This window comes from Momordica charantia, assembly GCF_013281855.1.
Source record: "Momordica charantia cultivar OHB3-1 chromosome 11 unlocalized genomic scaffold, Mcharantia_2.0 BLBB01000011.1, whole genome shotgun sequence".
Taxonomy (NCBI): Eukaryota; Viridiplantae; Streptophyta; class Magnoliopsida; order Cucurbitales; family Cucurbitaceae; genus Momordica; species Momordica charantia.
In genome coordinates this window covers 22,351,565-22,423,653 of record NW_028275159.1, presented here as the reverse complement: position 1 = coordinate 22,423,653, position 72,089 = coordinate 22,351,565, and the positions used below count along the sequence as shown (strand labels likewise).

The 72,089-nt window shown below is 36.1% G+C and overlaps 3 protein-coding genes and 1 pseudogene across 3 annotated transcripts; 3 read left to right on the top strand and 1 right to left on the bottom strand.

The window, feature by feature from the left end:
* Window positions 1-6,720: 6,720 nt before the first annotated feature.
* Window positions 6,721-7,371, bottom strand: LOC148208332 (uncharacterized). The gene has a single exon (XM_088120186.1). The coding sequence runs from the start codon at window positions 7,369-7,371 to the stop codon at window positions 6,721-6,723; it is 651 nt and encodes a 216-aa protein (XP_087976312.1).
* Window positions 7,372-32,486: 25,115 nt separating this feature from the next.
* On the top strand, window positions 32,487-34,228 carry LOC111023686 (putative UPF0481 protein At3g02645). The gene has a single exon (XM_022301157.2). The coding sequence runs from the start codon at window positions 32,508-32,510 to the stop codon at window positions 34,095-34,097; it is 1,590 nt and encodes a 529-aa protein (XP_022156849.2). The 5' UTR covers window positions 32,487-32,507; the 3' UTR covers window positions 34,098-34,228.
* Window positions 34,229-41,261: 7,033 nt separating this feature from the next.
* On the top strand, window positions 41,262-42,899 carry LOC111023687 (putative UPF0481 protein At3g02645). Its single transcript, XM_088120060.1, has one exon. The coding sequence runs from the start codon at window positions 41,263-41,265 to the stop codon at window positions 42,868-42,870; it is 1,608 nt and encodes a 535-aa protein (XP_087976186.1). The 5' UTR covers window position 41,262; the 3' UTR covers window positions 42,871-42,899.
* A 22,123-nt stretch (window positions 42,900-65,022) lies between these two features.
* On the top strand, window positions 65,023-65,772 carry LOC111023689 (E3 ubiquitin-protein ligase RSL1-like; annotated as a pseudogene).
* The last annotated feature ends 6,317 nt before the right edge of the window (window positions 65,773-72,089 follow it).

Below are 72,089 nucleotides of genomic sequence, written 5' to 3'. Positions count from 1 at the left end.
CCCATTTCTTTCATCGATTTCTGTATCATAACAGTTGCCCCCTTCTCTCAAGATGGATGATGAGTGACAATGTCAAGACCTTTATTTTGAGAGTTCTTGTTGCCTGGTTGTATCATCTAAGGCTTCCATGTTCTTAAGATGTCTGGTTATGGTCAAGTCTCTTGAACCTATCTATAAGTTAGATTTTAGCTTTGGGATCCAACTTGTAGCTAAGTTAGCGATGATACTCTCGGTTTCTAACCTGTTTGGCTTTGCCAAATGATTTTATACCCTGGGCTCTTGCTTTATGTTTTGACCATGCTAGGCCTTTCTTGACCGGATCTTTGCCCGGGAAAGTCCTGTTATACGCCCCCATACTCTTGTCGTAGTTGGCTGTAGTCAAGTTTCTTGAGCTCTACTATACGGTTAGTTTTAACCGTTAGATTTTAGCCTTGAGATCTAATTTTTAGCTGGGGCCAGTGGTACCACCCTTGGGTTTCTAACTTATTTGGCTTTTGCCCATGGTTTTATACCTTGAGGGTTTACTCTTGGATTTCTAACCTATTTGGCTGTCACGAATAGTTTTATACCTTAAGTTTAGTCGGAACCCTCGGGTTTCTAACCTATTCGACTTCTGCCAGTTTTCTACCCTGAGTTTAATCAACACCATTGAATTTCTAACCTAATTTGACTTTTGCCAAATGGTTTTATACCCTAGGTTTCTTTGATTGGTTTGACTTACCTACTTTCTGTTTCAACCTTATTGGGCCTGTAAGCATGTCTTTTTCAGCACCTTTGGGATTCTTTTCCCCGGTTTCACTGACTGGCTTCTAGCTTATCGGCCTACTCTAGGTCTGTCCCAATTCGAGTTCATTGATCATTGTTACTCACCTGGCCCCCACTTGAGGAGGTTTTATTTAAGGTATCAAACAAATATTTTCTCAAGTACTTCAAGCCTTGTCGTTTTCTTTTATGTTGCTTTCTTCTATCTGCTCGTGTTGATTGTTCGTTTCCTCACAACTAGGAGAAAATTGGTGCAAGTATACACCAAAACAATGAGTTCATCCCCCCCCCCCTAAAGGTGTGGTTTAGTTCATAACAAAAGAAAAGAGAAGTGTGGGTAGAGAAGAAATGTAGCCTATTGAGTAAGGAAGCTTCAGCAAAAGTGAAGATTCCCCCAGCTCAGTGAGACGCAAGGATTCGCTTCTTCTTCGTCGGCTTCTCCTCGAAATGGGTGAGGACTATTCTCCAATTTTGTTGCCCAAATGGATTTTCTATTCTAGGGTTCTCTGTGCCGGCTGGGCACTGTTCTGCTATTTATATCGCGTCCTTAAAAATTATGACAGCACTAGGAGGCTGTACGGACACGGTAAAACTGGTGCAAATAAATTACTGCACAGTCACACACTCTAGAGCATCCTAAGCGGCTTCCGGCTCAAGCGTAAATGCATCTTTGTGCCATGCTTCAGCAACACTTTCACAATCTTACAAGCACTTGGCTTGCCCTCAACAAATTCTCCAATTCCTATACAAAACATCCATAATTAAGCATAATTCATTCAACATGAAAGAATGAAGAATTTAAACAACTCAGGGACCTAACTAAATGATTCCTTCTATTTTTCATGGTCTTTTGATAAGGACTCTCACATTTACACACCAAAAATGCCCAAATTATACCACATATTATGAAGAGTTATCATTAACTAAGTGACTTCTCCTTGCCGAGCACAATTTCTAGAGACCAGGTCGGCTTTCCCAGGTAGCTCCTGCTACTACGTGCTACTGACTTTTGATGTCGTGCAGTTATTCGATCTGGTCGGCGGAAGAGACCTGGTTGGCATAAGACACCAAGTCGGCAGAATAGACCTGGTGGGTGGAACAGGCCTAGTCGGCAGAATAGCCCTAGTGGGCCGAATAGCCCTAGTCGACAGAATAGGCCTGGTGGGCGGAATAGGCCTGGTCGGTGGAATAGGCCTAGTCGGTAGAATAAGCCTGGTCGGTGAAAGACACTTGGTCGACATTAGAGACCTAGTTGGCAGACCCTTGCTCAGTCGATACCTGGTCATGCGCTAGAGTTTGGGAATTTTCAATTAATTATCTTTTGGCATTACTATTGGTTTGCTTTCACCATTACTCTTATTAGCCTAAGGCTCTAACTTCGGCAGAGCTGATTCGCCTGCCCCCAATTTCCATAAGTTCTAACACATTGGCCGTGACCAACGGTTTTATACCTTTTGGTTTCGTCGTTTTTCTTTTGTCTTTGGCTTTTTTGCTCCGCCTTGCGTTTTAACCTTCCTAAGCTAGCTGGCCCGCTTCTGGTTTGGTCTTGATTGAGGGTGTGAAGAATTTTTTAAAGAAGTACGTGTCTCCCATTATCAAGATCCTTTTGATTTTTGTAGTTGTGTTGCTTATAATTTTTGTGATTGTAGCACATTGTGTGGATTATTATTCAGTTGTCCTAGAGTTTTGAAACCATAAGAATGTGTTCAATTAGAAGTACTACTATTAAAATTATTTGTATTGAATAAGAAGTGTTTAATTTTCATAATAAAAACACTTTTGTAACTTAGTTCTAACACTTTAATCATACTTTTAATCTAATTAAAGTAGTTTTTTGAGTGAGTAATATATACTGAAATAAATATTTTTTAGAATTGACAAATCACTTTGTTAATTAAGCTTCGTTGATCTATTGCCAAATTGTCATGATAATGTGGTACAAAAATTTCTCGATAGATTAAATAGTGATAATAGTACAAAACAACGTGAATGTGTACATAAAGAGTTCTAGGGCACTCATTTCAACTAAATAAATAACATAAAAACCGGTAATAACCAAAGAGGCTTTCCCACTTGCTAAGAAAGTGAGAGGAAACAATAAAAAAATTAGGTGCTTAGGATAAGATAAAAAACTGAAAGAAAGTGTGTTGAGAAAGAGCGACAAAAATTATGTGTAGCATGAGACTAGTAAGAAAAATGACAATTTCTATATGAAAAGTTTTGTTTCTGTGTGATGTACACTAACCGTGGAGTTTCTTTAAGATCAAATGAATAATGATTTACTAAAGAGGACGGGCCTATTAATGGAAATTGTACATTCAATAACACAGAAGTTATTCTCTAACTAATTTAATGGAAAACTAAAGAATAACCTCTTATGTACTACATCAATTTTCCGACCCTAAAACAAAACTCGTCCTCCAGTTAAGATGCAAGGGAAAAAGAATTCGGAGGATGGTAGCTATACAAATTAGCAACATTAAAAACAGGGCCAATGTTGTAAGTTGGGGGTAGTTGAAGTTTGTAGCATTCGATTCGTATCATTCAATAACAAGGAAGGGGCCTAACTTCTTTTCCTTTAATTTTGAATATGTCCCTGTAGGAAATCGACTTTTCCTTAGGTGAATCATAAGAAGTTCTCCGACTTGAAATTCCTTGAAACGCCTCTTTTTATCAGCTGCAGCTTTATACTTGTCATTGGCTTGAGCAATGTGATGTTGAACCTCCTGATGTAACTCCGAAATTCAGCTGGCCATTTCTTCCACCTCCAAACTAAGATCAACGAAGGAAGGGAGATCAGTAAGATCTATAGTTAACCTAGGAAGCTTAATATAAACTACCTCAAATGGGGACTTCCCTGCTGTTCCATTCTTCATATGGTTGTAGGCGAATTCTGCTTCAGCCAGAGCTAAATCTCATTGTTTAGGTCGATCACCACTAAGACATCAAATAAGATTTCCCAAAGATCGATTTGTCACCTCTGTTTGGCCATCTGTCTATGGGTGACTAGTAGTGCTGAACTTTAAAGAGGTATCAAATTTTTTTCCAAAAAGTACGCCAGAAATGGCTCAAAAACTTTACATCTCTATCGGAGACAATAGATTTAGGAATATCGTGAAGGCGAACAATTTCTCTAAAAAACAATGTAGCAATAGATACAGCATCTGATGTCTTTTTGCAAGCAATAAAATGAGTCATCTTGTTTAAACGATCAACAACTACCATAATCGAGTAGAGCCCATGTTGTGTACGTGGAAGACCAAGGACATGGAAAGATCTTCCCAAATATTTTCTGTAATAGGTAAAGGTGTATATAGTGTTGTGCTTTGGGTGGTGCGTTTATAAGTTTGGCACACAAAACACTTATTAATATAATTGGAGACATCCTTGAGGACTTGTAGCCAGAAGAATCGTGTTGTAATAATATATAGTGTTTTGTCTCGACCAAGGTGTCCCCCTAGGTCGCTCGCATGTACATCATACAAGATAGCCTCTCGAAGGGATGTGTGCGGTACACACAAATTATTTCCCTTTAAAAGATACCCTTCAACTATGTGATAGTCACCCACTGCAAGATGGTTGTTACATTTGTATCAAATATCCTGAAAATCTTGGTCACCTTCATACATATCAACGAGGTGATCAAAACCACGATTTCGCCTTTAAGAATAGTCAATAGGCTCCCTTTTCTACTTAAAGCGTTCGTGGCTTTATTTGGCTCTCTGTTTGATTACAAAATCGAATCTTTGCAAAAATGATAACCAACGAGAATGCATGCGAGTTATTGTTTTTTGGGTGTGTTGAAATTTTAATGAGAAGTGGTCAGTATATAAGATAAAGTATATAAGATAAACTCTTTACTTAAAAGGTAGTGTTCCCATTATTTCAACGCACGAATTAAGGAATAGAGTTCTTGCTCATATGTGCTCCATTTTTGCCTAGATGGACTAAGCTTCTCACTAAAATACTCTATGGGATGATTATTTTGGGATAAGATAGCTCTAATTCCTATACCGGAAGCATCCACAGCCACTTCGAAGGGTAAACCAAAATTAGGGAAAGTTAAGACTGGGCTTTGACTAAGTTTAGTTTTAATAAGATGGAAGCTATCAATCTGTGGCTGTCCCCACAAGAATTGTCCCTTTTTTAAGCAGTTAGTCAAGGGAGATACTATAGAGCTAAAGATTCTAATGAACTTTCTGTAAAAAGATGCAATCCCTAGGAAACATTGGACATCTTTTACTGTTTTTGGTTCTGTCCATTCAGTAATAGCTTTAATTTTTTCGGGGTCCATATGGACTTTGTTATATCCAATAAGGAATCCTAGGAATGATATTTCATTAGCCACAAAGAGATATTTCTTAAAATTAATTACTAACTTATTGGAAGCTAAAATGGAGAACAATATTCGAAGATGCCCAATATGGCCAGTCATGTTTTGGCTATAAATGAGAATATCATCGAAATAAACCACGATAAATTTATTGATAAACGAGAGTAATACTTGGTGCATAAGCCGCATGAACGTACTTGGGGCATTTGATAGTCCAAATGGCATGACTAGCCATTCAAAGAAACCTTCATTTGTTTTAAATGTCGTTTTCTATTCGTCACCTGGGCGAATGCGAATCTGGTGATAACCACTTTTAAGGTCAACCTTAGGGAAGATAGTAGCTTGCCCCAATTGATCCAATATATCACTGATTTTAGGAATAGGAAACCTGTATTTAGTAGTAATTTTGTTTATTGCCCGACTGTCCACACACATATGCCACGTGCCGTCCTTTTTTGGTATAAGTAAAGTCGGAACAGCGCAAGGGCTGAGGCTAGGCTGTATATAGCCTTTATTCAACAAGTCTTCAATCTAATCATGTAAGATTTTATACTCAGAGGGGCTCATTCTGTAATGGGCTAGGTTAGGAAGTATGACTCCTGGGATAAGGTCAATATGATGTTGTATATTTCGTAGAGGAGGTAGACCTTTTGGCTCATCCACTATAGTATGAAATTCATTTAATAGATTATGTACTTCAGGATGGACAGAGGTTAAGCGTGTAATAGAACAAAACTCCTTGATAACCAATCCAAGGATAGGTGCATTGTTAGTGATAGGAAACTGTTTTGCCGAATAGATGATGAATAAAGTACCTTTCCCTTTATCATTTTCCTTTTGATTGAGAGCTTTAGAAGGGTTTAATGAGAGTAATACCACTTTTTTGCCCATCCACCAGAATTGATACGTGTTATCTCGCCCTTTATGTTCGGCCTGAGTACCGTATTACCACGGACGTCTCAACAACACATGGCACACATCCATGTCTAACACATCACACACAATTTGTTTTTATATATTGCTCCAATGGATAAAGCAACAATGCACATATAGGAGACTTGCATTTCCCCACCTTTTTTAATCCATGAGACTTTATACAGGGAACAATGAGGGGATAAAGGGAGGTGTAAAGTAGTAACTAACTTACTTGCAATAATGTTCTCGGTGCTCCCACTATCAATTATTATGTTGCAAATTTTGTCATTTATCATGCACCTCGTCTTGAAAATGGCACGCCTTTGAGATGCTACCTTAGTTTTAGGAGTCAGTAGGAGATGCTGAAGGACACAAGAGATCAGGTCCCCCTCATCTAGCTCGGTATAGTCAACTTCATCCTCAAGATCTTCACCACTGTCTTCTTGGGCAGTATCCTCGTCCACTAAGTTTATCACCTTCCTTTGTGGACATTTATTAGACAGATGACCGGTCTGGCCACAACGAAAGCACTGACCTAACGTTGGTTGGCTATATGTGTTACTTGTCTTTTTCCTTGCCACAGGAGCACTCAATTTATCGTTACCAAGATCTAAGTCAGATTGTTTACCTTTGGCTGCTGTAGTCGTGCGACTTGGGGAAGAAAATGAATTGTTTGGAGCAGCAGTCTTCTTGGACATACCCCTCTGTTCCTAAGTGGTTCGTCTAGAATATTGCTTCTTGAATCGATTACTAACTTGTTCTTCTATAGTAATCGTCGTAGATATAGCCTCATTGAGATACCCAATTGGTTGTAGAGCGATTTGTTCTTTAATATCAGCCCGCAAGCCACCAATGAATCTTGCTACAAGGTCTTGCTGACTTTCTAACAAATTGATTCGTGCTCCCAATCGATGAAATTCTTTAGAGTAGTCAGGTATAGTTCTTGAACCTTGTTTACAATTTTGATATTGACTGTACAAGACTTGCTCAAAATTGATTGGAAGAAAATGTTCCCTCATTAGTTTCTTCATTCTCTCCCAATTTCGAATGAGTTGTTTTCCATATCGGTGCCTATTGATCTCTAATTGATCCCACCAAGCCGAAGCCCCACCCTTCAACTTTAAAGCGACTAGCCTAACCATTTTGTGTTCGGGGGTTCCCATATAGCTAAAAAAAATTTCTACATTCTTTATCCAATCCAAGAAACCTTCAATATCCATCGTACCATTAAAGCTAGGAAGATCAATTTTCATTTTGTATTCATTATTTTCCTCCTGCCTATTGGAGTTAGGATACCTACCGAATCTCTCACCTTCAAATGCTAATAGTTCGTCTTCTTCATCGCTTGAGGAATCGAACATCAGCTCATTTCGCCGCTGAAATAATGGGTTTTGGTTGACTTCTTAGCGCAAATGTTGTGGTTCTTGGAAGTTTCTTGGTCCTAATTGGATTGCTTGAGGCATTCTTAGTGGGGCTGCCTGCCTTTCTTGCAGGTAGGTGTTTCTTTGGCCTTTTATTCCCACTTCTTGATCCATTCTTGCTCAGTGTTGGGGAGGAGTTCTAATCGGGGATTGTTGCACACTTACAGATTCGAGTTTCTCATGGATAATTTCTAGAATTTCCTTAATCTCACTTACGTTCTTTTAGATGACGTCCACGTCTCCTTCAACCGACAGCAAGCGTACGATTGATGATCGTGGTGAGAGGACGGTTGTTGATTCCGTCTCTTTTCCAGTGAAAGAAGAGTCTTCAACAGTACTCTTCTTGCCTGCCATTTCTTGCGCCCAAGATTGAAAGCGCTCTGATACCAATTTGATGTACACAAACAGTCGAGTTTCTCAAAGATCAAATGAATAATGATTTTACTAAAGAGGAAGGGCCTATTTATAGAGGCAACCCCTTAAGACAAAACAGTAACCTTTGGTTACTGTACAGTAATTGTGTTCAGTTTGTAAGGAGTGCAAACAAAATCCCACATTTGCTAGGGAAAAGGGTGATCCATGATATATAAGGAATGACAATTATCTCCATTGGGATGAGGTCTTTTGGGTGAAACCAAAAGCAAAGCTGTGGAGGTTATGCCCAAAGCGGACAATATCATACTATTGTGAAGATATGTGAGGTACAATGGGTACCGTTGTCCTTAACAAGTGGTATCAGAGTCATAGAAACCTAGCTATGTGGGACAGGAATCCTCGAGGGGCTGAACAAGAGTGATTGCGGTAAGTCTAATAGTCATTACGGAACTTGTGGATGAATCTCTAAATCGAACAAAAAGTGCTCGAGGTGGCGAGCAAAGACATGCTCTGTGCTCGTGTGACGAGCAAGACATGTGCCCTATCAAGTCAACTGGTGTAGTCCGTGTAGCAAGTGTTCTATCTAGACGCTGGATAGAAAGGGGCTCCCATTCCCAACCGGGAGTAGAGTGCATGATTATTCAAGGCAAGATACAAGTGGCACTTTGTTCGAGGGGAGAATTGTTGGGTTTGTAAGAAGTGCAAACATAGTCCCACATTGGCTAGGGAAAGGGGTGATCCATGGTATATATAAGGAAGGACAATTATCTCCATTGAGATGATGCCTTTTGAGTGAAACCAAAAGCAAAGCCGTAAGGATTATGTCCAAAGCAAACAATATCATACCATTGTGGAGATACGTGGGGTACGATGGGTACCATTATCCTTAACAAATTGTTCATTTAATAACACATAAGCTATTTTCTAACTAATTTAACGAAAAACTAAAAAATAACCTCTTATGTTCTACATCACTTTAAGGTGGAAACTGTAAAACACAAGAATACGACATAAGATACACACAGAAATCAAATGAAAAACTCCTTCTTGAGTTACTTTTTTTTTGTGTTAATTGTTTTCTTAACTTAGTATCAGAGCAGTTCATGACGATCTCCAACTTATTACTCCAACCGTGACTCCACCTGCAGTAGTGAGTGGCACCGTCTTCACCAATCCGTCGTTGAATCAACTACTAAATCAAATCACCGCTATTAAATTGGATAGGGGGAACTTTCTACTGTGGCAAAATTTGGCCTTACCGATCCTACGAAGCTACACGCTATTTGACTATCTTACGGGAGACAGGTATGCCCTCTCATGCATCTTGTTCCAATAGACACATCTATTAATGTAGAAGGCAGCACCTTGTCACAATCTTCCCCGACTTTAAACTTCGCATACGAGGCGTGGATTGCAATAGATCAATCACTCTTGGGTTGGCTTTACAACTCGATGACAGCGGACATAAACATGCAAGTTATGGATTTTTACACCTCGTACGAACCATGGACAGCAATTCAAGAACTTTTTGGCATCCAATCCAGAGTGGAACTAGACTACCTAAAACAAGTATTTCAATAAACCCTCAAGGGCTCGTTACAAATGACTGAATATGTAAAACTTATGAAAAGTCATGCTGATAACATGGCCCTAGAAGGTAGTCTGGTCTTTGCTCGAGACTTAATTTCACAAGTATTGACAGGCTTAAATGAAGAGTACAATCTCATTGTGGTGGCCGTTCAAGGCAAGGTAAATTCGTCATGGTTGGAAATGCACGTAGAGCTTCTAACATATGAGAAACTGTTGGAATACCAAAACTCCCTCAAAAGTGGCATCCCGATCAACCAGACTCAAACACTCTTAGTGAACTATATTGATGGGCGAAACTTTCAAACCAATCAGCGAACCAATAATGGAAACAACAGTCATGGGTCAAATACTCATTGTGGCAGTGGTTATCAACGGGAAGGTTTTTGTCAACGAAATCGTGGTAGAGGTCGATGAGGAGGTAATAACAGCAACAATGGAAGTAGTGGAAATAGGCCCATCTGCCAGGGATGTAATCGTATAGGACATATTGCTGTAGTTTGTCACTATCGTTTTGATCGAAACACAGGACCTCAACCCACCCAACACAAAAATTTCACCCTCTCAAATTCTGGACCAAATGTGTTTGCTGCCCATCACACTTTTGCCACGGTCACTACCCCTGAGACTGTCATTGATCCTAGTTGGTATGCAGACAGTGGAGCTACAAATCACGTGATAGCCAACCTGAACAATGTTGAGCAAAAAGTTGATTACAGCACTACAAAGCCCATCTTGTCGCCAAAGACTTCCACCAACATCCTGGTGTTGACTATTTTGAAACCTTCAGCCTAGTTGTTAAGGCTTCCACCATCCGTATTGTTTTATTCCTGGTTATTTCTTCTAGGTGGCAACTTAGGCAACTTGACTTTAATAATGTCTTTCTGAATGGCACCCTCAAGGAAGATGTTTACATGACTCAACCACCAAGCTTTGAACAGTCTACATGTCCTCGTCACATTTACGACCACTTGCCTATGGGTGTCTTACTTAGTCAAGCAAAATATATTGACGATCTACTCTCCAAACTAAACATGCAGCATCTCAAGTTATGCCCTTCTCTTGCTGTCACCAGCACCCAACTCTCCCTTAGTCACGGGCAACTCATGGTAAACCCTTTTCTCTATCGTAGCATTGTTGATGCATTGCAATACTTGACACACACCCAACTAGACATTTTTACATCATGAACAAGCTCAGTCAGTTTTTAAAGGTCCCAATGGATGTTCATTGGCATGCTGTCAATCGTGTTCTTCGATATCTTAAAGGTACTCTTACTCTCGATCTACTTATTCAGCCTAGTGACCGTCTCACTATCACAACTTACGCAGATGCTGATCGGGCTGCCAACATTGACTATCACAAGTCTATTGCTGCATATTGTGTTTTCCTTGGTGATTCGTTGATATCCTGGTCCTCAAAGAAGTAGAATATTATTGCTCGGTCCAACACTGAGTTCGAATATCAAGCTCTTGCCCATGCCTTAACTGAAATCACTTGGGTTCGATTGCTTCTTCAAGATATTCACTTCTCTTTTTCCACTACATGGTACTTTTGTGTGATAACAACGGAGCTGGTGCCTTAGCCTCTAACCCATGTTACATGAACGCACCAAACACATTGAAATCAACGTTCATTATGTCGATCACCAGGTCCTTAATAACCACCTTGATGTTCGGTATATTCCTTATGTCAATCACGTCCCCGACTGCCTCACCAAAACCTCTTGCCTACCCTCAGTTTGCATATCTGCGTTCTGTTGCGTCCATACAACCGTGTTGACAACACGTGCAAGTATACACGAAATGCTGATTGCAATATGTAACGAGTTCGAATCCACATGGATTTTGGATGATATTTTAAACAGTGTTCACGGATACCAAAAGCGTAAAATAAAGAAGTATAGATGTTGTTTCGTGACTTGAACAAATAACCATAAAATAAACAAGCAGTAAACAGATCACAGTAGCAGACACACTTCGTAAAGTTGATAACAAGTAGAAGAACCAGCACATAATACGAAAACGAGGAGAATACAGATATGGAAAAGTGGGGGAGATTCACACGCATTCACAAACCTATCAACCTACTCTCTAACTAACAAACATCCGTTAATGCCCAGCTTGACTTGGTTCCGTTCCGAGACACCCGAACATGAAAACCCACAACTCCCGTTGCTAAGTTCCAAGTAGTAAAAACAAGCTCTAGGCAAGATTAGGGGACCCATTCCTGAGAATCCAAAAAATACTATAGAAAAGTACTAATCGCAAATGAAGCAAGTTTGACACCATAAGCCCTCCCAAGTCAATATAGAAGCTAGCAAACAGAACAAAGTGGCCAACAATGCTCAATAAGATATCAGAAATTAATACAGCTTCATTTAAAAACGAATATAGTAGTGAGAGGTTCAGTTTACAGCAGTTACAGCATGGGAATCTCCCCTGAAATGGGGTTTAGCTCATAAATGAAGAAGAAAATAAAATGGGTAAAAGAAGAAGACAACTCATCTTAGGGAGACAACAGAAAACCGAAGAAGAAGAAGTTGTAAGCTCGAAATTGCAGATGAATATCTCCTTCTGTTGTCAGCTTTCTCCCCCATAAATGGAGAGAATCATTCTTCTTGTCTTTTCAGCTCTAAAAAAGTAAATCTCGTGTCTGGACTGTTACTACGTAGTGAATCCATGCTCCAGCTCTGCTTCGCTCCAACATTTATCTGCTCTGCCTCAAAATTATCCTGCCCACTCTTCTCTGGATTTTTGCACTTCCTTTATGCTTAGCTTTTTGCTTCCAAACTTGTGCATTTACACCAGAAATACGAGCAATTAATACACTATTTAGCTAAAGAATTTAAGACCTAGGACTTTTCGCTTGGATTTCACTTTCTAATCTCAACTAGGCTAATTAAGAACCAAAAACCAACACAATTTAACAATTCTTTGCATGAAATCACCCAAATAAACACTAGAATAACTCTCTTTCGGAGAGTTGTCACGTTCCAAACTCGGGCTGTTTTTCCCACCCTCTTGTTTGCTTGGGGATGTTACAAAGTACAAGTCAGAAGGCTAACAGCTAACTCGATGATCTTTTCAAAGTCAAGTTATATGGTTAATATTTGTGTAACTAATGTAATACAAAATTTCTCATTAGTTTTATTTTCTAAATTTTGTTCTATCACCCCTCTATTTATAGGTGAGAGAGCTTACAGTGTTGATACACACATAAATCAAATGAAAAACTCTTTCTTGAGTTACTTCTTTTTTTTTTTTAATTGTTTTCTTAACTAATTATACTGGCCATTCACCAACTAAGGGTTACGTCCAGTCTTCCACTCAGGTTAACTCACTAATATTGTCAAGAGTTGGACTACAATAAACTCTCCCACCCTATATGATACAATTACCCTATATGATGATCTCGATCTCCCCAATATGTGCTACCAATATACCCGGAGTCACTGCCTCTGATTTGCCACACAAATATGCTAAAACCTGGTGCACATAAATCCACTACTGCCTCTTTTTGCTATTCGGCCCACCCTAAAAGCGAAACACAGAAGGCACATATATATGACGTAGTGTTGAGACGCTGCCTTCAGCATGTCAATGCTACGGATTTTATAGGGTTGAAAATACGAGGGCACACTTTTTTTTTATTGATTTCGATGCAGCATCACGATGTTGTCCTTTGGGACTGAAGGCCTCTGTAGTGCCCAATGCTCATTTTTCATTCTTTTGATCGTCTCGACGTGTCCCAGCTCGACCCGACTCGTCCCTCGCTCATTTCGACATCAGTTTGGCTTCACCAATCCCAACAGTAACTGTAGTAGGTAGCATAATTTATATAACCTAAAAAAATATTTGTAAACAATGCAGATCCAGAATTTGTAGGGTTTGTTTTGCTAAATATTATATTCAGAATAACAAAAAAAATTATAGTAAAAGTACACATCTATAACTATAATATATAATATATTAAAAAACTACTATCTTGAAAAAATATTTTTGAACAATTATGTCTCTTTATCAATTTTTAAATTTACGAAAGTGTGTCATTTTAAATTTTAATTAATAATAATAATGTGGAAGTTATGAATATGAAAAATTTGGCTTATTTATTTTTAAAATTTATGATTTAATATTTAATTGAAATTATTAATTAATAATGTGTAATGAAAGAATGAAAGATTCTTGAGCCAAATACAGAAAAAGTAAAATATCAATTGAGTGTCAATTCTATTTGTTTCCAACTGTACTGATATTCTCTACAAATACTGCACAAGGAGGCTCAGTCCAAAAAAGGAAAAAATATAGTATGAGTCCAATGGGGCTAGAATAAACAAGGAAATAAAATGAAATGTACAAGGAAAGCTGCAGCGGCCAATTTAGCAGTAGAATTGATGCTGCATTCAATAACAATTTAGGATAAAAATCTGCTGCATGCTGATATAAATTGTGGAGACATGGGCTAGGAGCTTAAGATCTAAATTATGGTCCTTTACATTGGTTCTCAAATTGGTGGTAAGGAGAGCCTAAACACGAAGTTTGCTACTAAGGGTCTTGTATAGAATTTTGGATTTGTCACTCAAAGGGTAAAATTCTCATGGTACTTCCCTTTGTTTCAACTTTACATACATATAGAAATAGGGTCTGAACAAAAACTATAAAAAAGGAAAAGATTGACACAATATACATATTCAAATACATAAAGGAAAGAATTAAAGAATAACGAGGAATAAGGAAATAATCCTCATTAATGTTGATAGCAATTAGCCGAAAATGGGCAAGATTTCTATTGTTGTAATAAGTCAAAATTGTACCGGTGTCGTGCTGATTTTTCTCATCCAATCTGTAACATTAATGCTTTGGTGGGTAAAGAATTTTACACATGTAGGCTGATTTTTTTTTGTGTTAGATGGGCTGGAAATTTTGACTTTGTATTCCTTTCTTATTTGGTAAACCATTCTTTTAATTTGAGGTCTATTCATCCTTCCTCAAACTGAAGTTAGAAACTCGTTGGACTCCTAGCTTGCCTCTCAAGTTTTGAAAGGGTTCTTTTGCAAGCAATTTAGTGAAGATATCAGCAAGTTGTCTATGAGAGGGAACGAACCGTGTTACTAAAGTTCCAAGGGCAACCTTTTCCCTTACAAAGTGATAGTCTAGTTCGACATGCTTTGTTCTAGCATGAAACACAGGATTAACTGTCATGTATAGGGCACTTAGGTTGTCACAAAATAGCTGAGGTGGCTGATGAAGAGGTATGCCAATATCTCTTAAGAGAAATGTAGGCCATGTGAGTTCTACTGTGGTGCTGGCCATTGCACGATATTCTGATTTAGAACTTGACCGGGCTATAGTTGGTTGTTTCTTAGAGCTCCAAGAGACGCAATTTGCTCCTAAGAATATGCAGTACTTTGTTCTAGTTGAAGGACAACCACCCCAATCTGCATCACAAAAGACATAAAGGTTAAGGTTGCTATTCTTGTAAAATGTGATACCATGTCAGACAGTGCCTTTAAGGTAGCGCAAAATTCTTTTAATATCCTTGAAGTTGTCGACTGTTGGAGTTTGCATGTGTTGACACACTTTGTTGACTGCATAAACAATGTCAGGGCGAGTGAGTGTAAGGTATAGCAGCGACCCTACAATGCTACAATATATTGTGGCATCTACTAAGTCACCATCATTTGGACTCGATGTGGATGAGAATGCCATAGGGGTGTTGAAGTGTGATGCATACAACATATTTGCTTTAAGGAGAATATCATTGGTGTACTTGCTTTGAGTAAGCATTGTTCCTTATGGAGTGGAGTGGACTTCAACGTCAAGGAAATAGTGTAGATCTCCAAGGTCTAAGGAAATAGTGTAGAGCTCCAAGGTCTTTAAGTGCAAATTCCAATCCCAATTTTGTAATTAAATGTTGCATCAAGGTTGCATTTGTTCCTATCAAAATAATATCATCAACATATATTAGCATGAGTAAAAGAGTAGAGTTAAAAATAAATAGAGATGGGTCAGAATGACAGCAATGAAATCCAAAGTTTTGGAGGCATGTAGATAGCCTATCAAACCAAGCTCTAGGAATTTGTTTGAGGCCATATATGGAGCGATTCAACTTGCAAACGTGATGTGGCATTTGAGTATTGTGGAATCCAAAAGGTTGAGTCATGTAAAACTATTTCCTTGAGGTTTCCATGAAGGAAGATGTTCTTAACATCTAGTTGTCGTAAAGGCCATCCTAGGGTCGTTGCAATAGCCAATACAATTCAAATCATGGTGGGTTTGACCACTGGACTAAATGTCTCATCATAGTCCAATCCTTCAACTTGAGAGTACCCTTGGACAACTAATCTTGCCTTGTACAGATCCACTGTTCCATCTTCTTTGAGTTTGGTTTTGAAAATCCATTTTGTTCCTATGATATTTGTGTTTGGAGGCTTAGGTACTAGATCCCATGCACTACAACAAATCTTGGTTTTAATGTCGGACAAAAAAAAACACGGAGGAAATGATGTCGGACAAAAAAAACACGGAGGAAACCATTTCGGACAAGGTAAAAAATTTGCCAATTTTATTATTATTATTTTTTAAAGTATCCATGCCGGGCCTAGCCCGTCATTGTAAGTTTAGTTTTAAAGGCAGGCCAGGCCCGACATGGATAATGTGTGATTTTAACCCTAACTTCAAAATTTCATGCAAAATTTTACACTCGATATTTTTTTGCCTCACACCTCCTTTGTCGCACGCGAAACTCTCTCTACCATCGTTGTGAACCCAGCTCTATTGATGTGGGAAGGCCAACGAAGAACCACGTACGGCAGCACGAGCGACGGTCCAGCGGTGAGGAGCGATTTGCCGACAGTGGTGAGCTACGATTCGGCGGTAGACAGCGACGACGAGCGAATATATTAGGCAGTGGCAACAACATCGAAGGTTCCGTTCTTCCTTCTCTTCTCTTCCATAGTATTTGCTCGTTTTCGTCTCCTTCTAGTTTGGTAACTTCTCATTTTCTTCTGGTTTGAGTTTGGGTTATTTTATCTATAACTTCTAGTTTTTTTCTCTTTCTCTGTTGTGCCCTGTTTCACGAATGAAAAAAAAAATGGATTGAGTTTAGATAAGAAGGGAAGGGAAGGGAAGAGAATGAGATAATCTTGTTTGTTGGAGGGAGAAGAAGACTCATTTCACACACATTCCATTAATCTTGTTCACACACATTCCATTAATCTTGTTTGTTTGTTGGTAACGGAGAGAAAAAAACTTTTAGATTTGGCTAAAGTGGGAAAGTTGTATAAGAAAAGATGGTTCTTTTATTGTCTCTCTCCTTCTGTGTGTTAGGTTTAGTTTTGCTGTGAACCCACCAATAAGAAAAAGAGAAATGAGGAAGCTAGTAGATGTATAAGGCGTGGGAAAGAGAAATTTTAGGATTTTTCTCAAGATTTTAATTTGCCCGTCCTTGCCCTCGTCTCAAAAAATGAGAGAAAGAGAGTTATAGAGGGATTTTGAAAGAATGGTATTAAGGATAGGGTGTGTATTAGTAAAATTTGGGTTCTCATAAAACGTGACGCTTTCGGGTAAGCCCACCAAAAACCAAAAACTCCTCCGCCGGCTGCTGTTGTTAAACAAAAAAGAAAAAGAAGAATGTGTGTGAAATGTATTCTCTATTCTTATCTGATTAAAACTTTTCTCTACTCCAATCATTCAAAGAATGAATTGGCAACCTCCAACATATTTTTGAAGTGTGGCTGTGGGTGCGAAATGTATAATAACCGAAAGAACAGGCAGCAAGTCCAATGGAAGAAAAAGAAGAGAGAAATGTTTTTTTTTCGGGGAAATAACTGTAAGCTAGCAAACCCAAAACTATTGTGAGTGTAACTATGAGAGAGTTGTAGAACTTATGAATTTTGTTAAAGCATCATGCTCACCTAACTTTTCACTAATTTAATTAATTTGATACACTCTGTTTCTTTCATAACCTTCAATGTTTACTAAGTACCACTTTAAACACCCCACCTTATCAATCCTTTGTTTCTTAAGCATTTCTATTTTGCTTCTTAAGAATCCGACAAAGTACACAAGCTTAACCATTGTGTTTTTTTTTTTGTAGATTAAACTTTCATAAATTTAGTACTGGATAAGTCGTGGATGACAAAAAATACTTTGATGTTGCCACTAAAGAATGTGTCGCTCGAATTGTAAGTTTCTATGTTTTTTATTTCAATGAGATTTAGAAAGTGGGATGTTTAGATGATAATATGATGATAAATATTTGTGATAGGATGAGTTGGCTACAATACACAAGGGCGAAGATGTTTTAACTGAAGCATTAGGCACCCCCAAACATAGAGGTCGTGCGAGGGGATTAGGTGAGTTTGTTTCACCATTCCTATATTTTAATGTTGCCAAAAGGAAGTAAAATTTGGGATTGCAACCTCAAGACCAATCCGAATTGAAGACTCAGAGCTTACAACCAAAAAAATCCACAACTAAAGTCAGTAATGTCTCAAAGAAAAGGGAGAAAGGGAAGGAAGTTGTCAATGCACCTACTAAAGTTTTTATCCCGGATGAACAACCAACAATGGTAACTAATTTGTTTTAGTTTTGACACTTACTGTTTTTGGACACGACACTTAGCTTTTTTGTGCATAACATTTAGCATTTTGCTTTTAAATTTTCTAAGGGAAAACTGTGTCATCTGGTTATTGGATCAATGGAGAACATTGTTGCAGTTGGCACAGTATTTGATGATGACGTTCAAAGTCCAACAATTCATAGTGTCATTGGTAGCTTCGTGGCATGACCTCGTCGACTAGTAATTTTAAATGAGGAGAAAAAGGTATGTCTTGTTCTAACTTGAGTGAAGTTTTAACTTTTCATTTGTTAAATGTTGTTTGTAATTTTGTTTGTCAATGGTTCCTTCTCCTCGAACATCCAAGCCAAGAACACAATCATCTGAACATATTGATGTCCACATGACTATTATTAAACTCCTAAATCAATATGTCGTGCGTTCAATGAACAATAAGGATGTAATTGAATTCAATATCGATGATTACATATTTGGAAGGGAGAAGATCATTAGTTTAACACGTGATGACATCATGCAATACTGCGAGATGATTGAAATAGTCTATATGTGTGTGCTCACGTACATCGCGTAAGTATATTAAATCTATTTCATATCTTAACTTCACTAACTATGAAGTTTAATGTTTTACAATTATATGTTTTGGTATCTTTGGAATGAATGTGAGGAGGAGACACATAATAAGTTCTTGGTGGTTGATCCGGACAACATTGTACCACAAATGATGTCTCAAGAAACTTGTTCTAGATCTAGCCAACAGGTTAGACATGAGTAACTTGGAATAAATAGTACTATGTTATTTTTCAAATTTTCTATATGTAGTGTCTTCTGCAACTAGGTTCTATCGAGTGTGGGTACTATTTGCAAAAGTATATACGAGAAATAGTGCAGAATCCTAATACTCCCATAACTGAACTTGTACGTATTATCATATACCTTTATGTGTTTATATATGCTTTATCCTTATATTAATCAGTATTATCTTTCTTTTTTTGTAGTTTAATACAAAAAAAGCCTACAAACAAGAAGAAATCGACGAAGTTCGAATAGAATGGACATCATTTGTTGGACGATTTTTGTGTAGTACCGATGGATTCATTACTTTTGTTTATTTGATGTACGTATTTGGTTCGGGTTACTTTCTGTAGTAGTACTTAATAGATTTGAAATACTTGGTCTTGTTTATAATATATAGAAGTTTGATTGTTATGTTGAATGTAGTTTTGTTTGAGGGACGGGCGGTCCCATTTGTTTATGTGTAGAAGGGTGTTAATATAGAAGTGTTTGATTGTTGCTGAATGTAGTATATTATTGTTTTCCAAGTTAATTTTGAGTTATTCTAAAGTAGAGACGTCATATTGAAATTTGTACTTGTTTGATCAACTCTTAAATAATTGTGTTTTAAGTTTAAGGTTAGTTTTTGAGTTAAGTACTTTTAGAATAGATCATGGTGTTGAAATTAGTTTTAGTTGCATATTATGTTTTGAGAGTTTCAATAATATTGAGATATTATTTTGTGTCAATAATTGCGAAGGAGATATATTGGTTTGTTAGTTTTGAGTTCTATTTTAGAGTGGGGGAGGGCATGTTGAAATTTGTACTTTTTTTATTGTTTGTGTTTTGAATCTAAAGGTTAGTTTTTTTATTAAGTTTTACAAATAGTGATGTTGAAATAGTTAGTTTTAGTTACATGTTAATTTTTGAGTTGTAATAATATTGAGATATTACTTTGTGGGATTAGGTTGGAATGAGATATATGGTTGGTTAGTTTTGAGTTATATATTCTAAAGTGGAGTGGTCATGTTGAAATTTGTACTTTTTATTATTTGTGTGTTTTGAGTCTAAGGCTAGTTTTTGAGTTAAGATTTAGAATAGATATTGCATTTGATATGAACGTGTTAAGAGTTTTAGTTGCATATTAATTAGCTAATTTTAATTGCAATATTGAAATATTATCATAGGTCTGAAAGAAATATAGTTGGTTAGTCACGTCTCGGGAACCAACTATTTTTTTAATTAAATTATTTACGAAATAATGACGGTCAATGTCTGTCATGAAATATAGTCATTCCACGACGCACATACGAGACGTAGATACAATGACGCACAAATGATGACGTACAAACAATGACGCACAAATGATGACGTACAAACAATGTCGCACATATAATGACGGGTAAAAACCGTCATGCAAAATTAAATTAAACAAAGACACTCGTAAAGATGTCGGTCACCGCCCGTCATTGTTATCCTTCCATGACGGGCATGCCCGTCATGGAAAAGAAGATTTACATGACGGGCAATGCCCGACATTAAAACTGTCCGTCATGAAAAAGAAATAAGGACACTCGAATAGATGTCGGTCAGTGACCGACATGGTTACTTGTTAATGTCGGGCAATGCCCGTCATAAAAAGGCGAATTTGTTGTAGTGATGTGTGGTTTGCTTAAAGAGCAATCATTTCTTCTTTCGTAGCAACATGCCAATGTGATATTTTGAGGGTTGTTTTGTAGTTTTTGGGTTCAGCTATTTTAGAGGTGGTTTATAAGGGATAGATGTTTCTTTGAAGATTTTAATGGTTGAGCTGCTGGAGAAGTGGGAGACCTAAGTTGAGTGCTTGTTGAGGGAGTGGTCATGGTTTGATTCTATTGATGCTCTCATGCAATCTTGATTTACTTCAGGCAAATCTGCATAAGATAAAGGCATATCAACATGCAGAAATTCCCTTATATCAGGTAAAGCAGAAAATTCAAGAGAGTTTTGAGTTTTAGAAAGCTCATTTGGTTGACGAATTTGTTGTCGATTTCTACTATTCTGACTTGGTGGATTGGTTTGATTGGCTTGACTTCCTTCCTTGATAGTGACTCCTTCTTCCAAGGCAACTCCTTTCCCAATTATACCTATTTGCTCACCATTTTGTTTTCCCATGCCGCAACTTCTTTAGGTTGTATGATACTTGGTTATTTGACAATAGCAGTAGCTTCATTATCTTGGAAATATTGTGTATTATGATAGTCAGTACCAATAAGAGCCAGTTGTTTTTGCATATCTACAAGGGGAGCTTGTTGTTCTTGCACCTCAGTTCTTTGGTATCCTTCAAGATCACAAAATTTGATAGCCCTTCCACTAGAACTTTGTATTGGTGTCTTTGTATTGGTGTACTTTTCATTGGTTCTTTGGCATGCTAATCAAGTTGTTGGCATGTATGTCATTCTTCAAGTCATGAAAACTCAGTAACATTTAAAGAATTTGTGTTTGATGTGTGTGTAGAGTTAGGTGAAAATGGAAACACATCCTTATCAAAAATGACATGTCTAGAAATGTAAACCCTATTAGAGGATGAATCTAGACATCTATATCCTTTCTGCATTGGGCTATATCCAATAAACACACAAGGGTAGGTTCTCTTAGAAAACGTGTTACGATCATAGTTTCTAAGATATGGAAAACACCTACATCCAAAAATTCTAATACTATTATAGTTCGGATATTTAATTGAACAACTTTTGAAATGGCGTTTTCAGTTTAATGTTTTGAGATGACATGCAATTAATAAGATAAACAGCTGTAAGAAAAGCATCTATCAAATATCGTAATGGAACATGAGATTGGAAAATTAAACTCAATCTTGTTTCTACAATGTGCGTATGTTTTCTCTCAGCAACTCAATTTTGTTGAGGGGTGTGAGGACAAGATAGTTAATGATGAATGTCATGAAGTTCTAGATAATGTTTTAGTTTGCGTGAATGAAATTCACCACCTCCATCATTTTGGAAAATTTTATTTTCTTGTCAAATTGATTTTCTACAAGTTTATGAAACTTAGTAAAGCATTCAAAGAAATCTGACTTTCTTTTCAATGGATATATAAAGCCAAGTAAACCTAGAATGATCATCAATGAAACTTGCATAATATTTAAATCCTTGACAAGACACAATGGGAGATGGTCCCCAAAGGTCGCAATGAATGATATTCGAAGGAAACGTACTGAACTCAACACCAGAATTAAATGAAAGCTTACAACTTTTTCCCGCTTGATAGCTTACACAAACATTTACTTCCTTTTTCCAACTAGATACATCAATCAATTGTTTATCACATATGATTTTCAAGGCCGTGTCATGTAAATGTCCCCTACATTTATGCCAAATAGAATAAGATGACTTATTTGATCCCATAGTAGAAAGAAAAGCATGAAAACCAACAAATTGCTCATCTCCTAGAGCATAAAGTCCATCCTTATTGTAACCTTTAGCCAATGTTTCCCCTGTTTGGTCTTTACAAAAAAAACTGTTAGCAGTAAATTTATTGAGCAATTATTGTCATGAGTTAGCTTACTCACGGAAAGAAGATTCTTTTTCATGCTTGGAACAATGAGAACATCATTAATATTTAAGTTTTTATCTATGTTCGGCATGTAACCTTGTCCAATATGAGTGATTTTTAATGCTTCACCATTTCTAACATAAATTTTGTCCTTGCCAAGATCTGGTTTTATGTTTTGCAAATTACCCAGATCATTCAGAATATGTGCTGTAGCTCCTGAATCTGCATAGATGATAGGATCTACTTCCTCATTTAGTTGGATGGTAGCAAGAGCTTGAGGAATTTCTTCACTTTGGTAGGAATGGTCAAAACGATTTCTACATTGAAGTGTTGTGTGATTTCCCTTCCCACATATTTGGCAGGTTACCTTATTTTGGTTGAATTGATTTTGAACCCCATTTGAAGTCCTTCGTGTCTGATTTTGATGAGATTTTCCTCCCGAAAAGTTGAAAGATTGGTAAAAGGATTGAGATTTAACTTGGAATAAGTCTCTGCCCCTTGAGGTGAAGGTCCTTCCTCTCGCCATAAACCTACTTCTTTGTACCATAAAAGCTTGGTGTTGATTTGGTATACTATTTTCTTCGACTTCAAGATTTAATAGTTGCTCATGATTCTTCAAGGAGAGTACGAACTGGTTGTAAGTTGGAGTAAGGTGATTTTGACAGCATGGCAGTCTGAAAGGCTTTATATTTGTTATCCAATCCTCTAGCTTGGTGGAATACTTTGCTTAAGTCATCCACAGATTTTCTTCATGACTGCTAATTTGTCACAAAAAGACTTAAATTTTTTCAAACAATCATCAAGAGTCAACGTACCTTTCCTTAGCTGAAGAATGGATTCATTAATATGAATCTCATTTTCTTTTGAAATGGTGAGAAGTTGTTCTTCCAAGGAGATCCAAACTTTGTATGCAGTATCGACTTCTTCAATCATAGACAACACGTCTTCAGTGACGATTCCTAACAACCATGAGGTGAGCAATCCATCATTATTGAGCCATGTGTTGTAGAGGGTATTTGAAGTAGTGTCATCTTTATCAACTAGTTCTTTCTTTGGTGGTTCTTGATCTGTCAAGTGATTTTCTATTCCAAGACTTCGAACCAATGGAAGAACTTGAGATTTCCAAAGCACATAGTTTGCTGCATTAAGTTTGATAATCAAACTTGTACACTGATGAAAGGTTTGTATGCTTATTGTAGTTTCAAGCTTAGTCCTGAGAACAAAATTGAGGATAACACCAGAACCTATGATATTAGACTTTAATTTTTGTTCAAACAAGCTCTAATACCATATAGAATTTTGGATTTGTCACTCAAAGGGTAAAATTCTCATTGTACTTCCCTTTGTTTCCACATTACATACATATACAAATAGTGTCTGAACAAAAACTATAAAAAAGGAAAAGATTAACACAATATATATATTCAAATACACAAGAATAATTTAGAGAATAATGAGGAATAAGGAAATAATCTTCATTAATGTTGATAGCAATTTGTACTTGAGTTGGGTTTGAGTTGTACCTTGAATTAGCCGAAAATGGGCAAGATTTCTACTGCTGTAATAAGTCACAATTGTACCGGTGCCTTGCTGATTTTTCTCATCCAATCTGTAACATTAATCCTTCAATGGGTAAATAATTTTACACAGATATAGACTGAATTTTTTTTGTGTTAGATGGGCTGGAATTTTGACTTTGCATTGCTTCATTATTTGGTAAATCATTCTTTTAATTTGAGGTCTCTTCATCTTGAACATGCTTTTAAGAAGGGGTTTGGTTAGAATATCAGCTAGTTGATGTGAGTTAGAACACAGCGGGAAATTAACGGTCCTGTATAATTTCCCCTTCCATATAAAATATCCAAACATAACCAAAATATGCAAATAGGAAGAAAACAGTAAAGCACAAGATAATAACACAACAGATTTATACTAGTTCACCGCTACAGGCTACGTCTAGTCTTCCACTAAAATGTGGGTAATTCACTAATAATTGTTAAAAGGGTTGGATACAAAACTGTCCCAAAAAATATCCACTAGAGATCCCAACAAAAGTCCCACAGCTTCTAAGTATTTGAAGACAATAATAGTTAGGAACAAGAATGAAAAATTCATAGAATAATCGAGAACAAATTACCCCAAAAATATCGATCTCGATCTATCCTTTCTATGTTTCCAACACCCGAGCCGCCGCCACAAATTGCTACAAAAAATACTCCAAAACTAATACTGGAAAAATTCTTTGGAAGCTCCCTTTTTTCTATTTTCACGGCTACCACAAAAACAACACATACATTTACATATATGTGTGTGTGTTATGTTAACAATAAGTTGGGCATTCATGGCCCAACAACTTTTTTTTTTTATCATTATTTTGTATCCACAAGCCCAACAATCTCCCACTTTGAGACAAAATAACAATCACCTGCCTCCCACTACGTGTCCCATCATCATCTTGACACCCTCTGTCAAGGCACAGTTCTGACTCCTTTATCAACGAACTGATCTACACTGCTCGGCCCTATCCAAGCTCTGTTTGTGATTACTTCAAGACTGAGCAATCCTACGTGGTCTTGTCTCCCAGACGCTAGAGACACAGCAACGTGCTCCCACTCAAACTAAGTGGTCCTTGTAGCTTCCTTTCTCAATCGAACCCAACGACCTCTGAAGGAAGATTACCTTGATGACTTGGAGCTCCCACCCAAGTCTGTTGCCTTTCTAGAGACATTCCCCTTGATTTCAGTACCCACTGTGGTCTTCTCCCTCGATGCACTCCCTCGCTTATGCGACTTCATCAGCTCGCCCTTCCGTTTGACAACCTGTTGAACACCTCTCTGAGTTATTCCCCTTACCCTTTCCTCTACTTCCCACCTGTTGTACTTGAACTGATGGTAGATTCATCTGATCTGTTCTGGTTGTCAATGCTACTGATTCTCTAAAGTCTCGCCCTAAACCATCTGCAGCCCTCTGCATCCTCTGTCTCTCAGATCCCCTGGCAACCCAAACTTTGACACATGCATAGAAGATCTCTTGTGGCCAATTGTCACCACCTTGGATTCCCTCTTGAGCTCCGAGCAACTACCAACAAACTCACTGTTGTAGCCATCATCATCTAGCTTTCTTGCAGATAACAAATTGAATCCAAAGCTAGGAATATACCTGACACCTCACAACAACAACTTGGCCCGTTCGCCTGTCTTCAAACAAACATCTCAAATTCCTCTAACTTTGGAGATACTCTCATTCCCCATCGTCACTAAGCCATAATCACCTGCAGTAAAAGATGAGAACCAACGTCTGTCTAAAGCAACATGCGTTGATGTTGCAGTGTCCACAACCCACTGGCCTACAGGTATGTTCCTCTGAACACAAGCTAGAGACTCCTCAATCCGTTCTTCTTTTGTTACAACGTTTGTAGAATTTTTCCCATTCTTATAATCTTCTTTGAACTTTCTACAGAAACGTTTCACGTGTCCGTTCTTGTGGCAGTAATAACACTCTACTTCTCCACTGGAACTCCCACCACTCCTGCTATATCTTTGCTGCTGCTTACCATTGTAAATTCATCTTGCCATTCCCTTTGTTTTGAGCAACCAAATCTGATTCAACCCGGTTTTCTGCCCCTAAAGTGAATGCAGACATTTTCCCTAATTTTCTCCAGACTTCCTCAGATAAGGCGGCATGACAAATAGCTGAAAACTTTAAGCTATTTTCTCCTAGCGAATTCGACACCGCGGTCTTCATCGTCTCCCAATTGTCAGGCAAAGACGTCAAAAACCTCATTGCTTTTACCTTCTCCTCAATCTTGACACCCATCCCTTCTAATTTGTTCAAGATATCGGTGAGCTCATTAATGTGGGAATTCACCGAGGTTCCCTCTTCCATATGGATATTAAAATACTTCGTCCATAGAAGTATTTTTGTATTGGCGGAAGGTTTTTCATACCTGTCTTGCAAGACCTTCAATAATTCTTTCGCTGTAGTCTCTTTCGCCACCAGACTACAAACATTCATTGATAACGACATTCTGATGTTCACAACAGTCTGCTCATCCATCTCACTCCAATCCTTGTCTGTCATCCCTGCTGGTCTCTTTCTCAAAGTCTTGTGTATCTTCTTGCATGTAAGAAGATCCTTTACTTGCATCTTCCAAAAACTGAAATTCTCTCCACTGAACTTCAGGACCCCTTCATAATAATGGTGTACTTGAAATCTGTCACCCATGATGCTGCAACCTTACAGCTCTGATACTAGTTGTTAGAAAATTAATGGTCCTGTATAATTTTTCCTTCCACAAAAAATATCCAAACACAACTAAAATATGCAAATAGGAAGAAAACAGTAAAGCACAAGATAATAACACAGCAGATTTATACGGGTTCACCACTAAGGGCTACATCCAGTCTTCCACTCAGATGTGGGTAATTCACTAATAATTGTTAAACGGATTGGATACAAAACTATCCCGAAAAATATCCCCTAGAGGTCCCAACAAAAGTCCCCTAGCTTCTAAGTATTTTAACACAATAATACTTAGGAACAAGAATGAAAAACTCACAGAATAATAAAGAACAAATTACCCTGAAAATATTGATCTCGATCTATCCTTTCTGTGTTGCCAACACCCGAGCCGCCACCACAAATTGCTACAAAAAATACTCCAAAACTGCCGTTGGAAAAAATTCTTTGGAGGCTCCATTTTTTTATGTTTTCACGTCTACCCCAAAAACAACAAACACATTTTCATATATATGTGTGTGTTAGGTTAACAATAAGTTGGGCCTTAATGGCCCAACAACTTTTCGTTTTTTTTTATTATTATTATTTTGTATCCAGAAGCCCAACAAGCGAGTGATGAGGGATCCAACAACAACATTTTCACAAACGAAGTGGTAGTCTAATTTGTTGAGATTGGTGAAGCCAAATCGACATTGGAATGAGCTAGAGACGAGTCGGGATCGAGCCGAGATGCATCGGGACATCGAAGGAATGAAAATAGGTGAAAATTTTGGAGCTTCGGGAAATTGGCTGCAAGAATAATGTCGCGGTGCTACAATGGAAATACAAGAAAAAAAGGTTGTGCGCGGTAATTTCACGCTTGAGATTTCATAGCTTTGAGACGCTGAGGGTAGCGTCTCAACGCTACGACGAAAACACTTTATAAACATCGTTTTTTTTTTGGGTGTGAGCCGGATTAAAGAGCAGCCGTGGGTATTCTTTATCAGCAGTATATTGAGAGATTTTTGGCGACATATTTGTGGCAGCGGCTTGGGGTATTGGCAGCATAGGGAGGGCAGATCGAGATCGTTGTTTTGGGTTAATTTGTTCTTGATTATTCTGTGAGTGTTTTCATTCATGTACCTAAAAGTATTGGTTTAGAATAATTAGAAGCTAGAGAGCTTTTGTTGGGACCTCTAGAGAGTTAATATCGAGGCGAGATATTTGAGTACTTGTATCCAATCTCGTATTATAATGGAACCGACATCTGAGCCGAATATTGGACCTAGCCATAAACTTGACCAGTATAAATCATTTGTATCATTTATTGCTTTCCTTTTAATCTGTTATTTTTGTTGTGTGATTATTATTTATTGGATATAATTGTGAAAGGGAAAATTGTTTGGAGCGCTTAATTTTCCAACATAATTCGATATGTTTCGTTCTTTCATGGAACACCGGATAGATTGACATTTAAAAGACACTCATGTTATCACTAAAAAGTTCAGGTGGTTTGATACGCGGAATAATGCCAATGTCATGCAATAGAAATATGATCAATGTGAGTTCTGTCATGCATTGGTCATGGATTAATATTCTGTCTTGATCTTGATACTATTGGTTGCTTCTTTGACGACAAAGAGATTATGTTGGATCCAAGGAAGACACAAAGACTTGAAGTGCTTCTTCTAGTGGTTGGACGACATGCCCAATCTTCATCACATAAATCATAAATTAGGTTGGGTGAACTATTTCTACGAAAAGTAATGACATGGTTAATTCAAAGTGTGTTTAACGCAGCAAAGTATGTGTTTAACATGCTTTAGGTGTTGCATTTGTGGTTGTTGCATATGTTGACATGCTTAATTTCTCACGTAAGTACTATACTTTACGGAGTATGACCTATTTAATACAAAATTGAATGTTTAAGAACTTATTTGCCACTTTTTAAAGCTCTAAACACCTATTTAACACAATCTCAAAAGTTTCGTAAACTAAAATTATAATTTAATCTTTTATATATATATTCTATTATTTCATCTAATCAATCATATACTACATATACAACCACCACAATTAACATAACACCTCTCCGGATAAGACAAGATTATCTCTTACATATCAAATATTTGTATAAACAAACATTTAAATTTAAAAAAAAAAAACATTTAAATTTCAAATTCTCTCTCCAATCGGCAATTATCCTTGATATAAAAATGTCATTTTGTCATCTTCTATTATCTTATTATTTAATTAAAATATGTAAAATTATTTATTGATAAATTACGTCCCTTTCCATCACCTAAAAGACATATATGGTGGATCCAACCTTCTCTAAAGTCCACACAAATCCAACCTTGTTATAATTTTAGAAAAGTAATATTTAAGTACTCAACCATCAGTTAGTAGGTGTCTTCTCACTAACTGTTAAGATAGTTATAAATAATTAAATTTGTTATAATTTATTAGCTTAAACTTTTGAGTTCATCACAGATTTAACAAGTTTAACATTGAATAGTAAGGAGTGTTAACATGTTTAACATGATATCAAAGTAGTCTTGAATTTGAACGTCAGCCTACAACTCAAGAAGAGTGTTAAGATATTCATAAATGATTAAATTTATCCTAACTCACATTAGCTTAAGTTTTTTGGTTCAGGGATGATTTAATATGTTTAACACTAACCATCACTAAAATTTTGTGCTAGCCATGTTTTATTTCAAAAAATTTGATACATTTCACTTTGGGTTGACAATAGTTTTCATAACTAGTCGGATCTATTATCAGCATGTCACGTACACCTAAGTTAGGGTAATTTGGGACAAGTCGTGTTTCGACCCATTTTGGAAAATGCGAGAAATCTCTTGTAATTCTCCCCTATATTTTAGTACAACCTTTTTGTTACAGAAAACTTAACGTAGTCTAGCTCCAATTTATGAGCAAACAAATATATAATCTCTAGTATTAATTGTTCTATCTCTATCTGGTCTTTTTTATTTAGTTCAACTCTCTATATCTTATGGAAGGAAAAATTTGAGGTCCACAAAATTCCCAACATCTTCTTCCATTTGGTTCCAGTGGTTCTTTTGGGATCTTCGTTCATCTTCAATGAGAAAAATAAAGACAAAAAAAGAAAAAAAAAAACTTACCTAGGTCACCAGAGACGTGCATGCCCCTTCTCTCAATCATTTTCTTGAGAATTAGCAAAAATGAGCAAACAAATAAAAGAAGATTTTTTGCCTCACTTTAGGTGCAGAAACAGAGACATTATTCCACAATATAATATAGTTGACAGTTTTACACCATTAGATGTATGAGAGTGAAACCACAAAATACCTCGAAAATATATATATCGTCGCGTGGTTATTAGGAGGTACGGAGATTTTTAAATTTGCATCTAATGATATTATTAGGAAGTAGCCACATTGTGGCGCCTCATTCAATAATTTTTCATAAAACCAATCTCGTGAACACACAAAAAAAAAAAAGAGGAAGAAAATCGTTTGGTAAAAACTTGGTGAAGGAAGACACTTTAGCCGACACTTGAGCCTTGGGTAAGGAAGAACGTGAAGAAAATGGATCATACATTATAATATTACCATAAGGATCATATTTAGGGGTAAGTAATTTCTTACTTGGCTCCTCAAATTAGAAATGCAGCCTTTTGCCTGCTTCTTTATAGCCAACGATGCCGCTTTTTTGGTCATGGATATCCATACATAGTTCGATTAATCTCACGGGAGAACCGCTTGATCCTACAACATTTGGTGTCGGAAAAGACAAAGGAATTATTAATTCATAAGGTAGGTGACCATCATAAGATTTGACCCCTTTCCCAATAGTAAATTTATTATTACTCTCATATTTCAAAAATTACACGTAATTAAATAAGACCGTTGCAAATATGACAAAAATATTTAGTAAAATTAGCAAACTAGACACCACAGTTAGTTTTTTCAAATATGATACTTAAAAAAACGGAGGTCCAATTTTAAAATAGAAACTTTTACCCAAATAATATACATCTCTAATACATTTGTAATATATCTGACTACTGATATATATGTGATATACATCTGATATATTATTGATATGAGTGTCTCCTATACTTGCAATATGTATGTTGATATATATATGATATGCTACCGATATAAATGTCTGTGCAATATATATGTGATATACATTTGATATACTACCGATATAAGTGTCTAATATACTACTGGTATGATTATCTGATATACTACTAATATAAGTGAAAATTTGTGCTATATTTAAAAATTTTAAAAATAGGTGACATATGTCGAAATATATTAAATATTTTTTTTACCCACTACAATTTCTCTAATTAAATTAATTTTTCTTGGTTAAATTAAAATAGTAAAGCACATTAAATGATTATAGGAGTGGCTTCATATTATTAAAAATTCCAACGGATAGAACTGCAGATAGTTTTTTTTTTCCCTGATATCCATGAGTGTTCGGGCAAGCTTACACGTACCTCGATTAATCTTACGGGACAACTGCCTGACCATACAACATTTGGTGTCGGGAAACACATAAGAATTACTAATTCCTAGGGTAGGTGGCCATCATGGGGTTTGAACTCATCCCCTTAATTAACCCTAGCCCCTTTGGACCAATAGGCCACATATAATTGTTCAAATGGCAGATAGTTCGAAAGCAGCCTCTATCTTATTGAATATAATACCTTGGAGAACTATATGTTTGAAATATATATAATGATGTTGAAACTTAATTTTTTACAATAAGAGAAGCTAGAAAATGAGATTTTAACAGTTACACTGACTTTATTTTTTATCCTAAAATAAAACATAAATAAAAACAATCAATAGAAAACATTACAAAGCACCCTAATCAAAAATACAAAAATAAGAAATTAATAAGTAAGAATAAGAGAAATTAATAAGTACCCTAAATAATATTGAACAACCAATACATAATAAGGATATTATGCTAAGGACAACGAATATACTCCAAGTATCTCCACAGTAGTATAATATGATTCGCTTTCGGCATACCTCTCATTATTTTACTTTTGGTTTGAACCAAAAGATTTCACACAAATAGAGATAATTGTCTTCATCTATATACTATGAATCATTCTCTCACCCAATCAATGTAGGACTTTATATATGTTACGTTTGCAGTTCCCTTACAAACCCAACAATGTTAATCTTACCGTAAGTAAAAAAATGAAATACTTTTCCGATAGGAGTTGAGTTGGTAAACTTATGAAAACTAATAATTAAAAAGAGTATTATCTTTTAGAGAATCTCTTTTTGCCACCTCAATTATGGTGATATTTTTTTAGGGACCAATAATCATCATCTACATTTTAGTATTTTTTTAATTTATTGATCCTGTCAGTGAATATTAAAATTAATTGACCATAAATTTATATGGCATAAAAAGTTCCAATTTAATCGTATTTGTCAAATTTATTACTTTGGTGGATGAATATTAAAATTTACTGATGAAAAATTTATACAACATAAAAATAAGTAGCGGAAAAAATCTAAATTTTTAAGTATACTTAAAAAATTTGAGAGAAATTAGCTTATCCTCCCAATAGCTAGAAATAAAAATATTTTTCTCTCGAGCTCAATCAATATGAATAACACGTTAGTGACGAACCCTGATTGTTTGATCTACTATAAATATTTTAACCGATCGAGCTATAATTTAGTTGGTAATTGAACATGTGGTTAGTTCCTAGTTCCTAGGTATTAAATAAAATATACAAGTTAAGAAAAATAATCTACTCCCCATGTGCTATCCTAGGGCTTTTGGTGTAAAAATATAGTATTAAAAAAGTCCAGGCTGTCTTTGTTTTTGCCTCCCAAGAAAAGAAATAACAAAGCAAAAAATATACAGTAGTATTTATAATAAAGAAAGACTTGATTAGTGAATGCATTAAATAGACAAATCATGTTTGTACAAATATAATGGTGGCCATTCAAGTTTCAACCATGGCTGAAAAAATCACTATGGCATCGTCATCATATTCAATTCTAAGCACAAATCTTGAAGAAACACAGTGGGTATTGCAAATCAGCGAGCTTCTCCAACGAAATGAGTTTCATACGGCTTTTGAAAGTCCAATTTCTATCTTTCAGGTGCCGGATTCTATTCGAAACGACAGCCCAGAAGCCTTCACTCCTCGTAGTGTTGCCTTGGGGCCTTTTCACCATTTTCACCCACAGCTGCTCAACTTGGAGCTCTACAAGCTTGGTAGAGCAAAGAAGGTGAAAGATCAGATCCAACTTGCTGAGTTTCACCAACTTATCAGTGATAAACTCAAGCCATTGGAGCTCAAAATCCGAGCATGTTTCAAAAAATATTTGGAGGTGGGATGCGAGGCTTTGGCTTGGATAATGCTCATCGATGGGTTGTTCTTGATTCACTTGCTTCAAATCTTTGCTGAAGTTGAAGTGAAGTGTTCTCTTCAACGCCATGAGCTTCCTTTACCTGAGCTCGACGCTGAGCACCAACAGATGTACCTCAATCCCAAAGCAAATTCAATGGCTCGAAATGAGATCGTGAGTGACACTCTAATGTTGGAGAATCAAATCCCATTTTGTGTTCTCAAAGAAATTTTAGCAGGAACCCAAATCGTCAATGATTTGCCACTCTTATTATACAAATTCTGTGTCTTGGTTTCACCATTTGGCTTACCTTCACAAATCAACTCCAGAACTTTTCTTGACCTGCCTCAGACGTTCCAAAAATCTCATCATTTGCTGCATTTCTTGTACCTCTTGATCTTGAATCAGGGGGAGATGGGAGATGATGGAATGGACTATATGGGTCCTGCCTCGCCAAATCTTCTCGGTCTTTGTTTCAACGTAATAACATCAGTTATGCAGACAAACATAGTTGAATTACTGCAGCAATTCAGTGAGTTAATTCAATATTTGTTTGAAATATTCAAGGCATTAATTTGGCCATCTTCACTCGAGGATAGCTTTCCTATGATCCCCTCAGCCTCAAAACTGAAGAAAGTTGGAGTGAAATTTCAGCCAAAATATAGCCTCCAAGGCATTATATTCAACAAGCGAGAGGCTGCTCTCGATTTGCCCGCCATCACGTTGGATTCTACCTCCCATGTAATATTGAGAAATCTAGTAGCATTTGAAGTCGTTGCCAAGTTGAACCCACCATGTTTTTCCCAATATGCAGCCATGGTGAATGGATTAATTGCAACTGCCAACGATGTCAGGATTCTCAAGGAAGCTAACATCATCATTAATAATCTAGAGAGTGATGAAGAAGTTGTGGAGCTCTTTAATGGGTTTACGAAGTTTGCTTCAAAGAGTGATTCATCAGAGATTGGAAGTCCCAAATCGACTTACATGGTAAATATGGTTGAAATCATTGAGGAAGTAAACAAATATTACGAGAGCAAATGGAAGATTAAGGTGACAAAATTTGTGAAGAAGTACTTGTCTCCTATTGCCAAGATCTTTTTAATTCTGGTCCTCGCATTGCTTATAATTTTTGTTATTATACGCGCATCTTGTGGATTATTATTTAGTTGTCCTAAAATCTTGAAATCGTGAGAGTGTATTTTTCTAAAGGGAAGTGCTTTTGTTAAAATTATTTTGTATGGGAAGTAGATTCCGCTGGCACAGGCAAACAGAAACTTGCATCAATATTGTACTCGGCTACATACATATTGAAACTTAAATTAGAATTTAATTAGATCGAGTTGGTGTTGAGCCGAGCTTGAGTAGAATCTTTAAGAAGGTTAGACTGCACCTTTTATATGGAGAGCATTGAAAAATGTTGTTTTGCCATTGGAGCGGCCAATACACAGGCAGCGGTATATACATATAATTGGCAACAACCAATCAAAAGGTAGGGTATATTAGTTATTAATATGTTTTCCAAAAAATACTATATTAAATTTAATTTATTCTTACAAATATGCTGATTTTCAATTATTTTAATAATATAATGTATTTATAAAGAAAAATACTTAGACTCTTTAACGGTGACAACAAAATCTCATCCTCACCACCATTGAAAAATTCACAACTAATTATTTTTTAATTAAAGTCTTTGTTTTTTGCATTTGACTCTCTTAATTGTCAACCATTTAAGTTGAAGACAAAATTTGGTTCTCAATGAGCATAAGTACTTTCCATTTATAAATACTTGGAATAAATATGCTTAATATACTCATTATAATTTCCCTATTTTTTACCTAGTTCTTTTTCTCTCTCTTTTTGGGGAGCCACTACTTAGTTTTTTAATTATTAAAACGTTTTAATCCGACATAAAAACAAAAAAAGAAACGTGATTCTTAGAAGGTGCTGTGTCGTTTTCAAAAATTATAATAATATTATAAGAAAAAATTAAAACAACAAAAAGACAATAGTAAAAGGTTGCCAATATATTGCAAAATTTTAGTAATTGATATTTTTATGTAAATAATTAAATTTTTAACAAAATAATATTTATTTGAAGACCTCTTTTCATATTGGCTTTTTCAAGGAAATATATATACATATATATTTTTTTTGATGGGGACAACTTCAAATGTTGGAAGATGCAAGTGATAGATCTTCTTACATACAAGAATATACACAAGACCTTGAAAGAACAATCGAGTATTGGGATGACTGACAAATAATTGACAGAGATGGATGAGCAAACGGTAGCAATCATCAGGCTGTGTTAGTCGATGAGCAGGGCGGTCTCGTGGCGAGCCAGAAAACAGCAATGGGACTAATGAAAGGCTTTGGCTGACAGGTATGAAAACCTTCTACCAACAACAAGGTGTATCTCATCACGAGATATTTAAACATCCACATAGAGGAGGGTACCTCAGTGAACTCCCATATAAATGAGGTCACTAATCTGATGAACAAGTTAAAGTCTATGAAGATCACTTTTTCAGAGGAGGTGAAGGCTATAAAAATATTGTCATCTTTGCCTGACAGGTGAGAGACGATGAAGATGGAGGTGTCAAATTCGTTGGGGGACAAGAGTCTGAAATTTTTATAATGCTGGAATTGCTGAGGAGATTCGCAGAAAAGGGAGTGGGAAGAATTAAGCATCCACTTTTGGTGGGAGATCAATTTGGAATCAACGTTGATAGCTCAGAGCATGGGCAAAGGGAAGATGAACTATAAGGGAAAATAGCAGTATAGCAGTCAGAGACTTGGGAGCAGTAGTGGATATGTGGAGTGTTTTTATTGCCACAAGAAAGAACGCATCAAGATATTTTGCAGGAAGCTAAAGGAGGATAAGGAGAAGGGTGATTCTGCTAATGTTGCAGAAATAGTAGAAGAGTTTCTGGCCTCTGCTGAGAGCAACTTTGTAGACCGATCATCAGAGTGGTTGTGGACCTACAGCATCAAAACATGTATCTTCAGACAGAAAGTGGTTCACATATTTCACTAGATAGTATGACGAGGTAAGGATGGGAAATGAGAGTATCTCCAAGGTTAAAGGAACTGGGGATGTCTGTTTGAAGATCGACAAAGGGACCGAGTTTGTATTGTGAGCTGTCAAGTATGTTTCAAGTTTCGGAATGAATTTGTTAACTGTGGGCCACAAGAAACTTTAGTGTATGTGTCAAAGTTTGAGGTTGCCAGGGGATCACAAAGACAGAGTATGAACCTTATCAATATTCATCGGGTTTCATCTCAAAACGAAATTGGCAATGAGAGGAGTAGCCCATGTCTATTATAAACCATTATTAGGTCCCCTCTCTTTTCAATGTGGGATCCTTAACATGCCCTCTTAAGATCGTGGCTTTTTTGGCTCATCGATCTTAGCCGGATTCCATTTTTGAACCGTTTGCTCGTTTGAGTGTTTTCGGCTCTGATACCATATCAATATTCATGGAGTTCCATCTCAAAACCAATTGGCAATGAGAGGAGTAGCCCATGTCTATTATAAACCATTGTTAGGTCTCCTCTCTTTTCAATATGGGATCCTTAACAAACCTACCATTAGTTCAAGTACAACAGTTGGGAAGAAGAGAAAAAGGAAAGTGGAATAACTCAGTCATCTCGTTCAACAGGTTGGCGAGATGATGAAGTTGCGTAAGCGAAGGAGTGCATTTAAAGAGAAGACTACAGCGGGTACTGAAGTCAAAATTAATGTCTCTAGAGTGGCAACGAACTTGAGTGGGAGTGTCAAGTCATAATAGGGGAAATCTTTCGTCAGAGGTCGTTGGGTTTTATTGAGGAAACAAGCATCGAAGACAACAACTTAGATCAAGTCGGAGCTCGTAGATGTCTCTCTAATGTTTGGGAGACAATACCACGTAGGATTGCTCAGTCTCAAGGAAATCATAGACAGAGCTTGGATAGGGCCGATCAATTGTTGATTAGTTACTATTGGTGTAGTTAGAAATGAGTTATGAGGAACACTATTGTCCAATGTAAGGTAAGATTGTTGCTTTGTCTCCAAATGGGAAATTGTTGGGATTTATGGAGCCAAATCGACGTCAAAACTAGTCAAGATGAAGAAGAATGAAAATAGTCGAAAAAGCGGAGCTGTAGGCCATGGAAACCGAGGAGGCAACGCCCTGGCGTCGTCGCGATGTGGCATGCGCAGATGTTTTCGGTTTGTATCACCATGGCGTTGTCCCTACTTATCTAAAAGCATTTGTTTTCTTGTTTTAGGGTTTAGCAACCGAAAATATAAGTTTATGTGGCAGTTTTTTAAGGTGTCGGCTCGAGGTATTGGCAGTAGAATTGGGGCAGATCAAGATCAACGTATTCGAGGTAATTAGATATTGATTCTTGTGAGTTTTTCATTCCTGTACCTAAGTATAGTGTGTTAGAATACTTAGAAGGCTAGCTGGCTTTTGTTGGGATCTCTAGAGAGTGAATATCTAGGGGTGATATTTTGTGAGTGCTTGTGTCGCTACGGGTTTGTGACGTGGAGCGGTCAACTTTCTTCCTGAGAGGAGAAAAATGGAGTCGCCACCAATCTTTATTTATAGGGTGTGACTGGTCACCCAAATGCATGGATAAGTTGGTATGCACGAAAAAGATATGGGTCGGGGGTCTTTTGTGTATGGGAAAAGTATTAGCACCCCACAACACTCATCAACAAACGATAATTGGCCTTCAAAGAAAAGAATTTTATTTTTATTTTTAAATGTCTCATGTTTTATTGATCACTATTCATAAGGTAAATAATGAACAATAATAATGAGTGGCCTAAAGTCATTAAGAAAATTTTGTTTATTTGAATTTAATTGACCTCCCAAAATAAATTCATCATCTCGAGAGTATTAAGGAATCTACCTTTTGGATTCCTCAATTTCCATCCTAGGAACTTTTTAGGAAAAATATTAATGACAAATATTTGATTTGTTATTTTTTAGAAATATCATAAATGTTTTTAAAAGTCTTGAAATTTATAGGTGGAAATGCCTTTATAAAACATATTTTCTCATATAAACGTTTTTTTAAACCATATTGATTAGAATTACACATTTTTTTAGGAAACGTATTAAAAATTAAATCTTGGCCTCCCGAGATATTGATCTTTACTCTCAAGAATCTGAAAACATCGGCCTCCCGAACATTTCAAGGTTCCATTTTTTAGCTTTTCGTTTACCAAATTTTTAGTTGAAGATATTTAATAAAGTTAAGTAAAATAACGTTTATTGTACAATATATATACATTTGTCAAATATCATACATGTAATCAAAATAAACATGTTAAAAAGATAATCAATAAAACCACATGTTACAAAATAGTTCAAACAACCATGATATGAAATTAGCAATAGAGATAAAAGAAGAACAAGGTGAAATAAAATAAGGGAAGAAACATATCCCGAAAATAATGTCGAAAGAATTAAACTTGCGCTTGGAACATAGGTAGGCAAAACAATATATGAGAAAGTTTTTTTGAACAAAATATATGAGGAAGTTTATCAATCTACTTTATTTGATAACACAACATGGAAAACTTACCGTCTTGAGACAAAACTCCGATTGTTTGTCTTCTTGTTCAAATGTGTCTAGAGTCAAATGATGAAGAGGAAAGTTGTGGTGAAAATAGTGATGGAGCAAACATGTGATAGATTGTGAGGAACGAGTAGGAAGCGGTGAGAGTCTCTCATTGTTACTCTTTTCTCCCTATTTTCATTTCATTCGACTATTTCTTACGCAGAAAATAATGTGATCTGTCGTCCTCCTCCTAAAATCAATAGAATTTCGTCGGAATAGGAATATTACAGATCCCTCATTCCAGGGCGCAAAATGTTTCAAAAAAAAGGCGGTGGCCCGATTTGAAAATACCAACTAACACTTTCTTTAAAAAATGCTGCCCTTCTATCGAGATTTCAAAAGCAGCAAACATTAAAGAAAGAGATCGAAATTTTGAATTGCTGTTTGAATCCGTGTATAAGGAGTACTTTGACAGAGAATTTGTGGGAGAACGATAAAGTAACGAACCAAAAAAACAAAAAACCAAAAAAACAAAGGGAAGCAAACCTTGAGAGAGAGCAAAAATGAGAGTGATAGTCTTTCTTTGTGATGTGTTTCACTGTCCCCTAAACCTAGTCACCTAGCTCTTATAGTGTTTCAAAACCCTAATTTACAAATGGAAAAAATATTTTAATTCATTACACAATCAATCAAATCTTATGATTTTATTACAAATTTTAACTTTTACCCAAATTATGTTAAATTTAAAATTTTTCCATATGAGTAAGATTTTGTTTTCTGTTTTTTGTTTTTTTTTTGAAAATATTTTATTTTGAGCATGGAAATTCACATTTAATAAAAAAATCTTTATGATTTTGTTACTTTTTTTTTATTTTATTAAAAATGATTTTGATTAAAAAAATAATAAGGAAATCGATATTTAAACCAAATACTTTTTTTTTTTTTGATAAAACAAGCAAAAAAAAAATCCCACAAAATATTAACAAAAATTCTATTGGAAAATTACTATAAATTAAGTAAAAAAAGAATGATGAAATAGAATATCGGACAAATTTATGGGTCTATAGCTTGTACCAATCTCATATCAGTAGAACATGCATCTGAGTTGGAAATTGGACGTAGCCATTAATTAAACCACCTAGAAAAAGATGAAAAGTCAAACTTTTAAAAAATTAGGGGTGGATTTGGTTGATGCCCTGAAAACAAGAAATTCTATAATCACATGTTTTATATGGTTTTAGATATGTGTTTGGTAGCATATCGAATGTTTAATCTCAATTTTAAAAATTACTCGGGTATTAATTCATATATTTGCCAACTAATGATCTTTGCGAACTAAATATTTATTTTAATCTAAAATAATATTAATTAATTTATTAACATATGTTAAAAAATGGAAGATTATTATTTTATTGTATTATATAATTTATAATATATCATATTTTACATTTTTTAATTTTATCAAAAGTTGTTATCTTTTTGTTTTTTTAAATATAATCTATATTTTAATTTTTTAAAATCAAAATCTGAAAACAAACTTCCACTATTTGGATCATAGTATTAAGAAACATTTAAAGAAAACAAATCTATCAAACAGATTTTCACTGAATTTACTTTAGGGAATAGAATGTGGATTGCAACTCTAACAAATTTGGGAGAAATTAGCTCATCCTCACAACAGCTGGCAATAAAAATATTGTTGCTAAGTAAATATGAATAAAACATTAGTGACACAATAATAAATTCAAGATGGGTGTTGTGTTGTTTGTTTGTAAGGATAAAATAAAATATACTACAAAAATAATTAACTACTCCCCATGTGCTATCGTAGGGCTTTCGTGTGAAAAATGGTATTAAAAATAAATATTTGACTCCTACGCGTCGAGATCAAGTTTTATCCTTCGTTGTCTTTAAAAAAATTGACACTTCACTATTTTTTTGAAAAAACAATCTTTTATTTATATATTTTCTTTTTTAGTTATCAAACATTTAATAGCAGCGAAGATAAGATTGGTCATCACATGTAATGAGCATAATATTTTCATTAAAAATATGTGATTGTCTTTTTTTAGTATAACAATTTAAAGATACGAGAGACGAATTTTTAACTTCTAGAAAATAAATATATGTCAATTATCTCTGAAGTATTTTCATATTAAAAAAATCGAACGGACTTTGTCTGTGCCTTTAAAAAAAACTAAATAATAAATTTATACTAATATTAATAATAAAGAACAACTTGACTGGTCACCAAATTAATCGACAAGCAGGATCACTTATGTGCTATCGGTACGGCTTTGATGTGAAAAATGGTATTAAAAAATATATTTGACTCTTACTCTTCAAGATCTAATCTTCCCTTAAAAAATTGATAGCTCACTATTTTTAGAAAACAATCTCTATTTATATATTTTTCTTTTTTAGTCATCAAATATTTAACCACAATGAAAATAAAATTTATGGACCACATGTAATGAGTCAAAATATATTTATTAAGAAAGATGTGATTGTCTTTTTTTTTATTTGTTAGTACAACAATTCAGAGATATAAAAAGATCAAATCTTTAACCTCCAAATAACGAATACAATGACAATTATTGCTAAGTTAGTCGATTGTCTCTGATTTCGAAAGAAAGAGTTGAATAATAAATTTATACCAGTATTAATAATCGAGAACAACTTGACTGGTCACCACATTAATGGACAAGTGGGATCACTTTGGGATACGCACCAAAGAAAATAATCATCTTTGTACAATAAATATGATGGTGGTCATTCAACCATGGCTGAAACAATCACTATGGCATCGCCCTCATATTCAATTCTAAGAACAAATCTCGAAGAAACACAGTGGGTTCTGCAAATCAGCGAGCTTCTTCAACGAAATGATTTTCATACAGCTTTTGAAAGTCCAATTTCTATCTTTCAAGTGCCAGATTCTATACGAAACGACAGCCCAGAAGCCTTCACTCCTCGTCGTGTGGCTTTGGGGCCTTATCACCATTTTCGATCAGAGCTGCTCAACTTGGAGCTCTACAAGCTCAGTAGAGCAAAGAAGGTGAAAGATCAGATCGAATTGGCTGAGTTTCACAAACTTGTCAGTGATAAACTCAAGCCATTGGAGCTTAAAATCCGAGCATGTTTCGACAAATATTTGGAAGTGGGATGCGAGGCTTTGGCTTGGATAATGCTCATTGATGGCTTGTTCTTGATTCACTCGCTTCGTATCTTTGCTGAAGTGGAAGTAGAGTGTTCTCTTCAGCGCCATGAGCTTCCTTTACCTGAGCTCGACTCTGAACACCAACAGATGTACCTCAATCCCAAAGCAAATTCAATGGCTCGAAATGAGATCGTGAGTGACACTCTAATGTTGGAGAATCAAATCCCATTTTGTGTTCTCAAAGAAATTTTAGCAGGAACTCACATCATCAATGATCTGCCAGTCTTATTATACAAATTCTGTGTCTTGGTTTCACCATTTGCCTTACGTTCATATTCGCATATGGTCCTAGTTAACTCCATCAGTTTTCTTGATGATCGCCTTCCTCAAACATTCCAACAATCTCATCATTTGTTGCATTTTTTGTACCTCTTGATTTTGAATCAGTGGGAAACGGACGGTGAAGGTGAAGAGATTTATGGTCGTCCTGCCTCCCCAAATCTTCTTGGTCTTTGTTTGAATATATTAGCATCAATTATGCAGACGAACGCAATTGAATTACTACTGCAATTCAGTGAGTTAATCCAATATTTGTTTGAAATATTCAAGGTATTGGTTCGACCATCTTCACTTGAGGATAGCTTTCCTACGATCCCCTCAGCCTCAAAACTGAAGAAAGTTGGAGTGAAATTTCAGCCAAAATATAGCCTCCAAGCCTTTACGTTTTACAAGCCAGAGGCCACTCTCTGGTTGCCAGCCATCACGTTGGATTCTACGTCCCATGTAATATTGAGAAATCTAGTAGCATTTGAAGTCATTACCAAGTTGAACCCGCCAAGGTTTTCCCAATATGCAGCCGTTATGAATGGACTCATGGCAACTACAAAGGATGTCAAGATTCTAAAGGAAGCTCGCATCATCGTTAATAATCTAGAGAGTGATGAAGAAGTGGTGGAGCTCTTTAATGGGTTTATGAAGTTTGCTTCAAAGGGTGAACCATCAAAGATTGGATCGTCTAGTCCTGACCCAGTTAATTACATGGTAAATATGGTTGAAAGGATCATTGAAGAAGTAAACAAATATTATGAGAGCACATGGAGAATTAAGGTAAGAAAATTTGCAAAGAAGTACTTGTCTCCGATCGCCAAGATTCTTTTAATTGTTGCCTTAGCGTTGCTTATGATTTTTGTGATTATACGTGCATTTTGTAGATTATTATTTAGTTGTCCTAAAGTCTTGAAACCTTAAAGAGTGTTTTTCTAATGGGAATTGCTTTGGTCGGGTGAAAAGTTTTTTGTATGATAAAAACACTATCTTATTTAGTTCTAATATTTAACTTCAACCATACTTTTAATCTAACTAAAGGATGTTTTATAAATGATTAATATTTATTTAAATAAATTGTTGATATGCTATTGTGGCCGAGGTGACCCACCAACAACAATTTCGTGGACTCTAATGGATCAGGTCGATAGCTGCAAACAAAATAATCTTACACTTGTGTGGTGCTCGACTACATACACATCGAATCTTAAGTTAGAACTTAATTAATCAAAGTTGGCGTTGAGTCGAGTTTGAGTATGAATTTTTTGAAAAGATTACACTCCGCCTTTTATACGGATCTAGAGCATTGAAAAGTATTGTTATGCTGCGGCGGCTAATATATAGGTGTTTTTAAGTATGTGATAACAACAAATCAATAAGTAGGGTATATTAGTTATTAATATTTTTCAGAAAAATACTTTATTACATTTATTTGTACAAATATGCTAAATGTGAAGTTATTTTAATAATATAACATATTTATAAATGTTTTGAAAAACTATGCTAACTACGTACTCATTAGAATTTCCCTATTTTTGTTTTATACTATTTAGTTCATCTTTTTTTCCTTGTTTGATTTTTTAGGCACTACTACTTAATTAGTTTTTTAAAGCTTAAAAATAATATTTAACGAAAAATTTATAAAAATTATTTAATCAGACATAAAAATATAAACCTGATTCTTAGAAAGTATTAAGTGTTTACAAAAAAATTATAATAATACTATAAGAAAAAAAATTAAAACAATAAAAAGAACAATATAAAAGGTTACTAATATATGTTAAGTAATTAGTAATTGATATCATAATGTAAATAATTAAATTTTTAACAAGATGATATTTATTTAATTAGAAATAAAAGACAATTAGAATAATTATATATAACACACACACACAGATATATATATATATAAGATAAAATGGTAGAAAGAGCTTTCTTCCTTGCAACCTTTTTTCATATTTGGCTTTCCAGGAAAAAAAAAAAAAGTTAATATATAGTTGGCCACGCTGTTTGTCCCATTTGTATGTGGATCTGGTCGGCGTTGAATTCGAACCATTGACTAATGGAATCCTAAATAATTTTTTCGGGCCTTTGATTTATTCTAATGCATGCTATTAAACTAATGCTCTTAAATGTCTATGTCCCGCCCTAATTTGTCTCTAGCTTGTAACTGTCCATCCTTCCACTTAGGTTGTTTATCAGTCAGTCGGTGTCGATTTTGTGCTGAAATTGACCATCCTTTTTTCCATTGATTGAGCGAGCGAGCGGTTGGTTCGATCGGTTTTGGTTTTGATTTAGACTGGATAAAATTTTTCATTTACAATTACTTGTAGGGTCCATTTGGTAACGTACCTATTTCTTGCTTCTGTTTGTTTATTTTTAATGAAGAAAAATGTATTGCATGGTTCCAACCTCCAAGAATTTATGATAAAATAATCTGTTTTATTTATGTTTTGGGACGAATTAGAAATGAGAACAAGAAAAAAGAAATTTGTTTTTTTTTTTCAAAATTTCTATACAATTACGAGAATGTTCCAAAAATAGTAGAAACAAGAAACAAAGTTGATTGTAACATGCTTGGATTTCTTAAGAAAATCGGAAACGAGAAACAAGAAACGGAAACATTATGAAATGGGATGAAAAGGAAAAAAAAAAAAGAACAAACGCGAGAATCGAGAGAGAGTGTGTGAGACAGACCTGCAGAGAAAGATCTCGAAAAGGAGGTAGCAAAGTCATTGTGAAGGTGGAAATCATGAGATGAAAGTGAGTGAAGGCGAGAGAGACCTACGAGGATTGAGGCCAGAGAGAGTGAAGACGCCAGAGATTGAGACAGCGCAAATTTCAAGGCAACAAAAATCTTGGCAAGTAAAAAGAGAAGGCAAGAGAAAGGTCGAGTAAAAATCGTGGGAGGTGGTGAAAATCTTGGGAGAAAAGGAAAGAAACCTATGACTAAACTATATATAGTAATATTTTATGTTAAAAAACCGGCCGGTCGATCAGACCGACCTCTAAACCTCTAAAACAAGCCGGTCGACCTCAATTTGGTTGGCTTCAGATAAATTTTGACAAAATAGAGAATGATGAAAAGTTAGCTTGAATTGCTTAGCTTGTGGTTGTATTGTACATATTGAATATAAATACAGCATTTACACCAAATGAAAGATTACACAATAAATGGAGAATATTACCATACAAGTATCCCATATATTAAGGGATGAGGAGTATTGAATTATCACCTATAATCATGGGTCAATAGGCCGCAACAAATTTTCTATTATGTGGACAACATGCCCAATCAGCATCACAATACCCTATCAAGCTTAGCTTATTGGACGGTTGAATTAGTAATGCATGATTAAGGGCTCCTTTTAAGTACCTCAACACCCACTTTGCCGCTTGCTAGTGGGCATCAATAATTTGAAACAAATAGATAGATAAAAAAAAAATCTCTTGTTTTTTCCTTATCCCCGACAAACTTAGCTCACTAGCCAAGAATCTTTGCCCTGAACTAGGCCTAGTGACTTAGCTTGTTAACAATAAAAGAGATTTCAGGCCGTATATTGGTAAGATATTGAAGTACTCCTATAAGGCTTTGGTAGTCTGTTGGATTAGCAAGACTTTCACATTCATATGCTGGAAGTATTTCCCTTGGCTTAGGTATATACCACTCTTGTCACGGTACACTTCAATTCCAAGAAAAAAGGTTAAGTCCCTAATGTCTTTCAAAGCAAATAGTCTATTCAATTCACTGATGAAACGTTTGATCATTTGAGCATCATTTCCAGTTATTACTATGTCATCGACATAGATTAAAAGAAACAACAAGGTGGTACCTGATCGGAAATAGAACATTGATGTATCTGCTCTTGAGTTTAGGAATCCCCAACCAACAAGCGCACTTTTTAGCTTGTCGTATCATGCTTTTGGCGCTTGTTTGAGGCCATATATGGCCTTTGTTAGTTTTCATACAAAATCGGGATGTTGTTTATCTAAGAAACCTTCAGACTGCAACATATAGACTGATTATTCTAGCTAACCATTGAGAAAGGCATTAATTATGTCTAATTGACGTATTCACCAACTATTCGATACAACCATAGTGAGTATAATGCGAATGGTTGAAGCTTTCACCATCGGACTGAAAGTTTCAGTGAAGTCAACACCGGGCGTTTGGTGAAAGCCTTTTACTACCAACCTAGCTTTATGCCTCTATATACTGCCATCCGGATTATGTTTCAACCGAAAAATCCACTTATTCCCTATCAAGTTGTATGATTCTTTATATGGAACAAGTGACCAAGTTGACTTTTTGTGCAATGCCTCCATTTCCACAATCATAGCCTGTTCCATTCCAGGACTAAATAATGCTTCTTTGACATTTTTCAGCTCGTTGTATTTAGTACAAGCACTAGAAGAAGAGTTAGGAAATTGAGATAAGAAATTTCAAACCTTGGGCTTGAAGATCCCACATTTAGAGCGAGTTTGCATTGGGTGTGAGGAAGGCCAAATATTCACTTGTTCTCTGGATACTAGGAGTAGAAATGTTTGGACTAATATCAATATTTTCCATATCAGTGGCGGCTGGTGTTGGGTCATCAATGAGTTGCCGTTGATTTTCATTACTGTTGAACAACACACTTTGATTCAACACATTTGATGGTGATGTTGGAGGCTGGTCACTTATTGAATTTTCATTATTCTTGCTAGGAGAGAACAAAACTGGTTGGTTGTCCAAACATTGGCTTGTACCAAGTGAAATTTGGGATGATGGGGAGCTATTTAGAAGATTTTGAGGGTTGCTTTGATGTTGCTGAAAAGTGGGATTTATCCATGTAATGTGTTGGAAAATTGCTTGACCTAAATAATTTCTCCTTCCAAGAATATTCAAATATGAAGAAAACAGTAGTGAACAAGAATATGACACAGCAAATTATACTGGTTCACCATTAAGGGCTACGTCCAGTCTTCCACTCATATATGGATAATTCACTAATATTGTTTAGGATTGGATACAAGAACATTCCCCAAAATATCCCCTAGAGGTCTCAACAAAAGCTCCCTAACTTCTAAGTATTTTATACAATTAATACTTAGGAACAGGAATGAAAAACTCACAATAATCAAGATCTAATTACCCCGAATGTGTTGATCTTGATGAACCTCAATGCCTCTGCCAATGTCCGAGCCTCTCCCTTGAAACTGCCACGAAATCCTCTGAAAAACCCTCAACCCGAAACTGCACTTATATAGACATTGAAACAGCACCATGGCGCTGTCCTCGACGCCATGGCGCTACGGGCAGATGTCTGTGTTGCGCCCCCATCTGGACAGCGCTGGGGAACTGCAGCACCGTGGCACCCTGCAGCGGCGCCGCGGTGCTGCCTCATCGGTCCAAGTGGCCTGCAGCTTCCACTTCTCCCCAGTTTTCATCCTGCTTCGATCCCGACACGTCTCGGCTTGATCCCGACTCTTCTCTAGCTCGTCCAGCGTCATTTTGACTCCACCAATCCCAACATAATGATAGTTTCATGAGATGATTGGTTGGCAGGACTAGTCGTTAAGAAACTAAATTTAAAAGGAAACTCACCCTTGTTAAACACAACATTTCGAGATATGTAGACTCTCCCACTTGAACTCAAGCATTTGTAACCTTTGTGAGTCTGACTATACCCAAAAAAAAAACACATTTTGTGGAGTGGAGTTGAAATTTGTTAGATTGATAGGGCCTTAGACAAGGAAAACAAGATGAACCGAATACTTTAAAGAAATTATAATCGCGTTTTTTGTGATATGTTTTTTACCAAGGAGAGAGATTGTTAAGAACGAGGGTAGGTGTTCGGTTTATGATGTACACAGCTGTAAAGAAAGCATCCACCCAATATCTAATGGGCATTGAAGCTTGGGCTAACAAAGTTAAATCCATCTCCACAATTTGGCAATGCTTTATTGTCTCAACTATGCCATTTTGTTGGTGTGGGACAAGGGTGTCTAAATTCTATCCATTTTTCTTTTAAATAAGGAGAAAACACTACAAACTCGCCTCCCCAATCAGCTTGTACAATTTTTATTTTCCTTTCAAACTTATTTTCCTTGAGAGTTTGATATTGAATAAAAGCTGATAAAGTTTTTGATTTATTTTTTAGAGGAAAAATGGAAGTTAGACGTGTGTGGTTGTCAACAAAACTCGCATAGTATTTGTAACTGGAAGTTGAAGGAGTTGGAGAGCATCCCCAAAGGTCGCAAGGTATAAGTTCAAGTGGTGCTTGAGTCTTAAAAGTGGATTTGCCAAAAGGAAGAGAGTGAGATTTGCCACAGTGACAAGCATCACAAATGTTTAAACTTTCATTAGCTGAACTTTTAACATTACGAGAACGTAAAACAAGACTCAAGACTTTTTTTGATAGATGTCATAAAGTGCTTGGAGATTTTTTGACTACATGGACTTGAGAACTAGAAGACTGACATTGAGAATTGACTTGAGCAACAGTAGATTGCATTCCTCTTTTATTTTGGATAGACTCTGATCTTTTGGGTTTTGGAAGGTCTAGTTGGTACAAGCCTCGATTAAGCCTCCCTTCCAACATTATTCTCACTGTTTCCTTGTCCTTAACATAGCAATAACAAGAGTTAAACTCAACAACAACTCGATTATCAGCAGTCAATTGAGATATGCTTAGTAAATTCCTTTTAATTTGAGGCACATGAAGTATGTTGTTCAAGAAGATAGGCATACCATTGTTTCTTTTTGACTTAATAACAGTAGATCCAACATGGGCAATAGCTAGTTTAGATCCATTACCTACTGTGATATTTTCATTCCCTTGATATTCTGCTTGCTTGACCAAGATTTGTAGCATCATTTGTTGTATGGTTTGTTGCTCCACTATCAATTAACTAACTTGGATCAGTAACAACTTCAGGTCCAGCAATGTAGGAATTTGGAGCTTGATTTCCTCCTTGTGGAGTGGTTCCGATGTATTGCATATTTAATCTGTGATAACATACAGTAGCTACATGACCAATCTTGCCACATACCTAACATGCAGGCCTTCAACTATTTGATCTCTGACTTTGAAATCTGCCCCCTCCATTTCTACCTCTTGAGTTTCGTCCTTGACCTCTACCTTGTCCTTGTTGGTGTGGATTCCAATTTTGGCTTACACTTTTGTTGTAAGCATAGTTGGCTGAGGGACTACATAGATCTGTAATACTGACACTCTTGAGGTGAGTTTATGTATTCTCAAATGTGATGAGTGTTGCATGGACCTCTTGTCAAGATATGTTTCCTTTGGCATTTATGTGACAGACAATTGGGAGGTACTCGGCATTGAGTCATGTGAGGACACTTGAGAGGAGAGAGCTTGTACTGATAGGTTCACCTACAAGAGTTAAACAATCAGCAAGTTGTTTCATAGTATAAAAGTAATCACTCATCTTAAGTTAATTTTTTCTAGTTGTTTGGAGACTCGTTTTTAGTTGGTTTATTCGAGCCTTGTTGGCTGCTCCATAGAGATCTTCTAACGCCTTCCAAACGTCTCGAGATGTCTCCATACTTAGAACATCACAAGCAATAGTGGGACTCATTGAGCCATATAACCAAGCGAGCAAGGACTGATCGGTGGCAACCCAACTCTCATGGCCTGGATTTGGAATCATTGTTCCAGCTTTTGTGCATTTAACACTATAACAAATCAATGCAGAGGAAACGATGTCGCACAAGAAAAACACAGAGGTAACCATGTCGGACATGCTAAGAAACACACCCAATTTTAATTTTAATTTTTTTTAAGTATTCATGTCGAGCCTAGCCCGCCATTGTAACTTTAGTTTTAATGGCGGGCCAGGCCCGCCATGAAAAATGCCCAATTTTAAAACCTAAATTGAATTTTTCACCCAAAAATTTTACACCCGATATTTTTTTTGCCTCCCCAGCTCCCTTTGTCGTGCAAACTCTCTCTACCCTCTCGTGAAACCGGTGCAAACCTTGCTCCATTGCCGTTGGAAGGGGAGCAAACGACCATGTACGGGAGGTGCGAGCGAGACCCAACAGTGAGGAGAAATTTCCGACTGCGAATCTGTAGCGGTGAGCTTCGATTCGGTGGCAGGGAGCGAATATACGGCGGCGACGACAATATCGAAGGTTCCTTTCTTCATTCTCTTTTCTTCCTTCATATTCGCTCGTTTTCATCTTCTTCTAGTTGATTAGTAATTTTCTTCTACTTTGAGTTTGGGTTATTTATCGATTTGGCTCTTTTTATCTCTGTTACACGAATGAGTTTGAGTTTGTGCTTTAAGTTTGAGTTTGTGTAGTGGGTAATTGAAATTTGCTCCACATCTGAGTTTGTGCAGTGGGTAATTGAGTTTGTTATTGCAGATTCAGGTCCATTCTCAACCTTATGTCTTTTTTAGAATTTTCTTCAAGCCATTTCATGATGCCTTCCAAGTTAGAACGAGATACTTTATTGTGAATGATACCTTGTCCAATTGTTCTACTCCATGTTATTGGAATTGATAAATAACTGAGACAAGGTGGGTGAAAACATGTTTTGTAACCCTATAATTGTACGACTCATTTTCTTTTTATGAATAAATTTGTCATTAGCACAAAACTTTTTCAATTGAAACCATTGTTTGATTAAAGTCCTGAAGATAGGGAACTTCTATTTTCTTTAAAGTCTCTTATTAAGCTTATTATAGAATCATAATAGGTTAACCTCTTAGAATCATAATAGGTTAACCTTAGATTTTTAATTAGGATAAACTTTTAATAAATATTGTGTTACGTTTATATGATTTTAAAGTTTAAATGTGGTTTTGGTTCCCAAACTTTTATCGATCTTTTTTAGTCCTTGAACTTTAGATAGTATGATTTTTTTTCTTAAACTTCTATAAACTTTGCTATTTTGGTTTTTGAAAATTTAAAATCTCAATTTTAATTCACAATAACAAATGAGGTTATGTCACATTTGATAGGGATATGGCAGGGGCTAAATGTGTAATTTAATGAGAGCAAGTAGATTAAAATTGAATTAATCAAATTCCAAATGACTCACACTCGACTCACACTCTCCCTCTCCTCTGATTATAATCAAATTCCAAAAGTTCAGGCTCAAAATTGAAAATTTGTAAAAGTTGAGGGACGTACTTGGTATCACTATGTAGACTTCTCTGTTATCAGTTTCCTTGTGATGCCATATTATAAGGAAATTGATGACAAGGCATGTACTTGTAATACTGTAAACACAATTTTATTGTGTAAAATATTAGAAGGTGACATGGCACATGACTTACACAACCTCCGGTAATGCACTCATATGCACTCATATGGTTATGGATGTGATTTAAGTATGTGAACTCCCATATGTGTTCTGTGTTTGTTAGTGGCAGGCTATGGTTGAAAGCTTGTTTTCTGGCTATTTAGTGTTGGTAGGAATAGCAAAGGTTTTAGGGGGATTGAGATGCCTTGAGGGAGTTCATGATGTTGTTAGGCTTAACTCTTCCATGTGGGTGTCAGTTTTGAAGGATTTTTGTAATTCAGTTAGACATTATTCTTTTGGATTGTAGCCCTTTATAGGTCGGTCGGGTTTTGTTGGTCTCATGTTTTTTGTATGCCCTTTGTATATTCTTTCATGTTCGATTTCTCATTTTAAAAAACTAAAAAAGTAGTGGTTGGCTGAGTAAAACCTTTTTTTTAACCATCTCAATGAAGCCTTGTACAATGATTTTGCTTTTTGATAAGAGCTTCCTAATCATTATGTTGCCTTTTTATCCTTCATGAATTCAAGTAGAATAAACCCTTTATTTCTTAATCAATCATATTTTACTTCTCAAGAACTCGACAAAGTACACAAGCTTAACCATTGTTGTTGTTTTTTTTTTAGATCAAACTTTCATAAATTTAATTATGGATAAGTCGTGGATGACAAAAAATAGAATGTCAACCGAGTATAGTTTAGGGGTTGAGATGTTCATTGAAAATGGATTATAACATTCAAAAAGATCAAATGTCATTTGTTGCCAATGTTTAAAGTGTATAAATGCCAAGTCTCGAAATGTGAATGTAGTAAGAGATCACTTATTTGTTTATGGTATTGATCAAAGCTATAAGACATGAATTTGGCATGGTGAATCAATACCGATTAAGAGAAACATTGAAAGTATGTCTACTAGTGCACAAGAAGAAGTTGAGGTTGACGATTTTGTTATACATCTCCGAGAGAATTGTGTTTATGTATTGGACTCTCTAAGAAGTAAGATTGAAGAAAATTATGAGGGAATCATAAACACGTAAGTGCCTTGAACTCTTATAGTTGAAATTTTTATAATTATGTTATTTTAATGTTTCAAATTATTTAGATCATTGAAAATATGGCAAGCCAAAAATTCTACTCAACAATCTCACAAGTACTAGAATTTGGAAACTTGTGAAGGTAAATTTGCATAACTCATAACAATGTTGCAGTAAATCCTTTGTATAACTCATAATTATGTTACTTTTCAAATTTTCTATATGTAGTGTCTCGGAAATCAGGTTCTGTCGAGTGTGGGTACTATTTGCAAAAGTATATACGAGAAATAGTGTGGAACCCGATGCTCCTATAACTGAACTTGTTCGTATTATCATATACCTTTATGTGTTTATATATGATTTGTCCTTAAATTAGTATTATCTTTCTTTTTTTTTGGTAGTTTAATACAAAAAGTGCCTATCAACAAGAAGAAATCGACAAAGTTCAAATAGAATGGGCATATTTTGTTGGGCGATTTGTGTAGTACCTATGGATTCATTAGTTTTGTTTATTTGATGTAAGTATTTGGTTCAGACTACTTTCTGTCTAGTACTTAGTAGATTAGAAATACTTTGTCTTGTTTATAATATGTAGAAGTTTGAATGGTGTATATATGGTCCTGCATAACAGAATAGTTTTGGATTATTATAGAAGTATTTGACTGATGCTGAATGTGTTGGATTGTTTTGTTTATATATAGAAGTCCAGATTCTTATGTTGAATGTAGTTTTGTTGGAGGGACAGGCGGTCCCATTTGTTGTTGTGTGGAATGATGTTAATATAGAAGTATTTGATTGTTACTGAATATAGTATATTATTGTTTTCCAAGTTAGTGTTGAGTTATTCTAAAGTAGAGAGGTCATGTTGGAATTTGTACTTGTTTGATATACTCTTATATAATTTGTTGTGAGTTTAAGGTTAGTTCTTTGAGTTCAGTTTTAGAAGATCATGATGTTGAAATTAGTTTTACTTGCATATTAGTTTTTGAGTTTCAATAATATTGAGAATTATTTTGTGTGAATAGGTTGGAAGGAGATACAATGGTTGGTTAGTTTTGAGTTATATATATTCTAAAGTGGAGAGGGTCATGATGAAATTTGTACTTACACTTGATTATTTGTGTTTTTTGTTAAGTTTTTATAAAATAGGTTGGAAGGGAGATATATTGTTGGCTAGTTTTGAGTTATTCAAAAAGTGGAGAGGTTATGTTGAAATTTTTATTATTTGTGTTTTGAGTCTAAGGTTAGTTTTTGAGTTAAGTTTTAGAATAGATATTGTTTTATAATGGATGAATGTGTTAAAAGTTTTAGTTGCATATTGAGATATTATCATAGGTTTGAAGAAAATATATATAGTTGGTTAGCCACGTCTGGGCAACCAACTATTTTTTTAATTAATTTATTCACAAAATAATGACGGTCAATGCCTATCACGAAATATTGTCATTCCAGGACGCACATAGACAATGACCCCCAAACAATGACGTACAAATAATGTCACACAAAAGATGACGAACATACGATGGCGTACAAACAATGACGCACATACAATGACGGGCATAAACCGCCATAAAAAATTAAATAAACAATGACACTCGTAAAGATGTCGGTTGTTGCCTATCATGGTTATCCTTTCATGACGGGCATGTCCGTCATGAAAGGGAAACAAGGACACTCGCATAGATGTCGGTCAGTGACCGTCATTGTTACCGTTTAGTGACGGGCAACGCCCGTCATAAAAAGGCAAATTTGTTGTAGTGTAATTTCTGCTGGTGGCAAGGTTGTTGTTCCCAAGGATGAATTTATCGAGTTTTTGTCCATGCATCACTGCAAGAACCATCGATTTCCAGAGAACATAGTTTTTCTCATCAAGTTTTAGTGTTAGGACTATGTTGAGAGGATTTCCAAAGGGTATGATGGTTGCTTAGTGCAGCAGTGTTGGAAGTTGATCTTTCACTAGCTATGAGGAGAAGATTAGAAAAAAAAAAACCTAACCATGCTCTAATACCAAGATAAATTTTGACGTACATAATAGAGAAGGGATAAAAAGCTAGCTTGAATTGCTTAGCTTGTGGTTAATTGTATTGTATTGAATATAAATACAACATTTACATCAAAGGAAAGATTACATAAAAAATGGAGAATATTACAATACAAGTATCTCATATATTAAGGGATGAGGAATATTCAATCAATCATCTATGATCATGGGTCAATAATTTGCTTAATATGATCAATGCTATCATGGAGCAAATCTTGACATTCCAAATTTATGATGACCATCATATGATTGTCGTAACAGCTTCGATCAACTAGCTCGATATTTCGGCAATGCTTAATCATCCTTCTACTTTTCAAAGTAAAAATAAAAGAATAAATATGACAAGAAAAAACTGTATTTTACTCCCATGTTACTTTTGAACTTTTGATGCTTATAGAAAAAAAAAAGAACATAATTCCATCAATTTTTTTTTTTTTTTGCTAAATTACAAAACCTGCTCCTAAATTTCCCCATCTCAAAAATACCCATTTTCTTTCAAACTCAATACTATTTGTTTATAAAGGTTCCAAAAAATATCCTTTGAAGAAACAAACATCAGTTAATATTTTGAATGGAAATTTGACATGACATAATCTAAAACGACGTGATAATTAATGGAAGTTTGTTGGGATCAATTAGTTGGGTAATGTAGCGAACTACTTTTATTAAGGTAGGCATTTTCAAGATCTTTGGGTGCAAAGTACCCTTTGTAGAATATTGGGAGGGGTGGACACCCCTTATCACCCTACCAATATCCTTATAAGAAAAAAATTTAGGATATATTGTTTTCTTATAAGGATTGTAATATTGTTTATATATATAAAGATTAGGATATTTGACTTTTATAAATATAACACTTTTGTTAAGATTTTATTTGTACATAATCCAAATAAAAGAGTGGTCGTGGGCAGTGTGTGAAAAGAGTATCCTGTGAGTTTAGTGAGAGTGAATATCTGGGGAGATATTTGAGTGTTTTGTATCCAATCTCGATTTATTAGTGGAACCCGCATCTGAACGGAAAACTGGACCTAGCTCATAAACTGTTGGAGTGAACCAGTATAAATTCTTGTGTCATTTTTTACTTTTCCCTTTAATCTCTTATTTGTGTTGTGTGATTGTGATAAACTTGATATAACCATGGAAGGGAAAATTGTTTTGGAGCATCTCATTTCCCAACAAGTTGTATCAGAGATAAGGTTGTGGTATCATGGGATCCAATTAGAAGTCACATCATTACTTCAACAAGGTGTTGAGATTTGATGGGGAGAATTTTGGGTTTTGGAAGATGCAAATTACAGATCTTCTTACATACAAGAAAATTCACAAAATCCTGAAAGAACGACCGACCACTGGGATTTCAGATAAAGAGTGGACAAAGATGGATGAACAAGCGGTAGTAATCATCAAGCTATGTTTGATGATGAATGTGGCGAGTCTCGTGCCAAGCCAGAAAGAAGCAATGAGATTGATGAAGGCTTTGACTGACAGGTATGAAAAATCTTCTGCCAACAACAAGGTGTTTCTTATTACGAGATACTTCAACATCCACATGGAGGAGAGTACTGAAAGGATGTGCATCTTGGAGGCGGAAGCAGTAGAACGTGTTCTTGAATTTCTTTTGAAATTTAAAACATAGAAAAATATAAAACAGAGAAGAATGTTGGATTTTACCTTTGAAGACTCTTCTTCGTGTAAACCCAATAAGACGACACCACTTGATCTTCCTTACTAAGTCTCTCGGTCGAAAATCCGAATTGTGGGATCCAATTTCAAGGGATTGAGAGAGTAAGATTAACTATCTCTTTGTCTCTTTCAAGTCTCAAAGTTTTCATGTTTGATATTATGTGTGGTCACACAATTCCAAATGTGATTATCAATTACAAGAATAGAAATGCTTAGTTGTTCAAATCAATCTAGTGGCTTCAAAGTTCTAAACTTTTTTTTCGTTCAAATTCTTTTTTATTTTTATTTTTTAAATGTATTCATATGGTTGATTGTTCAATACTTTAATATATGAGATTTGTTTAGATTTACTTATAATTTGAATATTTCTACAATAAAATATAAATATAGATATGAAAAGCTTTACTTAGAATATGAAATACATATGAAAGTTTTACTTAGAATATCATGTATGGTACATTATAATATATATGATCCACTAAGATGAGAAAATATTTATTCTAAATTAATTGGTTTATTGGTAGAAAAAAGTCTCATTAGAGAAAATTGTTTAATTTTTCCAAAAGATGAAAATTCTAGACATTTTTCTAATATTCATTATACTAAAAAATTATCTAGCGGCAAAACCCGTGATAGAAATGAGATAGTTTGTGGTAAGTTATTTGGTTTTAATCTAATACAGTTTAATTAGGGGATGAATGAGTTAAAGATTAATCTTAGTTCACAACATAGAAATCATAAATTCAGTAATGAACACACATTTCATAGGAATGCTAGAGTTGATTTACCCATTAACAAAAATATTCCAGAATTGATTAATAAAGAAAAAGAACATTGGAATAAAGTATTTACAAGAATTATTGTTATTGTTAAAAAAAATTGATATATTCTATATTAAGGACTCTCAATCAAAGTTTTGTCTAAGGCCTCATATTATCTCGAGCCTGGCCAGAGCATGGAGGGAAAGGGGGAGCCTCACGCAATTCTCGAACATCTTGGAGGCCTACCCAGCTCGGGGGAGGACGGTCCGCTTGCCGACGATAGGCAACCACATGAGGACATACTCTATTATGCGAAAAGTCGCATGGATTGCTTTCGAGGCCTTGCGGTCGACGTTCGGTGGAACATGGATGGCTGAGGGCCGATCGCCAGCGAGAGTAGAGCTTTTCTTCTATAACCCAACCATTGAGAAGGAAGGGATAATGAGAAAGGAAGGTTTACTCACCAAGGTTCAAAATGCCGATATCGATCGAAATGTCGAGGTCCCGATTTTATGGATATGTTGATGGATATGTCGATGTCGATGAATATTTCGGGAAAAAATAAGGAAATTGTGGATATTGATGCAAATTTTTTGAATTAGTAAATAAACTTTAATTGTATCTTAATTAGCTCATAATTGTTCAATTTTGATCATCATATCTAAATATATCAATAATATACTTATAAAAATGTCGTTGCGATGATAACGTTAGAACAAAATCATGTATATACTTACATGTAAATTATTTAAATTAGTAAATTAAAGTTATTGTTGATTGATTATGTTCTATCAATAATTTCTAATAAATCTAATCTTTAATTCAATAATTAAACAAGATATGTGAAATAGGTATAAAATTTGAAAAATAAAATTTATTATATACAAATAGTGGTGATATAATTTAACTAATAACAAACATGATCTTTTCTTTTAATTCAAATAAACATATAATGTTACTGGTCCATAATCATTCTGTAGGAGAGATGGCCGAGTGGTTGAAGGCGTAGCATTGGAACTGCTATGAGCCAAATTTGAAGGAAACATCCTAATTTGTTTTAGAAAAGATTTGATTTTTTTCCGTCAGATTCACTTATTTACTACGAGATTTGCCTTTTTATAACGGATAAAAAGATGGAAACAAACACTACTAGAATTTGGGGTTTTTGTGACGCTAATGAAGAGTAAAAATTGTTGAAAACAAAACGAAAAACGTCACAAAAGGTAAAAAAAAAAAAAAAAAAAACTTGTTTTTTTGTGGGAAAAAATCAATTTCTACGTTATCTCACCCAAACAAACTATACATATATTTTCAAATTATTTAACCGAAATATCCATCGACACCACTAGTGCGTATATCTTTTCAAATTATTAAAAAAATCCATTTATAGATTATAAGTAAAAAAAAAAGACACTTCCTCGACATTTCCTCGACATTTCGTCAACATGTGGACATTGGGGGAAAAACGACATTCTCTCCACGTGTCGATGTCGAGGTTCTCGACACGTCGACCTGTCGACGTGTTGCTCAAAATTTGAAACCCTGTTACTCACAGAAGATGTATTTCAGGAGCAGAGAGTACAACACTCTTTCGACGTGTTGCTCAAAATTTGAAACCCTGTTACTCACAGAAGATGTATTTCAGGAGCAGAGAGTACAACACCCTTTGACAGCAACTACGATGAAAAGGAACAAAGTAATGAAGAAAGAAAATGACGCAAAACTTTAATATATTTTTTATTTTTATTTTTTTAAATATATTTCATATTGTTGATCATTCAATACTTTAATATGTGAGATTTGTTTAGATTTACTTACTTATAATTTCAATATTTCTAAAAAAAATATATATATAAATATGGATATGAAAAGTTTAGAAGAAAAAGAAGAATAGAAAAACTGATTGTAATAATGTATTACTTAGAATATCATGTACGGTGCATTATAATATATATGATCCAGGAGATGAGAAAATATTGATTCTAAATTAATTGGTTTGTTGGTAGAAAAAGGTCAGAAAATTATTTAATTTTTGCAAAAGATGAAAATTCTAGACATTTTTCTAATATTCATTATACTAAAAGATTATCTAGCGGCAAAAACCGTGATAGAAATGAGATAGTTTACTCAAAGAATTTTAATAAAATTTATTGTTTTTGTCGTAAGTTATTTGGTATTACATCTAATACAGTTCAATTAGGGGATGAAAGAGTACAAGATTAATCTTAGTTCTCAACCTAGAAGTCATAAATTTAGTAATGAATCACACACATTTAATAGGAATGCTAGAGTTGATTTAACCATTAACAAAAATATTCAAGAATTAATTAATAAAGAAAAAAAAACATTGGAATAAATTATTCACAAGAATTATAGGTGTTGTTTAAAAAAAAATATATATTCTATATTAAGGTCTCTCAATCAAAGTTTGTCTAAGGTCCCATCGCACCTGGCCAGAGCATGGAAGGAAAGGGGGAGCCTCACGTAATTCCCGAACATCTGGGAGGCCTACTCAACCTGGGGGAGGGCGATCGGTTCGCTTGCCGACGACAGGCAACCGCATGAGGACATACTCTATTATGCGAAAAGTCGCGTGGATCGCTTTCGAGGCCTTACGATTGACATTCGAATGAACATGGACGGGCGCTGGTCCAACCCTCAGTAGGAGCAGAGCTTTTCTTTTATGACCCAAACATTGAGAAGGGAAGGGATAACGAGAAAGGAAGCTTTACTCACAGAAGATGGATTTTAGGAGGAGATAGTACAACACCCTTCGACAGCAACTACGATGAAAAGGAACAAAGGAACGAAGAAAGAAAAGGACGCAAGACCAATTTCAAAGGAAAGCATCCCTCGCTGAAAAAGCTTCTTTAGACCCCGACGGCTACAAAGGATCACAACTGCCGCACGACGCCATGCTACTCTGTGTGAGGAGACGCGAAAGCCTGCAAGACGACAAACAACACACGTCCTCGCAATCATTGTGGCGATATGATTGCCAACTGCCAAACCTAGCCCGCCAACGTGTTGCCCCCACTAAAATTTAGAAAAGCGATCCACGACACACGCGGACAACTCCATGCACGCACCTGCTACATCAATGCTTCCACATTAGGTTCCCATCGCAATTTCGAGTCAACCCGTCTCGAAAGCAAGACTAACTGTCGAGGGTGGAAACTAAGTCGTAGACGTGCGAAGTGTGCAGGGTGTCACAACCATATTAGGAGAGAGTAGGTTGTGACGCCCACGTAGTTTACAAGTGTCAACGACAAGCATATGTCGTCCATCTGGCCATGTCGAGGGCCGAGAGAGAAGTGTCGTGATGCGACCAAGGAGGATGGTGCATCACCTAACACACCATATGGATGTGCTCAAGAATGCCTAGAGAAGGCGTATGCAGAATGCAAGGCAAAGGCGATGTCAGTGGTGTCAGTGACAAGCTCAACGGGGGCTAGTTGGGGCCCCAGGCCATGACCTTAGAAGTCGGGGTTCCGTCGAGAGTTTGGACGAGCAGCTTTAGAGTTAGATGCATATTAGTGAGATATGTAAGCACACCAAGTTTCGTGTCAATCGGAGTTCAGACGTGCGCTCTACGTTGGCGAGTGACTCCTCGCCACTTTCCACGTACATGCCTGCCAGACCAAGTTTGCCTTAGAATGTACCTTATGGGGAGGCATGGTGTTGGCTCTCCATCATCCCTGGGCCATGTCAGGGCCTAAGTGAGCCACCCTATGGCACATGCGTGTATCATGGCGAGGGCGAGCGTCTACAAGACGAGTGTCTTGGGCGACTTCCTTTGAGGATAGCAAACTCGAGGACAGTGTTGGGCGGCACGAGTGTGCCGGCATTGCGCCTCGATCCATGTGTCGGAGGTTGCACCACGGGGTCCCTATGTGGTACGGTATGCTCGAACGACACGGCATGAGCGCAAGAGTCGTCGTGCCACGATAGTGTCCGGATGGCTGGATGTCCGGAAGGTCCCGATCATTAAGACAAGCACATGAGTCGGTTCTCGGTATGCGTGCCTAAGTGAGCAGCGAAGCCTGATGACATCCCGATGCTCGGGGTGGCATCCTAAAGTACCGGTGGGCACCCGATAAGTGATAAAAAGCTAGTCTTGGCCCGGTAAGCAGCAAGACTCATCCCGGTTGCCAAGTTTAATCATTTCTCGTCCGGAAGTCGGCAGGAATCATCCCGGCAGTATCCGGTAAGGCCGTTTAGCCCGTTATTGACTAGTTTTGACATAGTTAAGCGGCATGAATCTCCCGGTTGTACCCGATTGGCGTTTTAAGCGCGTTCTGGCCTCGTTATGGGTCAGAACTCATCCCGGTAAGGTCCTGGCTCATCGTAGGAGCGGGACGGCCGAGTGGCCGAGAACCAAGATGGTTGAAATCAAGTTGCGACGTCGCGTTTAGAAGACCTTGGCCTAGAGTAAAGGCAAGGTAGAGCCGTGGGGCTTGGCCTAGCGTAGAGGCAAGCCGGCTAGAGTCGCGATAGAGTTTAAATGCGCGTACGGGCGACGTGCATTGCCGAGACAAGTTAGAATTTCACTGCAAGTGAAGCTCGGTCGAGGAAGAAAGAACCTTGCCTAAGGTCCGATGAAGCCACAAAAGGGCGCGAAAAGTGGATTGGAGCTAGAGTTCCTTGTAAGGCTGGCCATGGTCGAGCTTAGATCATGGCGCCGCACGGTTGAAAAATGTATGACCGTGACACAGGGCGACACATGGCCGTGGGGACCAGTCCCACACAGACATATGGCCTGTGGAGGAAGCGTCGTTGGGACTGGCAGTGGCATTGAACGATTACACGACACACCTTGCTGTGAAGCACCGGTCAGGATGGTAGGTCACGAGGGATGATACCACACGTCGAGATAATGTCTCCTAATGACCCGCTAGAGCACGTACTCAAATGGGGCCCACCATGTCTCAGGCCAGATGTCCTCTCTGGTATGTCCTCTCTGGTAGACTCCGTCACCTATAAAAGGGATGAGATCCCACCTGATAAGGTAAATGAGATATTTAATGGTCCGGTTAGAATATTTGTGAATGAAAAATATTCCTTTTTTTTAAAAAAAAACTTTTCGTTTTTGCATTCTTTTATCTTTTAACTTCGGATATTTAATGGTGGTAGTAGGAACAAATACTTTTCCCCTAAAATACTTCTAATTTTTACCAATCAAAATGGTCCCATCTCCGTATCAAATTAAATATGGTTTCTACCAATACTTCTGCACCAAAACGGCCTCATATACAAATGCGCCCACAACAAAATAATTTTCCATTTACAAATATTCTAACCCAACCGACGGCTGCAGTTGCGTGGAAAATCGTTTGCACATTCTCTGAATAATAATAATAATAATAATAATAATAATAATTCTCCCTTTAAATGACTCTTTTGAGTGTGCCAATGAACCAGACATCGATCACTTGGGCAGTCCAAAAGACCCTCTTTTAATGGCTTCCAAAAGCCTATTTATCCCTTCACAATGAAAAAACTTCCCTTCCCAATTCTCTCCCATACATGAAATCAATATTTTCCTGCCTCCTACCATCTTCTATAATGGCAAAAACCATGTGCACCATCTGTACGGCCACCAAAGCCGCCGCTGACATGTTCAACAGCGGTGGCTGCTCCCACTCCGTCTGCACCGATTGCATCTCGAACCATGTCGTCGCCAAACTCGAAGACAACGCAGCAAACTTGAAGTGTCCAGCGCCGTACTGCGAGGCGGCGCTGGCGCCAGAAAGATGCAATTCATTCCTTCCCAAACAAGTGTTGGAGTGCTGGGGGAATGCCCTTTGCGAGGCCATGACAAAGGAGCTGGCCGAGAGGATGAGTTGGAAGAAATGTCCCCACTGCAAGATTTATGTGGAGAAGACTGAAGGTTGCTCCCATATCATCTGTATGTGTACGTTTGAGTTTTGTTATAGCTGTGGAGGAGGGTGGAATAGTAACCATGCGTGCCCTCAATAATTTACCTCTCTCTTGATAAATTCATATTATATCGTACTTGGCTCCTCGACCATGAAGATAAAAAATGTAATGATGACGAGGATAAGATTTAATCTTCATTGTGGAGAAGTCTAAGTATTTCACTTTCTTTGAACAACTTTGAGAAATAAGATTTCTGGTTCTAGATATAGTTTAATTCTTCTTGTTACATGAATAGCAAAATTGATGTTATGACTTTTAATCTATCAAGGCAGAAAGATTGAGACGAGACTTTAGTTAGAGTAAATTTAATCATTTCTAAATATATAAATCTTAACACTCTTGATATAGGATTCAAATATATATTACCTTCTGTTTCGAATGTCATATTAATTCATCAATCAATTCAAAAATTAAAGTAAACTTAATCATTTAAATAGATACCATTAACATATGTTTACGAGTTTTTAATCATCCATTATGATCCTATCAAATATGGGTTTGTATGTAGTCTTTCTAGATCTTGTTTCCAAGGCCAACCCGGAAACAAAAAATGCAAAGAGAGATAATTTTTTTGGGATTTTTTAAAAAATAAAAGCTACCAAAATTATAGTACAGTCAGTAAAAATATAGGGGAATAAGTATTGTTATTTAGAGGGTCAAACTATCCACTAATTAAATAAAGAGTGAAGCATGTTTGTACACATATAAGAGAAGCAAACATTGGTATGCTAAAACATTAATTTATCTAAGAGAGGGGAAAAGCATTTAATTTGTCAAATTATCATCGACAAGTGGAAAAAATGACTTTTTCCTGAACACACGGGTCCACACTAAACAAATCAAAATCAATAAATTCCATTCTAACACAAACCCAAACATAGTGGCATTGAAGTTTGGTGCCGGCAAAACTCAAATTTTCTTATTTCACAGACATGTATTTGGCATATGTAATTCTTCACTTTTGGAATTCATCCAAATTCATACCAAAAAGAAAATGAAAAGCTTTTGTACTATGTGATTTTTTAGAATGCAAAGATTGTTAGGGTCTAATGGAATTTATTTTTTACTTTTTGATACGAATTTAATAGAATTTCTTAATAAATACATATAATTTATATAAGTTAACAAATACATATAATTTAACGACTTATTTATAATTAGTGGCGGATGTACGTCCGGAACTTTAAAATGATTTGCAAATTAGTATAGTCTAAATCATAAAATCGGTCATCCGCTTCACCCTAATAAACTAGCCATGCTCAGGTCCTTCGTATTGATAATTTGTTTGAGTTTTCATTAAAATATATATGTATTTTTTAACAAATATATATATACATACATATATATATATGCAGAAATTTGCACCAATCATCTAGAATATGAGGGATCGACGTGACCTACAAAACTAAAATAACACTAAGACTGGTGTGCTCCTGTCACACAGGTTCCGATGTTTAAGTTAGTATCGAAGTAGTCGAGAGTAGAGAGTAGAGTATTCAACGTAAGTTTAAATTTGGCTTACTCTCGTTTTTATAGGAGTTGAATCCTGATGATTGTAGAATTCGAATCTTGACATATTTAGGAAATTTGGGTCAACATATGGGACTGTTCTCGTCAGATCAAGAGTCAGAACACGATGGGCTCGGGCCGGCATGCATCGCTGTTAAGTCAGGTCTTCTAGAGTTCTCGGTCGAGGGTCGAGAATTGCTTGGCTCCGACCACTAGTCGGCAGGGGGCCGGCTGGGATTGCCGAGCACCGGCCCCCTTTCTGGTTCGTGCCTTCTCTTGGCTCTTCCCCGATCTTCTCTCATTTCGTTGGATCTTCTCTTTCTGCCTATAACAAAATATATATATATATATATAGTCTTCCAAAAATATATATATATATATATATATACATATTTATTGTTTTTATTTACTTTTTGAAATATATAAAAACTCATTTTTATCGTTAAAGGAAAGTTATATCATTTATAAAAATGAAATCTATTCCTAAAATATGTAAATAATGATAAATATATATAATCATTATAATTTTTTGTTCTAATTTATTTTTCTTTATTAATGAACTGGTTTCTCTTTATAAAATATATATATATTCCATTCACAAATCAAACCCAACCGACGCCTGCAAGTTGCATTGGAATTCGTTTTCCCACACATTTTCCTAAATAATAATTCTTCCTTTAATTCACAATTGTGACAGTGAACCATGCAGACCATCACTTGGGCAGTCCAAAAGACGCTCTTTTAATGCCCTATAATTTATCCCTTCACAAACATAAAAAAGCAATCCTCTTCCCAATCCTCTCCCATATATGAAATCACTACTAATTTCCTGCTTCGTATTATCATCTTCAATAATGTCCAAAGGCGAATCCTCTGCTTCCAAAACCACGTGCACCATCTGTACGGATGCCAAAGCCGCCGCCGACATGTTCACCGGCAGCGGCTGCTCCCACTCCTTCTGCACCGATTGCATTGCGAGCCACATCGCCGCAAAACTCGAGAACAACGTGGCCAAAGTGACGTGTCCAGAGCCAAACTGCGACGCGGCGCTGGAGCCACAAACATGCAGTTATTTCCTCTCCAAAGAGGCGCTGGAGCGCTGGGGAGACGCCCTGTGCGAGACCATGATCCTGGGGATGCACAAACTCATCCTCTGCCCCTTCGTGGACTGCTCGGCGACGATCATCGACGAGGCGGCGGCGGTGGCGGTGACGGCGGCGGAGTGTCCCTGCTGCCACAGAATGTTCTGCGCGCAGTGCGAGGTGGCGTGGCATGGGGAAGTGAAATGCGAGGAGTTTCAGAGGCTGTGCAAAGAGGCAGGGGGAATCGATGATTTCTTGACCATGCAGCTCGCTGGGCGCAAGAACTGGAAGAGATGTCCTCATTGCAAGATTTATGTGGAGAGGACTGAAGGCTGTCCACATATCAAGTGTAGGTGTGGGTTTGAGTTTTGCTACAGCTGTGGACACAAGTGGCATGGTAACCATGCATGTCGATAATCGGCTCATGCACGATACGATGATTCATCGATCAGCACTCATCTCTCGATAATCGACTTTGTAATTTCTTCAAAGAACTTTTTGAAATATGACTTCTCTATTTGAATGGAACCATCTTTCTTTTGATATGGATTAGTAATCAATTTAGATATATAAAGATGCAGAGCTCCAAAACGATCTAATTACGTTTAACAATCAAAACTATCCATTATCTTCATATCAAAGAATTTTCTTTTAAATGCGAAGATATTAAGATTTTTTTCAAGACAAATTAAGAATTTTCTCAAAATATATATATATATATATATATTTTGGTTAAAAACATATTTAGTTCGTGTACAACCAAGGATTTAGTCTTTAAACTTTCAATAACAATTTGGTATTTATAGTTAAGTTTTTGTTAGGATTTAACATAAATTTTAGGTGTAATGTCAAGACCTATTACATTTGGAGACTTGGGGAGAGAAGTAGGAAAAAAAGGTACCTCTCAAATTGAATACAGTCTACGCCGTATTCATCTACCGATAACAGTCCACGTGATTTTACTTATATTATTGTTATTGTATTGAGGTTAGTGTTAATTATTGTTTAGATTCTCTATAAACAGATTCACTGGCTTTCTGTATGTATCAGGAGTTTCTAGCTATTATATAAGTTCTTCAGTAATTGAAATTCATTAAGACGTGTTTACTTACCCGTAATTTTAATGGTAATAAATTGGAATGAGAATATTATTCCTTTGATGTTATTTACGAGAAATTTTCTGCCATCGTAATCAGGATTTCTTTGATGTTGTTTACTAAAACTGTCTGGAATCGCAATCATAATCACATATATAACAATTACTAGTATATCCCTTTCTCATTTTTAGCTAATTACAAATTCATTACTGTGCTAATCTTTTTTAATTATAATAATAATAAATTTTAATTTAATTTATTACTATATTATTGATAGTAAACTTTTTTTATTATCAGTTTATTTAATATTAATAAATAATGAATAATTAAAATAAAATTACATCAAATAATATCTCTTCATATTAATTAATATAAATTTATAATATTATATAATAAAATAACATCAACTAATAAAAATTGAAGTATAAATGAAGAATATAATATAAAAGTATAAAAAATATTAATTAAAAATTGTATGGCCTAATTAATAATTTAATAGATGAGACAGAAATGGTAGAAGTGGTAAAATAATTATAATAAATACATGGGGCTTACGGAATAAGCAATGAGAATGAAATTGATGGGGTTATAGGAGATTACACCACGCAATCCGGTGTTTCATGGAAGAACTAAGCATGTGGAGATTGACTTTCACTTTGTTCGTGAAAGGGTTGTTCGGAAGGATCTTGATTTGAAGTTTGTCTCTTCTATGCTTCAGCTGGCGGATCTACTAACCAAGCCTCTGACTACTGCTCGTTTTCAATTTTTAAAATCCAAACTCATGTCTTCTTAGGACATTTGTTTGCGGGGTATGTTAATGATAGATATTAAATCTGTTACTAAGTTGTTATTAGTACAGTTATTTGGTTAGCAGTTGGGTATTGTAATCTGTATATATATGTAAGCTTACATTATTATCAGTGAATGAGAAAAGCACTTCCTTATTTTGGAAGATTATAATAGTTTAGGGAATAGGATTACAAAGTTTGATGTGGGTAATACCATTTGATTTCATTCTTACGATTTGGTAAACGCCATCAAACGGAATGAAATATTGCAGGGAAGTAAACAGGACCTAATATAATAGGCATGCTATTCTCGTATAAAAAATAAATAATTTTAACTTGGTATCAGAACGTTAGCCAGTATTGTGACAAAGTTTGATCTGGATGATTTCAGAAAGCATGGTGATTATAATTTCATTCTTTGAAAATTTCAAGTGATGACAGCACTCGAAGGTCGTGGTCTGGAATCATATATCGATGGTGAAATTGAACCTCCTCCACAATTTATTCAGGTTAGTGAAGGTTCTTTAAATACTGTGAAAGTAAATCTTGCTTTTACAAAATGGAGCGTCACGGCAAATTGATTTCTTCACGGCTACTTGGATCCATGAGTACTAAAGAAATATTAGAACAAATGTTGAATTATATATGATTCCAGACTACGACCCGATGATGAAATTTGGAGTTGTTTACTTCAATTCTTTACCTCTCGAAATCTTGCACAAATGATGAAAATCAAATCTAAACTACAAAATTTACAATTGTCTCTTAAGGAATATTTTTCACAAATCAAGAAATGTATAGATGCCCTCGCAACAATTGGCAAAAAAGTATCTACAGAGGATCACATCATGTATGTTCTGTCTGGATTAGGATCAAAATTTGTGTTTATGTTCTCTGTCATTATAGCCAAGTCAGGGTCGTCAAACAGTTCAAGAGGTTATGGCCTTACTCTTAACTCTACTATTTCTGACCTTCCAACTCACTTCATTATAAGACAGATAGCTAAATTTAACTATATGGAACCAGGGCGATCTCGTGTAGTCGTGTTGCCTGTATTTACAATAGATGGAGCTTTTCAAGGACAATTAATGGAGTATTTTGCTTCAATTTGAAAGCCTCAAGAATGAAAACTCAGCTTTGGCACGACATCAAAACTGCGACTTCTTCATGGTCCTCTTAAATCATTGCCTTTTTTTTTGCAACTGTGGTATCTCTACCACCTCTTTTATATTCGATTGCATTCATGGTATTTCACATAACATCATTTTCCTTTATTGTATGTTTCTCATATATTCCCTAGAATGAAAAGTATCTCTTTTTAAAAAATGATCTCTATCTCCATATTAAATACGGTTTCTACAAATATACTACTACAGCAATGTTAACTAGAGGAGTACTAGCCATGTCTATTATAAACTTAGGTTAGGTCTCCTCTCTTTTCAAACGTGGGATCCTTAACAACTAACCCCAACAAAATAATTTTCCATACACAAATCTAACCCAACCGGGACGCTGCATTTGCATGGGAATTGAATTTGCACATTTTCTGAATAATAATTCTCACTTTAAATCATTCATCTGATGACAATGAACCAGACAAATCAGTCTTGTGACAATGAACCAGGCATCACTTGGGCAGTCCAAAAGACCAACTTTTAATGTCAATCCCTTCACAAAGATATAACTCCCCTTCCGAGTTCTTGCCCATATATGAAACCAATATTTTCCTGCTTCGTCTCATCTTCAATGATGGCAAAGGGCAAATCGTCTGGTTCTAAAACCATGTGCACGATCTGTATGGACACCAAAGCCGCTGCCAACATGTACTCGAGTGTTAGAATTTAAGCTAGATTCATTTCTATACACATGCATGAATCCCTAGATACATGAATTGTTAGGTTCATGTAAGATAATGTATTAAGATACATGAATAGTATGTATACATGTATCCATTTATTTTGTGTCTTTTAGATGTGTCTCTTGGATGTTATATAAAGGGATCATTTCCCTCATTTGTAATCAAGCAAGAAAGAAGCAAATTGAAGCATTTCAATCAAGAAAGAAAAGAGAACAATATTCTTCTCTTGTATGTTCTTGAGTTTAATAAAAGAACAAAATTCTTCTCTTTAAAGTTGGTGAGTTTTAGAGTAAATTCTAGTGAGGGCTTATCAACGTTTCCAACAAAGTGGTATCAGAGCCAAGTTCAAAAGATGTCATCCAACAACATGTTGCAGCCTCAACTTCCTCGTTTTGAAGGAAAGAACTATAGACGGTGGAGTCAACAAATGAAAGTTCTTTATGGATCTCAAGAGCTTTGGGATATTGTTGATAGAGGATATTCAGAGCCAGAAGGTGAGGATGGTCTTTCACAACAACAACTCAACGAGTTGAGAGATTCTAGAAAGAAAGACAAAAAGGAGTTGTTTTTCATCTACCAAGCTGTCGATGAAAATATCTTTGAAAGAATTTCAGGAGTCTCAACTGCTAAAGCAGCATGGGATGAATTGCAAAGTTTGTATGAAGGAGAGGAAAAGGTAAAAATGGTAAGATTGCAAGCACCTTGAGCTGAATTTGATACCATTAGAATGAAAGAAGCTGAAACTGTTGAAGAATTTTTCAATCGTGTTCTCTCTATTGTTAATCAATTGAGATCAAATGGAGATGCAATTGAAGATCAAAGAGTGGTAGAAAAGATCCTTAGAAGCATGACCAGAAGATATGAGCACATTGTAGTAGCAAGTGAAGAGTCCAAAGATTTGTCAACACTCTCCATAAATAGCTTGATGGGATCTCTCCAATCTCATGAGCTTAGATTGAAGCGGTTTGATTCTACTCCTTCAGAAGAAGCTTTTCATATGCAAACTTCTTCTAGAGGGAGATTTAATGGAAGAAGAGGTGGACGTAGTGGTTGAGGAAATGGAAGGTCTAATGACTTCAAAAGTTTTGAGTCAGAGAGAAGAGATAATCAAACTTCTTCAAATAGAGGAAGGGGAAGAAGTTCCAGCAGAGGAAGAAGTAGAGGTGGAGGTCGTGGAGATTTTTCTCACATACAATGCTTCAATTGTGGATGCTACGGACATTTTCAAGCAGACTATTGGTGTAAAAAGACCAATTCTAATCAGGCAGAGACCACTCTGATGCATGAACAACAAAATGATGATCAAAGCCTTCTTTTCCTCACATTTAATGTCCAAGAAACAAGTACTGAAGATATATGGTATCTCGATAGTGGTTGCAGTAACCACATGACAGGAAGAAACGATATTTTCGTAACTTTGGATGAATCTCTTCAAAATGAAGTGAAGACAGGTGACAACAAGAAGCTCGCAGTAAATGGAAAAGGAGATATTATCGTGAAGACAAAGAATGAAGCAAAAAGAATCACTGATGTGTATTATGTTCCAGGACTCAAACACAATCTTTTAAGTGTTGGGCAGCTTCTATTGAAGGGACATAATGTTGTCTTCAAAGATAGCATATGCGAGATCAAAGCCAAGAATGGAAGTCTCATAACAAAGATACACATGACTCACAACAAAATGTTTCCAATCAAAATGTATTATGAGAAGCTTCTTTGTTTTGAGACTTTAGTAAAAGACTCTTCATGGCTCTGGCATTATCGGTATGGGCACCTGAGTTTTGACACTTTGTCTAACATGTGTCAACAACATATGGTGAGAGGAATGCCAAATATTAAAAGGGAAGATCAACTTTGTGAAGCATATATTTTGGGAAAGCATCATCGAAATCCATTTCCGACAGGAAGTTCTTGGAGAGAATCAAAACCTCTCGAGCTAGTCCATACAGACTTATGTGGACCCATGCGAACTACTACGTTTGGAGGTAATCGTTATTTTCTCACATTTATTGATGACTATAGTCGGAAGACATGGATTTACCTGTTAAAAGAAAAAAGTTCTACTTTCGAGTATTTCAAAACATTCAAGGCAATGGTGGAAAATGAAAGCAACTTAAAATTGAAGATGTTGTGTTCTGATCGTGGAGAAGAATATATTGCTTTTGAAGATTTTTTTTAAGGAAAATGGAATCAAGCATCAAAAGGCTGTTCGAAGAACTTCTCAACAAAACGGTGTTGTAGAGAGAAAGAACAGAATAATAATGGAGCTTGCAAGAAGTATGTTGAAGGCCAAGAATCTTCCAAATGAATTTTAGGGAGATGCGGTGACATGTGCTGTTTATCTCTTGAATCGTGCTTCAACCAAAAGTGTTCAAAGCCTTACTCCTCAAAGAAGCATGGAGCGGATTAAAGCCAACTCTTAGTCACCTAAGAGTATTTGGCTGCATTGCTTATTCTCATGTTTCAAATGAAAAAAGAGGTAAGCTCAATGATAAATCAGAAAAATGCATTTTTGTCGGGTACAGTGAGAACTCCAAGGCTTATAGATTATTCAATCCTATAAGTAAGAAAATCATTATCAGCTGAGATGTAAAATTCAATGAAGCAGAATTTTGGAGATGGGATGCAACAAATGGAAACCATAATCCATTACTTGTTGACATGAATGACAAAGGAGATGTTCAAGACTTGGAGCTTGAAGAGACTCAACCAGCAGCTTCATCTTCATCTCTACATTCCACAAGTGATGAATCAACTCCACCAAGGAAGATGAGGAATATTCAAGAGATCTAAATGCTTCAAGAAGAATACTTGAAGATGAACATGTTGATTTTGCTTTATTTGCAGATGTTGATCCTATATACTTTGAGGAGGCAATTCAAGATGAAAAATGGAAGGTTGCAATGGATCAAGAGATCGATGCAATAAGAAGAAATGAGACATGGGAGTTAGTCAATCTACCGGAAAATAGAAAAGCTCTTGGAGTCAAATGGGTCTACTGGACGAAGCTGAAGCAAAATGGCGAAGTTGAGAAATACAAGGCAAGACTTGTCGTTAAAGGGTACAAGCAAAAGTATGGTGTGGATTATGAACAAA

Excerpts from the sequence above, each read along its gene's own strand:
- LOC111023686 (XM_022301157.2), top strand. The coding sequence starts at position 32,508 with ATGGCTGAAAAAATCACTATGGCATCGTCATCATATTCAATTCTAAGC.
- LOC148208332 (XM_088120186.1), bottom strand. The coding sequence starts at position 7,371 with ATGTTCGATTCCTCAAGCGATGAAGAAGACGAACTATTAGCATTTGAA.
- LOC111023687 (XM_088120060.1), top strand. The coding sequence starts at position 41,263 with ATGGCATCGCCCTCATATTCAATTCTAAGAACAAATCTCGAAGAAACA.